This window comes from Tachyglossus aculeatus, chromosome 9, assembly GCF_015852505.1.
Source record: "Tachyglossus aculeatus isolate mTacAcu1 chromosome 9, mTacAcu1.pri, whole genome shotgun sequence".
NCBI classification, from domain to species: Eukaryota; Metazoa; Chordata; class Mammalia; order Monotremata; family Tachyglossidae; genus Tachyglossus; species Tachyglossus aculeatus.
Genome location: NC_052074.1, coordinates 40,828,442 through 40,900,530, shown reverse-complemented (window position 1 = coordinate 40,900,530; position 72,089 = coordinate 40,828,442). Strand labels below are relative to the sequence as shown.

General features: G+C 42.9%; 1 long non-coding RNA gene across 1 annotated transcript; it reads left to right on the top strand.

Moving 5' to 3' along the window:
* Positions 1–43,856: 43,856 nt before the first annotated feature.
* Positions 43,857–55,696, top strand: LOC119932025. Its single transcript, XR_005452280.1, has 3 exons — positions 43,857–43,991; positions 48,379–48,446; positions 55,621–55,696. It is a non-coding gene; the product is annotated as an uncharacterized LOC119932025 (long non-coding RNA).
* The last annotated feature ends 16,393 nt before the right edge of the window (positions 55,697–72,089 follow it).

The window sequence follows — 72,089 nt, the reverse complement described above, 5'->3', positions numbered from 1 at the left end:
GATGTTGCCAACTTGGACTTCCCAAGCGCTTAGTCCTGTGCTCTGCACACAGTAAGCATACGATTGAATGAATGAATGAATAGATGCTGATATTTGGTGGTGGCCCAGACAGGGGATCGTTTTAAAACCCTCCTAGCTTAGGGTTTTTTCCCTCTACAGTTCCACAGCCCAACACCCGTTTATTAGATGACAGCATTAGATCTGTCGTAATTTGGGGCTGACGTTCGAGGAAGGCAGAGTCCTGGTCTCTAGAAGTCCAGGAACCTGGACTTCTGTCTCATTCATTCATTCAATCGAATTTATTGAGCGCTTACTGTGTGCAGAGCACTGGACTAAGCACTTGGGAAGTATAAGTTTCTAGACTGTGAGCCCACTGTTGGGTAGGGACCGTCTCTAGATGTTGCCAACTTGGACTTCCCAAGCGCTTAGTACACTGCTCTGCACACAGTAAGCGCTCAATAAATTCGATTGGATGAATGGTTATCACGTTTGCCTAACATGCGAAAGGTGCTCAGTTTGAAACTGGGTGGAAACAGTGCAAAATTGTGAAGCAGTGTGGCTCAGTGTGGAAAGAGCCCGGGTATGGGAGCCAGAGGTCACGGGTTCTAATCCTGACTCCTCCACTTGTCAACTGTGTGACTTTGGGCCTCAGTTACCTCATCTGTAAAATGAGGATTAAGACTATGAGCCCCATGTGGGACAACGTGATCACCTGGTAAACCCCCCCCCACCCAGTGCTTAGATTAGTGCTTCGCACATAGTAAGCACTTAACAAATGCCATTATTATTATCATCATTATTATTACTTAATTTCCCTCTGCCTCAGTTACCTCATCTGTAAAATGGAGATTAAGATTGTGAACCCCAAGTGGGACAACCTGATCACTTTGTATCCCCCCAAGAGCTTAGAATAGTGCTTCGCACATAGTAAGCACTTAACAAATGCCACTATTATTATTATTACTTAATTTCTCTCTGCCTCAGTCACCTCATCTGTAAATGGAGATTAAGATTGTGAACCCCACGTGGGACAGGGTCTGTGTCCAACGTGATTTGCTTGTATCCATCCCAGTGCTTAGTACTGTACCTGTCACTTAATAATAATATTAATTAACAATACTAATATTTAAATTTTTTATTTTAATAATATTTTTTATTATTTCTTTCATGTCCAGTGTCCCTCTCTAGTCTTCCTCCTGTCTCTAAACTATTATAGTATCTGTCCATATTATAGTAAAAATTGTAATTATAGTACAAATGATTTTAGTATCTGTCAACCCCAATGGAGTACGATCTTTGAGTGCAGGAATCTTGCGTATTAATTCTATTGTACTCACCCAAGGGCTTTGTACAGTGCTCTGCTTAGAGTATGTGCTCAGTAAATCAATCAATCAATTGTATTTATTGAGCGCTTACTGTGTGCAGAGCACTGTACTAAGCGCTTGGCAAGTACCAGTTGGCGACATATATAGACGGTCCCTACCCAACAGTGGGCTCACAGTTTAAATAATGCCGATTGATTAACCGATTGGGAAGAATGGAACCACGACTATATTGGTGCTGGCTTTCTCATTCCATTATTCCTTTTAGACTGTGAGCCCACTGCTGGGTAGGGACTGTCTGTATATGTTACCAACTTGTACTTCCCAAGCGCTTAGTACAGTGCTCTGCACACAGTAAGCATTCAATAAATACAATTGATATTGATTGATTATCGATTTACAGTGCAGAGAAGATAGAAGCCTTGGGATTGGGGGAAGGGGTAGAGCCAAAGGAATCAGGTCTCCAGATGGTTCTGATAGTTTCTTAGAGAAGTAGTGTGTTTTAGTGGAAAGATCCTGGGCTAGAAGCAGCGTGGCTCAGTGGAAAGAGCCCGGGCTTTGGAATCAGAGGTCATGGGTTCAAAGCCCGGCTCCGCCAACTGTCAGCTGTGTGACTTTGGGCAAGTCACTTCACTTCTCTGGGCCTCAGTTCCCTCATCTGTAAAGTGGGGATTAAGACTGTAAACCCCCCAGAGGGACAACCTGATCACCTTGTAACCTCCCCAGTGCTTAGAACAGTACTTTGCATATAGTAAGTGCTTAATAAATGCCATTATTATTATTATTATTGGGAGTCAGAGGTCGTGAGGTACTAATCCTAGCTCTGCCACTTGTCTGCTGAGTGACCTTGGGCAAGTCACTTCACTTCTCTGGGCTTCAGGTCCCTCATCTTTAAAGTGGGGATTAAGACTGCAAGCCCCCAGATGGACAACCTGATCACCTTGTAACCTCCCCAGTGCTTACAACAGTGCTTTGCATATAGTAAGTGCTTAATAAATGCCATCATTATTATTATTGGGAGTCAGAGGTCATGGGGTTCTAATCCTGGCTCTGCCACTTGTCTGCTGAGTGACCTTGGACAAGTCACTTCACTTCTCTGGGCCTCAGTTCCCTCATCTGTAAAATGGGGATTAAAACTGTGCGCTCCATATGGGACAACCTGATGATGATGATGGCATTTATTAAGTGCTTACTATGTGCAAAGCACTGTTCTAAGCACTGGGGAGGTTACAAGGTGATCAGGTTGTCCCACGGTGGGGGGGGGAGGGGGGGCAGGGCTCACAATCTTAATCCTCGTTTTACAGATGATGCAACTGAGGCCCAGATAATTTAGTTCACAGTCTTAATCCTTGTTTTACAGATGAGGTCACTGAGGCCCAGAGAAGTGAAGTGACTTGCCCAAAGTCACACAGCTGACAATTGGTGGAGCTGGGATTTGAACTCATGACCTCTGACTCCAAAGCTCGTGCTCTTTCCACTGAGCCACGCTGCTTCTCCTTGTATCTCCCCCAGCGCTTAGGACAATGCTTGGCACAGAGTAAGCGCTTAACAAATACCATTATTATTATTATTACCATTGATTGATTGATGAAGAGTTGGGTTCCAATGTCTGTCCTGGATATCCTACAGTAAGCATATTTCTGTCGATGCCCTTTGGTCAGTTGTCCAGGATGTCCAGCATCACCATTGGGTCTCCTGCCTCGGGAGAATCCAGCTCGAATGGGAATTTAACACAACATGGAAGAAGGGATCCTGTTGCTTCTCCCGGGATCCCAAAGAGGGCATTGTTGGCAAACATTTCCCTCCGGATTCAGAGGGACTCAACTCTCAAGGCCCTTATCCAGGGATGCCCAGAGAGTCAGTAGAATAGGCTGTTGTCATTCATTCCTTCATTCGATCATATTTATTAAGCATTCACTGAATGCAGAGCACTGTACTAAGCACTTGGGAAAGTACAGTACAGCAGAGCAATAAAGTGACACAATCCCTGCCCACAACAAGCTCACAGTCTAGAGGTGGGGAGATAGACATCAATTCAAGTAACCACACACCAGTATAAATAAAATTACAGATATATATATATCTCCAATCCTGTTTCTTCCACTACAAGACACAACACCAAGAGCCCAAGAGACCTTTGCTACCCCAAACCATAGCAAGCCACCGTCACCGTAACTGCAGAGCCTCCGACTGTGCAGACATAGGGCTGAAATATTGGGAAACCTTGATTTGAACATCTTTGTGGAGTTAATAATAATAATAATAATAATAATAATAATAATAATAATAATAATAATAATAATGGTATTTGTTAAGTGCTTACTGTGTGCCAGGCACTGTACTAAACACTGGGGTGGATTTGTCTTCCAGATAATTCTGAAATCTGGGACCTGGAATTTAACTGTAGGAACATGCTGATATTCAACCATCAGACAAAGTGTGAATGTATGTTTTTTTCATCACAGCAAATCAGTATCAATAAGAACCAGAAAACCTGGAAGACCGAATTTTGTCACGGAAACTGAATGGTCACAGATAATCTCACTTTCATAACGGTTGCACTTTTCTTGGGATTTCTCTATCAGTTAATAAGAATACAACTCTCCCTATCTTCATAACTTTCTCAGAATCCCTCCCTTCTTCCAGGAAGCCTTCCTTAATTCCCCAACTCCCGTCCATCCATTATCAGTCCTAGGCACTTATGTATGTACTCCCATTTACATACATATCACTATATAAATCTGTGGTTTATGTCATTCTACATATGCTAGTTATTTATTACTCTTTTAATCATTGAATTAATCTTCATTACTTCTGTTTTTACCAATTACAGACTTATTTTTGATCTCATTCTCCCTCCTCCAGTATCTTGTGAACACCTAAAGTTCTAAGCACTTTGAACAGAGCTTTGCACACTATAAGAACTCAATAAACACCATTGACTGATGATTAATTAATGATTTAATTAATATTTTAGACTGTGAGCCCACTGTTGGGTAGGGACTGTCTCTATATGTTGCCAACTTGTACTTCCCAAGCGCTTAGTACAGTGCTCTGTACACAGTAAGCGCTCAATAAATACAATTGATTGATTGATTGATAAGTATTGAGCTTCACTGTTAAATGGAATGGGAAATGTTATTTCCTATTAGAAAGTCTTCATATCCTTTTGTCAACGGTGACCTTTTTCTCTTTTATGGACTTGGGAAAATAGGCACCGAGTTCTGACTCACCTGTGGATAAACTCAACCCGGATTAAAAAACAGACTCAACAAACAAATATAAACTCTGCTGTTTAATTGTAATCCATGCAATCAGGCGTATTAAATTCAAAGACCCAGGACGGATTAATCCAGGTCTATCTTGTTAGATCTCCCTATAATGAAATCTACCCAAAGATTCATTTGGAGGAAAAAAAAAGGAATTGCCTTGTAATTCAACGAAGTATTTACTTGTCCCATAAATAAAATGCAATTTAGCTAGGAGAACCAGGAATATCATGCACACTCAACACGGACCTATCTGTCTGGGCTGGAGCCAGCCTTGAGATCTTACAGAATAGTCTCACCCACAAGGATCACTTGTCTCATTGAGAGGCTTGGAAGCTATTTTCTTCCGAACCCTTTTTTTCCCCCCAAAAAAAGGTTCTGAGGCTGTTCACTTCTAGGTCTGAACAGGTGGAAGGCTCCTAAACAGTCCTAGCCCCAGAATTTGAATCTGTGGGCCACGGAACCCAGTTTGGAAGTCAGTGATCTTAGATCTGCGGATGACCGTAGGGTGGGTGAGAGCGGCTGGAAAGATCAACAGACCTGGCAATGCCTGCACGGAAAGATGGATCCTGTGGGCTCTTCAATTGGAGTAGAAGTTCCTTGTGGGCAAGGAGAGTGTTTTGTGTTTCTACTGTACATCCCAAGAACTTGGTAAAGTGCTCTGCTCTCAATAGGCTCTCAATAATAATAATAATAATAATAATAATGGCATGTATTAAGTGCTTACTATGTGCAAAGCACTGTTTCAAGCACTGGGGAGGTTACAAGGAGATCAGGTTGTCCCATGGGGGGCTCACAGTCTTAATCCCCATTTAACAGATGAGGTAACTGAGGCACAGAGAAGTTAAGTGACTTGCTCAAAGTCACACAGCTGACAAGTGGCATAGCCGAGATTTGAACCCATTAACTCTGACTCCAAAGCCCGTGCTCTTTCCACTGAGCCATGCTCCTTCAATAAGACACCATCCCCATGACCATCCTCCCCCCCCCACATCCGCCAAGCTAGCTCTCTTCCTCCCTTCAAGGCCCTACTGAGAGCTCACCTCCTCCAGGAGGCCTTCCCACACTCAGCCCCCTCCTTCCTCTCCATCCCCCTCACCTTACCTCCTTCCCTTCCCCACAGCACCCATATATATGTATATATGTTTGTACGTATTTATTACTCTATTTTACTTGTACATATTTATTCTACTTATTTTATTTTGTTAATATGTTTTGGTTTGTTCTCTGTCTCCCCCTTCTAGACTGTGAGCCCACTGTTGGGTAGGGACCGTCTCTATATGTTGCCAACTTGGACTTCCCAAGCTCTTAGTACAGTGCTCTGCACACAGTAAGTGCTCAATAAATATGATTCAATGAATGAATGACTTGGGCCTACTGCTGGCTTTGTTCCACTGAGACTGCATCTCTGTGTTCCGGCCCACATTTTGGCATTGAGTCTTCATGAAGCCTTTTCTCTAGGAGAGCAAGCCCTCTCTCAATTTCTGCCTGTCAGGCTGGTCCGTTCCATTTTGGTGGTTTCCCGGCACTTTATTGCTATTTCACATTGTTTCAAATTACTTCGACGTACCTTAAAACCACTGATTCCGCTCTTCTGATCTACGGATACTCTTCCAGTTCAGCAGGTAGCAGCTTTTTTGGGTATTATGGTGTCATTCTGCTTTGGGTCTTGCTACCTAACAGCTGAGTGTCTGTAAGCATTGCTCCAACGCCAGGGAAGTAACTGAACTCCAGGACCTTTTTTGTGTGTGATTGTTTCCTGCCATTTGACTATGATTTGTAGGTGATGTTGAAACTGCCCAGAGACAATACTTTAGGAATCCTCCTTGGTTTGTGGGTTTTTTATTGCCTTTCTTTTCTCCTGGCATTTCATAAGTGTCTGTGTGTTTGTTCTTCCATCTGAAGCAGAAATTCACAAGCTCTGTTCTGATTTTATCTTTCCCTAAAGGAGGCCAGGTGGAAACAATGCAATAGGACCTCAATTCCCCACATTAATTGCAGCCCAGCCTGGTTAGATCATTGAGTGTTCGGATGAACAAGTAAAACGTGCTCCTTCTCTAGCTCATCTACTAACTCTGTTATATTAGACTCTCCCAAGCACTTACTACAGTGCTCTGTCCAGAATAAACACTCAATAAACACGATTGATCGGTTGATAGACCAGTTCTCATTTGCTTGGGAAATCTAAATTTGGGTTTCTACACCAGCCTTTTCACTTTGTGTGTTTTACAGGTTGGGATTTAGTGAAAAAAGATACAAGGGAAATACCCATTGATAATGATTACTATAGTATTTAATAACAATAATAATAATGGCATTTATTAAGCACTTACTATGTGTAAAGCACTGTTCTAAGCACTGGGGAGGTTACAAGGTGATCAGGTTGCCCCATGGGGGCTCACAGTCTTAATCCCCATTTTACAGATGAGGGAACTGAGGCCCAGAGAAGTGAAGTGACTTGCCCAAAGTCACACAGCTGACGATTGGCGGAGCCTGGATTTGAACCCATGACCTCTGACTCCACAAGCCACTGAGTCACGCTCAGTGTATTTGTTAAGCATTTGCTTAGGCCAAATAACTTTAGTGTCCAACCTGATTAGCTTGTATCTTGCACTTAGAACAGTGCTTATCACATAGTAAGTGATTAACAAATGCCATTATTATTATTATTATTGTTATTATAGTGCCTGGCCCAGAGTAAGCACTTACCAAATACCATATATATAAAAAAGTGTTTCTTCCTCTTACTTGTAAACTGTTTCAGTGATTTTCTCCCGTTAGACCATAATTTCCTTGAGAGCAGGAATTATGTTTTATACCCTGTATCATACTCTTTCAAGTGCTTAGTACACAATAGTTGCTCAATAAATTGAAAAGAAGAAATTCTAAAGATAAAGTACTGCATAGTAATAGCATGAATAATAGGAATTACATTAGAAGCCCCATAGCCTAGAAGAAAAACAAAACAAAACATGCAGCTAGTAGATTGAGACCCAGGATTCTAATTGCAGTTTTGCAAGTTTTTTATGGTATTTGTTAAGTGCTTACTATGTGCCAGGCACTGTACTAAGCACTGGGGTAATAATAATAATAATAATAATAATAATAATAATAATAGCATTAAGCACTATGTGCAAAGCACTGTTCTAAGCACTGGGGAGTTTACAAGGTGATCAAACTAGGCAGGTTGATGATGATGGCATTTTTAAGTGCCTACTATGTGCAAAACACTGTTCTAAGCACTGAGGAGGATACAAGGTAATAATAATAATGGCATTTATTAAGTGCTTACTGTGTGCAATGCACTGTTCTAAGCGCTGGGGAGGTTACAAGGTGATCAGGTTATCCCACAGGAGGGCTCACAGTTTTAATCCCCATTTTACAGATCAGGTAACTGAGGCCCAGAGAAGTTAAGTGACTTGTCCAAAGTCACATAGCTGACAATTGGCGGAGCCTTGATTTGAACCCATGACCTCTGATTCCCAAACCCGGGCTCTTTCCACTGAGCCACACTGCTGAGGTTGGACACAGTCCATGTTTCATGCCTCGAAGCAGTGTGGCTCAATGGAAAGAGCCCGGGCTTGGGAGGCAGAGGTCATGGGTTCAAATCCCAGCTCCACCATTTGTCAGCTGTGTGATTTTGGGCAAGTCACTTAACTTCTCTGAGCCTCAGTTACTTCGTCTGTAAAATGGGGATTAAGACTGTGAGCCTCCCGTGGGACAACCTGATCACCTTGTTAACTCCCCAGCGCTTAGAACCGTGCTTTGCGCATAGTAAGCGCTTAGTAAATGCCAGCATTATCATTATTACTATGTGGGGCTCACAGTCCTTAATCCCCATGTTACAGATGAGGTCACTGAGGCACAGAGAAGTGCCGTGTCTTGCCCAAAGTCACACAGCAGACAAGTGACAGAGCTGGGATTAGAACCCAGGTCCTTCTGATTCCCAGGCCCGTGCTCTAGCCACTACGCAATAATGTTTCTCTGCTTAATTACTGGACTTAATTGATAGATTGTGAGCCCGATAGTGGGTGGGGATCGTCTCTATATGTTGCCCACTTGTACTTCCCAAGCGCTTAGTACAGTGCTCTGCACACGGTAAGCGCTCAATCAATACGACTGAATGAATGATACCTGAAAAAGTGTGAGGGTGCTGAGGCGAGAGTTGAAGAGATGTGACCTGCGGAGATTAAAAAAATAAATATATATATATATATCTATATATATAGATATATAGATATATAGATATAAATCTGTAAAAGCCTCCTGGAGGAGATGGGATTAAAAAGTCTTGACATCTGCTATCATGTTTGAATCCCTCCTTTTCCCTCCAGCACCTTCTTTTACAAATCTCCAGTTTCCTCCTTACCCTCTTCCTTTAACTGACTTTAATTGTGTTTACCAAATCTATTGTATTGTTCTCTACTAAGTGCTTGGTAAAGTGCTTAGCACATAATAAACACCAAATGGATATCATTGATTGTACTCTCCTTAAAGCACACAGAGCAGTGATCTGCATAGTAAGTACTCATTAAAAACCTTGGGGTTCACTGTCCCAAGTGCTTAATACAGTACTCTACTTAAGTGCTCAAGAAGGAACCCCCAAATGTTAGATGAAGTGTTGTGCAAACAATAAGCACTCAATAAATGCAGGCATTGTCACTCTTTATTGCTATATTGTACTTTCCCAAGCTCTTAAAGTGCTCTGCCCACAGTAAGCGCTTAATAAATACGATTGGATGAATGAATGAACGAAACACCATTGATTATATTCTCCCGAGTCTTTAGTAGTAATAATGCTGACAATTGGCGGAGCCGGGATTTGAACCCATGACTTCTGGCTCCAAAGCCCGGGCTCTTTTCCACTGAGCCACACTGCTTCTCACAGCTCTATACACAGAAAATACTCACGGAATATCATTGATTGTACTGTCTTACACATTTGTGCCGACTTGTACTTCCCAAGTGTTTAGTACAGTGCTCTGCACACAGTAGGTGCTCAATAAATACGACTGAATGAATGGATTAATTCGAGAAGCAGCTTACTGCATTGAGAAGCAGCGTGGCTCAGTGGAAAGAGCCCGGGCTTGGGAGTCAGAGGTCACGGGTTCAAATCCCGGCTCCGCCAATTGTCAGCTGTGTGACTTTGGGCAAGTCACTTCACTTCTCTGGGCCTCAGCTCCCTCATCTCTAAAATGGGGATGAAGACTGTGAGCCCTCCGTGGGACAACCTTACCTCCTTCCCTTCCCCACAGCACCTGTATATATGTATATATGTTTGTACATATTTATTACTCTATTTATTTATTTATTTATTTTACTTGTACATATCTATTCTATTTATTTTATTTTGCTAATATGTTTGGTTTTGTTCTCTGTCTCCCCCTTCTAGACTGTGAGCCCACTGTTGGATAGGGACTGTCTCTATATGTTGCCAACTTGTACTTCCCAAGCGCTTAGTACAGTGCTCTGCACACAGTAAGTGCTCAATAAATACGATTGATTGATTGATTGGCAACCTGATCACCTTGTATTCCCCCCGGCACTTAGATCAGTGCTTGGCACATAGTAAGCGCTTAACAAATGCCATCTTTATTATTATTATTTAGTACAGTGTTTTGCACACAGTAAGCACTCAATCAATACCACTGATTGAACTGCTTTTGCCAGATACAGCAGAGGGAGTGGAAACAGTTCAATACCGTTCTATGTTTATTTTGCAGCTTGTAGATGACCTAACAGTGCTTGGCACATAGTAAGTGCTTAACAAATACCATTATTATTATTATTATTATTATTATTAACGACATCACTTATTCTCCTAGGCCTTTTTCTATCCCCAAACCCAGACATCCACCTTCCGGAAGCATACTCATCCCAAATAACACACCCGCAACACAATCGTAGCCACCTATTTTGGGTAGAATTACAGTTATCTGTTTGATGCTCCAGAGAGGCACATGGTGGCAATTTCATCTGTGGGAACTTGGGAAAACTATATTAATCATCGTAACTGAGTCCCACTCCTTTCTCTGCATGACGCGTAAATATCTTGGAGTATTAAAGCTCGTTACAATGACATTAATTTAATCCATGAGGACATTGCAAGCAATAAATTCCGTTCGAAAAATCAGAATGAGCAGGAAGAGAAAGTGAGGCTGCAGTGGTCTCATTTTTAATGGAAAGTGGAAAAACAAATAACCAAGTAGGAAAAAAAAAATCACATTTCCTCGGGGACCAGAAAGCCCTTGAAATGTTAGCTGGCTAATGGACACAGAGTGATATTTGTTAAGCACTTACTATACATCAAGTATTATAATAATAATAATAATGGCATTTATTAAGCGCTTACTATGTGCAAAGCACTGTTCTAAGCTCTGGGGAGGTTACAAGGTGATCAGGTTGCCCCACGGGGGGCTCACAGTCTTCATCCCCATTTTACAGATGAGGGAACTGAGGCCCAGAGAAGTGAAGTGTCTTGCCCAAAGTCACACAGCTGATAATTGGCAGAGCTGGGATTTGAACCCATGACCTCTGACTCCAAAGCCCGGGCTCTTTCCACTGTGTAGCCAGTGCTGGAGTAGATAGAGGAGCAGCATGGCTCAGTGGAAAGAGCCCAGGCTTTGGAGTCAGAGGTGGTGGGTTCAAATCCCGGCTCTGCCACTTGCCAGCTGTGTGACTTTGGGCAAGTCACTTCACTTCTCTGGACCTCAGTTCCCTCATCTGTAAAATGGGGATTAAGACTGTGAGCCCCACGTGGGACAACCTGATCACCTTGTATCCCCCCAGTGCTTAGAACAGTGCCTTGCACATAGTAAGTGCTTAACAAATACCATTATTATTATTATTATTATTATTATCCACTATAATCAGGCCATTCACAGTCCCTTTCCCACGTAGTGCTCCCAGTCTAAGGAGCTGGAAAACAGGTATTAAATCTTCTTGTTTCAGTTGAAGGAATCAAGGCACAGGGAAGTGAAATTACTTGTTCAAGGTCACACAGCAGTTGAACTTTAGAGCCGGGATTATTCATTCATTCAGTCATTCATTCAATCGTATTTATTGAGCGCTAACTATGTGCAGAGCACTGTACTAAGCGCTTGGGAAGTACAAGTCGGCAACATCTAGAGACGGTCCCTACCCAACAACGGGCTCACAGTCGAGAAGGGGGAGATGGACAACAAAACAAAACATGTGGACAGGTGTCAAGTCATCAGAACAAATAGAATTAAAACTAAATGCACATCATTAACAAAATAAATAGAATAGTAAATCTGTACAAGTGAAATAGAGTAATAAATCTGTACAAACATGTATACAGGTGCTGTGGGGAGGGGAAGAGGTAGGGCTGGGGGGATGGGGAGGAGGAGAGGAAAAAGGGGGCTCGATTCTCTGACTCCCAATGTTCTTTCTACTGAGCCACACTGCTTCATTCATTCAGTCAGTCAGTCGTATTTATTGAGCGCTTACTGTGTGCAGAGCACTGTACTAAGCGCTTGGGAAGTACACGTTGGCATGCACCGGTTGAGGTGCTGATTGCTGTGAGGGAGAGGGCTAAAAAAATCTCACTGATCCCTCGATTTGATGTTTACATATTGAAATTTTATTCGGGTGGAAGCGATATGGAAGTTTGGGGTCCCTATACTCGCTTGTCAGTGCCATGGCTGACAGCAAAAACGTTGAAAGACAATCATCCTCATGGCATAAAATGGTCATCAGAACACTAATTTCCATTCCGTGGTTTATGGCCTTTACTTAATATCTGATAAAGTCATCAGGCTTTGGTTAAAAAATGAATCTTCCCTTGGTCAACTTAGCAGTGCCCGGACTGTCAATTAGGAATGAAATGAAAGCGTGGCTTGGAAAAGGCTGATGGGAGGGTATATTGAAGTCTGCTCCGGCTCTGGAATTTTCTTGCTATATTAGAGTCCTCAGAGTTGAGACCCTTAGAATATCCTGATGGGAGGGATGTATTACTTACTTCTGGCTTTGCCTGATCCCCGTTATCCTTCCTGCCGGCTGTCAGGCCTGTGGTTTCTTAAAAATTGAAAATGTGGGCTGTGAGTTATCTCTTGAAAGGAGAGGGTGGCGTGCCCTAGAATGGAGAAACAGCGTGGCTCAGTGGAAAGAGCCCGGGCTTTGGAGTCAGAGGTCATGGGTTCAAATACCAGCTCCGCCAACTGTCAGCTGTGTGACTTTGGGCAAGTCACTTAACTTCTCTGTGCCTCAGTTACCTCATCTGTAAAATGGGGATTAAAACTGTGAGGCTTCCCATTGGACAATCTGATCACCTTGTAACCTCCCCAGTGCATAGAACAGTGCTTTGCACATACTAAGCGCTTAACAAATACCATCATTATTATTATTATTAAAAGAGAGGACCCGGCTCTGCCACTTGCCTGCTGGGTGGTCACCGGCAAGTCACTTTGTTGTCTCTGGGCCGCAGTTACCTCTCCTGTAAAATAATAATAATGATGGCATTTGTTAAGCGCTTACTATGTGCAAAGCAGTGTTCTAAGCACTGAGGAGGTTACAAGGTGATCAGGTTGCCCCACGGCAGGCTCACAATCTTAATCCTTGTCCCACGGCAGGCTCACAATCTTAATCCTCATTTTACAGATGAGGTAACTGAGTCACAGAGAAGTTAAGTGATTTGCCCAGAGTCACACAGCTGACAATCGGCGGAGCCAGGATTTGAACCCATGACCTCTGACTCCAAAGCCCGTGCTCTTTCCACTGAGCCACACTGCTTCTCTATCTTTAACTTTAACATCCCTGGGCCACAGTTACCTCTCCTGTAAAATAATAATAAGAATAATAAGAATAATAATGGCATTGATTAAGCACTTACTATGTTCAAAGCACTGTTCTAACCGCTGAGGAGGTTACAAGATAATCAGGTTGTCCCACAGGGGACTCACGGTCTTTATCCTCATTTTACAGATGAGGTAACTGAAGCACAGAGAAGGTAAGTGACTTACCCAAAGTCACACAACTGACAATTGGCGGAGCCGGTATTTGAACCCATGACCTCCGACTCCAAAGCCCGGGCTCTTTCCACTGCGCCACGCTGCTTCTCTAATTGTCTAATTCTCTAATAAAATAGGGGTTAATACCTGTTCTCCCTTAGAACATTGTGAGTGCTTAACAAATACCATTTTATTAATGAGACTGTGAGTCCCATGTGAGACAGGGACTGTGTCACAGTAAGCGCTCAATAAATACGATTGATGATGATGATGATGATGATGTCAGACCTGTTTGTTGTATATTCCTCCCTGTGCTCAGTAGAGTGCTTGGCACATGGTAAACACCAAATAAGGACACAATTGTTATTGTTATTATTACTAATACCTACCTTAGGCCCAGACAATGCTAGTCACCTGCATACTGAGTCTTTCTAAAGGAAGGCGATAACCAGCTCTCTGAATCACTGGAAAAAAAAATGCTTCCTGATAAATAGTTTATGTTATTTGTTAAGCACTTACTTTGTGCCAGCCACTCTACTAAGCTCTGGGGTAGATACAAGCTAATCTGCTTGGACACAACCCACGTCCCATATGAGGTTCAGAGTTTTAATCCCCATTTTACAGAGGAAGTCGCTGAGGAACAGAGAAATGAAGTGACTCGCCCAAGGTCACACAGCAGACAAGTAGCTGAGCTGGGATTAGAACCCAGGTCCTTCTCTCAGCTCCACTGCGGCTAGATTTACAAGTTAATGAGGCTATTTGACCCACGAGACGCGTCTTACCTTGTAGATTTCAGTTGTCAAGTCATGTTACGCTGTTTCTAGTACACTGCATTATATTCCTTTCTCTCCCACTCTCTCCTAACACAATGTAACAGAAAATCATACAGGGGAACACACTGTGACAACTGAATTTAAGGGCTCTCTTATTATATTTGAGGATCAAATAACCAACATCCCGAGGTAAATGCGACAGAAGATTAGCCAACTGATGACATCCTCACCTCTGAGATGTTATTACGTAAATGTGGCTTTTGCACGTTTTTAGGCTTTTTATTCTTTTGACAGCTTTTTCTTTTCCCCCCCAGAAACGTCTTTAGATGCTTTTGTAGAGCTGATGGAGGGAGACATTGCCTTGCCTGGTTGTCTGAGTGGCATACCGTCATGCCTCCTAGGGAGGGTTGTTTTAAAAACATTACAATTTTAGCTTGATGAGACAAGATGTAACACTAAATGAGGCTGCTTCCTGTCCAGTTCATTCACTTCCAAATAAGTAGCTTTGGAAAATGGTCTCGGAGCGATATTACGGTAATTGAATTGAAAACAAAGACTAACACTTCGTGGATAGAAGGTGATATTATAGTTGGGGGAATGCATAAATAACTCCGCTTATCAGTACTTGATTTTTGTAGGCTGTTTCTGGACAGTTTAGAAAGTCATACCCAATATCGTTCTGATTTAAACAGTCAGCCACGCTGCAGTGAAAAAATCAACGTGAACTCTGGCCGGTCAATTAACTTCTCCGTGCCACAGTCACTTTGTCTGTGAAATGAGGATAAAGATTGTGAGCCCCATGTGGGACATGGACTTTGTCTAACCTGGTTATAATAATGATAATAATGATGGCATTTATTAAGCCACTGTTATTTATTAACTGTTATTTATTTGTTATTTATTAACACCATTCTAAGTGCTGGGGAGGTTGAGAAGCAGCATGGCTCAGTGGAAAGAGCCTGGTCTTTGGAGTCAGCTGTCACAGGTTCAAATCCCGGCTCCGCCACTTGTCAGCTGTGTGACTCTGGGCAAGTCACTTCACTTCTCTGGGCCTCAGTTACCTCATCTGTAAAATGGGGATTGAGACTGTGAGCCCCCCGTGGGACAACCTGATCACCTTGTAAACTCCCCAGCGCTTAGAACAGTGCTTTGCACATAGTAAGCACTTCATAAATGCCATTATTATTATTACAAGGTGATCAGGTTGTCCCATGGGGGGCTCCCAGTCTTCATCCCCATTTTACAGATGAGGTAACTCAGGCCCAGAGAAGTGAAGTGACTTGCCCAAAGTCACACAGCTGACAACTGGTGGAGCCGGGATTTGAACCCATGACCTCTGACTCCCAAGCCCAGGCTCTTTCCACTGAGCCATGGTGCTTACAGCAGTGCCGGGTACAGAGTGAGCACTTAACAAATACCATAAAAAAGAGTAAAAAAGCATGTTTTCTTTTGTTGTCCATCTCCCCCTTCTAGACTGTGAGCCCGTTGTTGGGTAGGGAACCTCTCTAGATGTTGCCGACTTGTATTTCCCAAGCGCTTAGCACAGTGCTCTGCACACAGTGAGCGTTCAATAAATATGATTGAATGAATGAATGAATACCTATAGACCTCTAGAAGGTCACCAGGTGTGGAGAAATCAGAAAGAGGATTGCTGACTTGGAACAGAGCATTGGGAAGAGGGGGGCACCAGAAGGGAGAAATAAAAACGGCAACAGGCACTGTGCCTGACAAAATAACAATAATAATAATAATTATGGTATTTGTTAAGCGCTTACTACGTGCCAAGCACTATTTTAAGCACTGGGGTAGATGCACGGTAATCAGGTTGTCCCACGTGGGGCTCACAGTCTTAACCCCCACTTTATAGATGAGGTAACTGAGGCACAGAGAAGTGAAGTGGCTTGCCTAAGGTCGCAGAGCAGATAAGTGGGCCGAGCCGGGATTAGAACCCACATCCTCTGACACCCAAGCCTGTGCTCTTGTCACTATACCGCACTGTTTTGGCTTTTGAGGCTCTTTTTAATCAATAAAACTATCAATCGTATTACTGAGCGCTTACTGTACTAAGTGCCCGGGGGGAATATAATATAACAGAGTTGATAGACACGTTCTTTGCCCACAACGAGCTTACAGTCTAGAGGGGGAGATGGGCATTAATACAAATAAATAAATTATAGACCAACTTTCAACTGTGAGGTTCCCTGATTTGATTTAATACAAGTCTGGCTCAGTGGAAAGAGCCTGGGCTTGGGAGTCAGGGGTCGTGGGTTCAAACCCTGGCTCCATCAGTTGTCAGCTGTGTGACTTTGGGCAAGTCACTTCACTGCTCTGTGCCTCAGTTACCTCATCTGTAAAATGGGGATTAAGACTGTGAGCCCCCCGTGGGACAACCTGATCACCTTGTAACCTCCCCAGCGCTTAGAAAAGTGCTTTGCACATAGTAAGTGCTTAATAAATGCTATTATTATTATTATTATTATTTAATAATGATGAATATGATACTTGTTGAGTGCTTATTGGGCGTCAAGCACAGTTCTAAGCCCTGGGGTGTATACAAGTTCATCAGGATGGACACAATCCCTGTCCTATATGGGGCTCATGGTCTAAGTAAGAGGGAGAACAAGTATTTCATCCCTATTTTACAGCTGAGGAAAGAAGCGCAGAGAAAATAAGTGATTTACCCAAGGTCATTCAGCAGGCACGAGGCAGAGGCGGGATTAGACAGTGCTCTGCACACAGTAAGCGCTCAATAAATATGATTGAATGAATGAATGAATTAGAACCCAGGTCCTCTGATTCCCAGGTCTGGGCTCTTTCCCCCAGGCCATGCTGCTTCTGAAATCATTCTTATGTCTAATAGTAATAATAATCACCATATTTAATTGAGCACTTTATATATTCAAGTACTGCATCATGCTGAGGTAATTATAATAATAATGATAGCATTTATTAAGCACTTACAATGTGCAAAGCACTGTTCTAAGTGCTGGGGAGGTTACAAGGTGATCAGGTTGTCCCACGGGGGGCTCACAGTCTTCATCCCCATTTTACAGATGAGGCAACTGAGGCCCAGAGGAGTCAAGTGACTTGCCCAAAGTCACACAGCTGGCAATTGGCGGAGTCAGGATTTGAACCCACGACCTCTGACTCCAAAGCCCGGGCTCTTTACACTGAGCCACGCTGTAGATACCAGATAATAATAATAACGATAATAATGGTATTTGTTAAGCACTTACTATGTGCCAAGCACTGTTCTAACCACTGGGGATAATTAGACACAGTCTGACCCACCTGGGGCTTACAGTCTAAGGGAGGGAGAGCAGGTATTTTATCTCCATGTTCCAGAGGAGATAACTGAGGCCCAAAGAAGTTCAGCGACTTGCCCAGGGTGAAAGTGCAGAGCCAGGACTAGAACCCAGCTCTTCTCACCCCAAGTCCATCCCTCTTCCCACCAGATCACATGACAGGCAGGAAATGTGCCCATTTATTGTTGTATCATACTCTCCCAAGCGCTTAATACAGTGCTCTATGCATGGTAAGCTCTCAGTAAATACGGTTGAATGAGTAGGTTTACCCTCTTGAGGATTTTTTCTTCCCTCTCACATGTTTTCTCCCGTTTGCTCCGGCTTGGACACCCGGCGCAGGGGATAAAAGTCGAATCCATCGATCATCACGTTTCCGGTTGCCAGGGAGCTCTGATCATCTGGGACAAGGACTGAGTCAGTGAGGGGCCCGTAATCCTTTGGGAATTCCTGACCTCAGACCAATTACCCAGATGAGTCTGGGCGAGGGCATCATCACAGTGATCTCAACGGTCGGCATTAACGATGCTCTGGCCCCACGCCCTTTCCCCAAGGGAGCTGAACCAGGCTAGCCCTCCGACTACAACCCAGCCCTCCCACTCCGCGCCTCTAATTCCAACCTTCTCGCCGTACCTCCATCTAATAATAATGATGGCATTTATTAGGCGCTTACTCTGTGCAAAGCACTTTCCTAAGCGCTGGGGAGGTTACAAGGTGATCAGGTTGTCCCACATTCTTAATCCTCATTTTACAGATGAGGTAACCGAGGCCAGAGAATTTAAGTGTCTCTCCCAAAGTCCCACAGCTGACAATTGGCGGAGCTGGGATTTGAACCCATGACCTCTGACTCCAAAGCTCGTGCTCTTTTCCACTGAGCCACGCTGCTTCTCGTCAACTCATCTCATCTCACCTATCTCATCGCCAAACCCTGGCCCACTCCCTGCCTCAGTCCTGGAACGCCCTCCCTCCTCATATCCGACAGATGATGACTCTCCCCGCTTCAGAGCTTTTATTGAAGGCCCATCTCCTCCAAAAGGGCTTCCCTGATTAAGCCCTCTTTTCCTCTTCTCCCACTCCCTTCTGCGTCATCCTGACTTGCTCCCTTTATTCATCCCCCCCTCCCCAGCGTCACAGCCCTTCTGGACATATCCATAATGTATTAATTTCTATTAATGTCTGTTTCCCCCTTTAGACTGCAAGATTGTTGTGGGCAGGAAAAGTGTCCATTTATTGTTACAGCGTACTCTCCCAAGTGCTTAGTACAGTGCTCTTACTGTGTAAGAGCTCAGTAAATACAACTGAGTGACTGACTGACTCGGAAGCTGGACGGAGAGTTCTCCTTGATGTTGGATAGTGATGTAGGCCCCCTTTCCCCCTAGCAGTTAACAGGACACCAATCAATCAATGATATTTATTGAGCACTTAATGTGTGCAGAACACTATACTGAGCACTTGGAAGAGTACAACATAGCAATATAACAGACATGTACCCGCCCCAAAATGAGTTTACAGTCTAGAGCCAGAAACAGACATTAATAATAATAATAATAATAATAATGGCATTTATTAAGCACTTACTATGTGCAAAACACTGTTCTAAGTGCTGGGGAGGTTACAAGGTGATCAGGTTGTCCCACGGGGGGCTCACAGTCTTAATCCCCATTTTACAGATGAGGGAACTGAGGCACAGAGAAGTTACGTGACTTGCCCAAAGTCACAAAGCTGAAAATTGGCAGAGCCGGGATTTGAACCCATGAACTCTGACTCCAAAGCCCAGGCTCTTTCCACTGAGCCACGCTGCTTCTCCAAAGCAGGAGAAGGAGAACTCTCCGTCCAGCTTCCCAGTCTGTCAGTCACTCAATAGTATTTACTGAGCTCTTACACAGTAAGAGCACTCTACTAAGTGCTTGGGAAAGTACATTAATGTAAATAAAGAAATTATGAATGTGGACATAAATGCTATGGGGCTGAAGGAGGTGGTGAATAGAAACAGAAAACCAGGACGACGCAGAACGGGGTGGGAGAAGAGTAGATGAGGGCTTAGTCAGGAAAGGCCTCTTGGAGGAGATGTGCATTGAACAGAAACTCCTGATCTTTGGTTTTAAAGCCCTCAATCAGCTCGCCCCCTCCTACCTCACCTCACTAATCTCCTACTTCAAGCCCTTGTCTTGTTTTTTCCTTTCCTTTCCAGTCATCTCCGACCCTTAGCATTACCACGGACACATCTCTCCCAGGACGGCCCGCTCTCCATCTGCAGTCGTTCTGGTTGTGGATCCATAGAGTTTTCTTGGTCAAAATCTGGAATTGGTTTACCACTTCCTCCTTCCACATGGTCAACTTGAGTCTCTGCCCTCAACTCTCTCCCTGGCCACTGCTGCCCAGCACAAGTGAGTTTTGACTATTAGCCAATTATTTTCCACTCGCTAGCCATTGCCCAAGCTAGGGCTGGAGTGGATATGCCTCTGCCCGACTCTTTCTCCCATAGCCGATTTTGGTAGAGTACTGCAAAATCTCCAGTTGCCATCCTGAGAGGGATCAGCCCATGTATGGGGGACATTACCAATTCTACCATAACTACCAATTTCCAAACACTCTGCACAGAGCAAACATTCAATAGGTACCATCGATTAATTGATTAAATGATAGAGGAGAAACCCTGGCCCCGGGATTCAGGAGACCTGGATTTTAGTTCCAGCTCTGCCACTTGCCAGCTGTGTGTTTTCTCTGGACCTCAGTTTCCTCCTCTTAAAATGCGGATAAAATACCCGTCCTCCCCAACTTTTAGAGAGAAAACTTCAGTCAAACAAGAGCTGGGGTGATCTGATTACCATTTATCTAATCCAGCCCTGAGCCCAGGGCTTGGCACCTAGTGAACCTTTAATAAATATAATTAGTAGAAGTGCTAGAGGTATTAATCCCAGTCCTGAATTCTAATCCCGTTTTCACCACTTGTCCGCTGTGTGAACTAGACTCACTTTGGTCAGGGAATGTGTCTCTTTATCGTGATATTGTACTCTCCCAAGGGCTTAGTACAGTGCATTGCCCGTAGTAAGCACTCAATAAGTACGACCATAGTAAGCACTCAATAAATACGAATGAATGAAGGAAGTTACTTAACTTCTTTTTTGCCTCCGTTACCTCATCTGTAAAATGGGGATTTAAGATTGTGAGCCCCAGGTTGGACAGGTTCTGTGCCCAACTTGATTATCTCGTGTCTACCCCAGGGCTTAAAAAATACCGTTTTAAAAAAAAATAGAAGTAGCCTAACTGATGGCAGTCTTTGTGCTCTCTGGGCTTGATTTTGTTGTCATTTAATCAACCCCAGTTTGTTAGCGAGCACTTTCTTTTCATCAACTGTTTGATCTCCTGCCTCCATCACAGCACACCTTCATCAGAGGGACAGGGAAAGACAGTGAAGGGCAGCAGGAAACCTGAACATATTCTCTGTGTAGTGTTTGCTTTGTGTGGGAAGACGGTAATGGATTGGACCCAAGAAACGCTCCCTTGCAGCTTAGTAGTGGACAGGTAGGTGGAAGACAACAGGAAACGGTAAATCAACCTGGGAGCAGCAGCTGGAAATGGGGATGGGGGCGGATCATGTTAGAGCAGAGATTTTGAGATCTCACCACTAGAAATGATAATGATTCATTCATTCAGTCGTATCTATTGAGCGCTTACTGTGTGCAGAGCACTGTACTAAGCACTTGGAAGGTACAATTCAGCAATAAAGAGAGACAATCCCTGCCCACACCGGGTTTACAGTCTAGAAGCTATAATAATTATCGTATTTGCTCATTCATTCATTCAATCGTATTTATTGAGTGCTTACTGTGTGCAGAGCACTGTACTAAGCACTTGGAAAGTACAATTCAGCAATTAAGGGAGACAATCCCTGCCCACACTGGGTTTACAGTCTAGAAGCTATAATAATTATTGTATTTGTTCATTCATTCATTCAATCATATTTATTGAGCGCTTACTGTGTGCAGAGCACTGGACTAAGCACTTGGGAAGTACAAGTCAGCAACATACAGAGACGGTCCATACCCAACAACGGGCTCACAGTCTGAAGGGGGAGACAGATGACAAAACAAAACATGTGGATAGATGTCAGGTCATCAGAACAAATAGAATTAAAGCTAAATGCACATCATTAACAAAATAAATAGAATAGTAAATATGTACAAGTAAAATAAATAGAGTAATAAATCTGTACAAACAAATATACAGGTGCTTTGGGGAGGGGAAGGAGGTAGGGTGAGGGGGATGGGGAGGAGGAGAGGAAAAAAGGAGTTCAGTCTGGGAAGGCCTCTTGGAGGAGATGAGCTCTCATCTGTTAAGTGCTTACTACATGCCAAGCTCTGATCTAAGCGCTGGGGTAGTGACAAGGTAATCAGACTGTCCCACGTGGGGCTCATAGTCTTAATCCCCATTTTACAGAGGAGGTTACTGAGGCACAGAGAAGTGAAGTGGCTTGCCCAAGGTCACACAGCAGACAAGTAGCAGAGCCGGGATTAGAACCCACGTCCTCTGACTCCTATACCCGTGCTCTTCGCACAAGGGCACGCTGCTTCTTATGGTCTGACTTTAGTCCCTCATTGGAAAGCAACAAGAAGCAGCATGGCTCAGTGAGCCCGGGCTTTGGAGTCAGAGGTCATGGGTTCAAATCTCAGCTCTGCCAATTGTAAGCTGTGTGACTTTGAACAAGTCACTTCACTTCTCTGGGCCTCAGTTACCTCATCTGTAAAATGGGGATTAATCAATCAATCAATTGTATTTATTGAGTGCTTACTGTGTGCAGACCACTGTACTAAGTGCTTGGGAAGTCCAAGTTGGCAACATATAGAGACAGTCCCTACCCAACAGTGGACTCACAGTCTAAAAATTAAGACTAAGACTGTGAGCCCCCCGTGGGACAACCTGATCACCTTGTAACCTCCCCAGCACTTAGAACAGTGTTTTGCACATAGTAACCACTTAATAAATGCCATCATCATCATCATCAAAATACACGGCCCATCCTTCTGATTCTTCTTCTTCTGCTTCCACACCCCAGGGTCCCCTTCACCCCAAATCCTGAAAGTCCCAGTTAACAGCAAAATCTATTAGCCTACAGTGGGCTTAATTCCTTCACCCCTGCCAAATTAGCTTTGGTGACAATTATGTGTCATTCTTCACAACTCACCGTTGAGACTCATGAGGGATAGAAAGTTTCTGATCAGACCAAGTTAATTCACCCGGCTCCGAAATGGACCTTCGGCAAAGCACTTGACAGAGTCCTCATTTGAAAAGGCTCTGAGGTTTAGGCGTCGATGATTTGTGCTAGTAAAATCGTCTAATTGGATTATTACAGCATTAGGTAGGTTCAGTCAGATTTACGTTTGAAGTGGTAATCTAAAAACGGCGAGAAGGTGACTGGCGAGTGCCATACTGATGAGGAATCTGTTTCAGTCAGCGGCAGCTGCAGCAGGATTCTGAATCCAGATCCTTAGGTTTCTCCAAATAATTATAAAGTTATTCATGAGTGGAAATTCTGTTCATTTCCCCCACCACGCTTCACCTCACCTCTCCACCTACGCACCAGGCATTGATGTAATTATGGTGTGTTTTTGCCAAATAGTTTCCTGATCATTTTAAAGATGATGGAAAAAACAAAAACACTTAATGAGTTCATGGATCTTTACTTAATCATCTGCACAACAGACAAGTGGGGAGCCGGGATTGGAATCTAGGACCTTCCGACTCTCAGGCCCGCGATTTATCCAGTAGGCCACACTGCTTCCATAGCCTGTTTTGAAAGTTTGTCAGGTTGTACAGATAATTCCAGCATCTTGGGTGTGGATTTGGGTATTTATCCATTTAGACAGCTGCCCCCTCCTCTGTTCCATATATATGATCCGTACTGGGCTGAAATATGCCAAGCCTGATTTGACTTCGGGGAATAAGACAACTCCTAAGAACACTGGATTCAAAAGGAAACTCTGGCAGGATTTTAAAGACAAAAAAGTTCGTGAAGACTGCAAAGAGGATTTTAATGGCCGTAGAAAATTCTATTTCCAATCAAGAAGCACTGCCCAAGATGGTCTACTGATGTTTTAAACATTTAAATGCAATTAACCACATACAAAGCTTCTCTTAGAGATAATAAAAGAGATGAAAAGGTATTGGGCAATTCTGATGTACCTGTTCTCATTTGAATAAATTCAACCCTACACGTAAAGGCACAGGATGCGGGAATTTCCGTACCTACAGATAGCACATAAATTGGCTATTAAAAGATTAGAGGACTTTTATAAAGATAGGCCCCGGGATTTGACAATACACATCCGAGAAAACCAAAGCAAGATAGACTGGAAATAGGGGTTGGTTTATTAGAGATTCTAGGGCACGGAAAGCAGAGAGATGTAAATGTATTTAAAACAGATCCAGGAAGCCACTGCGCACATCTTGACGCTTAAGACGACTCTCTGAAAAAAAATCATCTCAAGAGTCCAGAGACAACCGAAGTAAAAGCAAGCAAACCTAATTTTAGGTACAAACCCTCCATCTAACGAAGCATAATAGACTATTTTGTTATGATCTCTGCCAGGATAAACAAGGATAGGCACTGGGGTAGCCTATATTTAAAACACCCAGAGATTATTTGACAAGGTTAAACCTCTAAGAAGCTGATGCCCAGATGCAAAGGCTAGCAGATAAATGGAAAGTTAGTTTAATGGATTTTAAATTGGCTTTAACTGTGAAACAAAGAATCGCTCACCAGTATGCAAAGGATCCTTCACAAAAAAGGACAGGTACCTGTTACAGAACTGGGAAGGTTGAATTAGAAGCCCCGTTTCTTAGATAAATCCATTTATTTTTCCAATGTTATTTCTGTGTGTCCAACACTGTGCTAGTGCTCTGTAGCAACACAGTGCTCTGCACACAGTAAGCACTCAATAAATACGATTGATTGATTGATTGCTAGGCTCTCGGGAGGGAACAATAGAAATAAGAGCAGTTGAAGACAGGGAACGTGTCTAGCAACTCTGTTGGCCTTACCCAAGCGTTTAGTACACTGCTCTGCACACAGTAGGTGCTCAATAAATACCATTGATTGATTGATAGTAAGGGTATTTTTTGAACACAGATACAGTGTGCTGTACTAAGCAGTTAGAAAGGTACATCAGAAGGATAAGATATGTTCCCTTTTCTTCTAATCGGGGAATCAGGGATAAAGATGGTCTACTGATGTTTTAAACATTTAAATGCAATTAACCACATACAAAGCTTCTCTTAGAGATAATAAAAGAGATGAAAAGGTATTGGGCAACTCTGATGTACCTGTTCTCATTTGAATAGATTCAACCCTACATGTAAAGGCACAGGATGCGGGAATTTCTGTACTTACAGATAGCACATAAATTGGCTATTAAAAGATTAGAGGACTTTTATAAAGATAGGCCCTGGGATTTGACAATACACATCCGAGGAAATCAAAGCAAGATAGACTGGATAAGAAGAATAAATAATGATAAAAAAGACAAGATCTCTGACTCCAAGGAGCTTCCCCTTTACTGGAGAAGTTTCCAATCTTCCAAAATTACTTAAGCACGAATGAAAGCTGTATTTCAAATTTCTGGATCGTAACTTGGAGAAACATTTGGAGAAAGGAAATGCGACTTTTCCAAAAAGTCCCTTGCTTAGACAGACACCAGAATCAGCAACGTGCAAGAGGTGATGATGCTTAGCTGGGAACAAAACAAAACGAAGCTGAACCCTGAAGCAGTTTGGATTGTGAAGCTGAAGAGAGCTTTCTGACTGATCCGAGAGTCAGTCTCCCCTTGTGATATAAGGCAGCCAGATATAAGGTGATGAAGTCAAGCAGATCCTGGTTGAATTAAAATTTAAATTTAGAGAAGCAGCATGGCCTAGTGGTAAGAGCGTGGGCTTGAGAGTCAGAGGACGTGGATTCTAATCCCGGCCCCGCCACTTGTCAGCTGTGTGACCTTAGGCAAGTCACTTAACGTCTCTGGGCCTCAGTTACTCCATTTGTAAAATGGGGATTATGACTCTGAGCCCCATGTGGGACAAACTGGTTACCTTGTATCTACCCCAGTGCTTAGACCAGTGCTTGGCACATAGTAAGCCCTTAACAAATACCATTACTATTATTATTATTATTATTATTATTATTAAATCAAGAGTCTTAACAATCACTTTAAATCTTGGGGAAGCAGCGTGGCTCAGTGGAAAGAGCGCGGGCTTGGGAGTCAGAGGTCATGGGCTCGAATCCTGACTCCGCCACTTGTCAGCTGTGTGACCTTGGGCAACCCACTTAACTTCTCTGTGCCTCAGTTACCTCATCAGTAAAATGGGGATTAAAACTGTGAGCCCCACGTGGGACAACCTGATCACCTTGTATCCTCCCCAGCGCTTAGAACAGTGCTTTGCACGTAGTAAGCGCTTAACAAATACCATCATTATTATTATCTTGCGTGGTTGATTCTGAGCAACTGCAGTGCTTGCCCTGTTGGCAGTTTTCCTTAACACTGTTATTGCCGTTGCTATCTTTGTTATTAGAGTCGTCATTTTATACGGTATTTATCAAGTGCTTACTCTATGCTGAGCGCTGATTAATACAGGATGCTCAGATCAGACCCTATCCCTCTCCCACCCGGGGCTCAGCATCTGAGAGGCAGAGGGACAACAGCTACTTTATCCCCATTTTAAAGGTGAGGAAAGTGAGGCTCAGAGATATTATGTGACTTTCCTGAGGTCACACAGAAGCATGCTTTTTCCACTCAACCATTCAGTGCTTCCCTACCATAAACCTCAGAGATCGATGCCGAGCCTTGAGATTTTTCAGGCGGGACAAGTGTCTGCATCACAGGAGGGGAGACACCATTATTTCTGAGTTATTGTGTTAACAAAGAGGAGCAGGTTGGAGGCAACTTCAAGGATCATTAAACAATCGCTAGTTTGCCACAGGTTCATGGAGAGAGAACAGGTTGGAGTTTACAGGTTTCTTGGAATAATGCTTCCAGGCTCCTTGGCAGGACACGAAAAGGAAAAATGAAGAAGCCAGGTTCGCGGCAAACAACATCATTTATTAACCGCAAAGCAGAGTTGAGGCTCATCAAAAAGGACTATATCTGATCTTGATCCTTTCAAAGAGGCATATTTTAGCTTTAATAGACTCTGAATATTAAATTCATAAAAGTTAATGAACTAGGATTTAAGTCATTACGAACTCCCTACCAATTGTCTGATATTAATAGCGTCACAATAGAGATGCTGTTCTTAAACACTTTCATTCCTCAGGCCTATTTTTAGCTACTTTTTGGTTGGGGGGGGGAGAAAAAAAACACTTTTTTTTTTGCTTTGTCTCCAACCGAGAACTGAATATTTTATTGGTTTGTGTTAGAATAATTGTGAGTTTCTCTAGAGTCCTCAAAGGTTTTAGAAAAATTGTGAATTTCTTCTCTGTTGAGAAAGCATTTTAAGAACAGAAGATTCATGACAAAATTCTTGATTTTGATCTGACATACAAACATACATCATGTAGTTAGTTATGCATTATCAGCTTTTCTTTTCCCTATTGCATATCCCTCAAACACATTAGATTATAAATTCTTTAAAGGCAGGGGTTCGGGCATACTTATTTAATAATAATAATGATGGTATTTGTTACTATGTGCTTACTATGTGCCAAGCACTGTTCTAAACGCTGAGGTAGATACAGGGTAATCAGCTTGTCCCACATGGGTCTCATTCTTTTAATCCCCATTTTCCAGGTGAGGTAACTGAGGCACAGAGAGGTTAAGTGACTTGCCCAAGGTAACACAGTAGACACGTATTTTTTTTAATGGCATTTATTAAGTGCTTACTATGTGCAAAGCACTGTTCTAAGTGCTGACGTATTCAGAGAAGCCGCGTGGCTCAGTGGAAAGAGTGTGGGCTTGGGAGTCAGAGGTCATGGGTTCTAATCCCGACTACGCCACTTATCAACTGTGTGGCTTTGGGCAAGTCACTTAACTTCTCTGTGCCTCAGTTCCCTCATCTGGAAAATGGGGATTAAGACTGTGAGCCCCATATGGGACAACCTGATCACCTTGCATCTCCCCCAGGGCTTAGAACAGTGCTTGGCACAGAGTAAGTGCTTAACAAATACCAAAATTATTATTATCATCAAGTATTTGCTAAGGGCATGTCCCAATAGCAGCTAATAGATGTTCTACACTCAGTAAGTGCTCTTTACACAGTCAGTTCCCAGCACAGTGCTCTGTTCATAGTAGGTGTTGTGTACAGTGCTTTGCATTCAGTAGACACTCAATACAGTGTTGCATGTATTAGGCGGTCAGTACAGTGCTTAGTCTGCAGTTGGCATCAGGACAGTAAGTAACCAGTACAGTGTTCTGCATACAGTAGGCATTCAGTACAGTGCTTTAGGTATACAGTGCCCTAACCTCAGTAGGCCTTCAGCCAATACAGTTGATTTCAATTGAGTCTGTTCCCCTTAAGTGCTTGAACATTTATAACAACAATACTAATAATAATAATAATAATATGTATATATGGTTGTAAATATTTATTACTCTATTTATTTATTTATTTATTTATTTTACTTGTACATTTCTATCCTATTTATTTTATTTTGTTGGTATGTTTGGTTCTGTTCTCTGTCTCCCGCTTTTAGACTGTGAGCCCACTGTTGGGTAGGGACTGTCTCTATGTGTTGCCAATTTGTACCTCCCAAGCGCTTAGTACAGTGCTCTGCACATAGTAAGCGCTCAATAAATATGATTGATTGATTAATAATAATGGCATTTGTTAAGCTCTTACTATGTGTGAAGCACTGTTCTAAGCGCTGGGGGGGATACAAGGTGATTCATTCATTCATTCAATCACATTTATTGAGTGCTTACTGTGTGCAGAGCACTGTACTAAGCGCTTGGGAAGTACAAATAGGCAACATCTAGAGACGGTCCCTACCCAACAACAGGCTCACAGTCTAAAAGGGGGAGATAGACAACAAAACATGTAGACAGGGGTCAAAATCGTCAGAACAAATAGAATCTATCCCAGTGCTTAGTACACTGCTTGGCCCATTGTAAGCACCGAACAAAGCCCGTAATTATTACTAACACTACTGTACTGGATAACAAGGCAATCAATCAATCAATCAAATCGTATTTATTGAGTGCTTACTGTGTGCAGAGCACTGTACTAAGCGCTTGGGAAGTACATGTTGGCAACATATAGAGACGGTCCCTACCCAACAGTGGGCTCACAGTCTAGAAGGGGGAGACAGAGGACAAAACAAAACATATTAACAAAATAAAATAAATAGAATAGATATGTACAAGCAAAATAAATAGAGTAATAAATATGTACAAACACATATACATATATACAGGTGCTGTGGGAAGTTCTGGACGGCCCCAAGCACTCAGCACAGTGCTTTGTACACAGTACATACTCAATAATAAGAATAATAGTGCTATTTGTTAAGCGCTTACTATATGCAAAGCACTGTTCTAAGCGCTGGGGGGATACAAAGTGATCAGGTTGTCCCACGGGGGGCTCACAGTCTTAATCCCCATTTTCCAGATGAGTTAACTGAGGACCAGAGAAGTGAAGTGACTTGCCCAAAGTCACAAAGCTCACAATTGGCGGAGCTGAGATTTGAACCCATGACCTCTGACTCCAAAGCCCGGTCTCTTTCCATTGAGCCACGCTGCTTCCAATCAGAAATTCACAGTTTGCCATGTCAATGGGCAAAATCACTCTGCAATAAAGTGGTAAGAGTAGCTATGAAATGTCGCATGAATGTTGTCTCCCTGAGTACCTTGAGGATGGAGGATGTACAGGATGTGACAGTGAATAGCACACAGGCCTAGGAGTCAGAAGGACCTGGGTTCTAATCTCAGCCCTGCCACTTGTCTGCTGTGTGACCCTGGATGAGTCACTTCACTTCTCTGGGCCTCAGTTACCTCATCTGTAAAATGGTGACTAAGACTCTGAGCCCCAAGTCGGACAGGGACTGGGTCCCAACTTTTGGCCCCAGTGTTTTAGAAAAGTACCTGGCACATAGTAAGCGCTTAACAGATACCATAATTATTATTATTATTGATCATTAAAGGCTGGGTAGGCTAGGGGGAGTTTGAGGTGACCTCAGGCAGGAATGGAAACTTCTTCAGCTCTCGTCGAAAAGGGAGCTCTGAGTTTGGTGACGCTTGCCTGGGAAATCCCCCAGTGAACCCGCATAAAACTGTGGGACCCCGATTTAAAGTACTACACTGAGGTGGGCACACCTCTACCAACTGAAGATTTCTAGATTGTGAGCCCACTGTTGGGTAGGGACCGTCTCTATATGTTGCCATCTTGTATTTCCCAAGAGCTTCGTACAGTGCTCTGCACACAGTAAGTGCTCAATAAATACGATTGAATCAATGAATGAATGAAGATGGGACCCAAGAAAAATGGACTAGAAAGCATTCTTGGTGGACTGAATCCCACCTCGATGCCTGGAGGGGAGAGCTAGATTTCTGAATTACCTTATCACCGAACACAGACTGTCTCGCCGCTTCTTATTCATTCATTCAATTGTATTTATTGAGTGCTTACTGTGTGCAGAACACTGTATGAAGCGCTTGGGAAGTACAAATTGGCAACATATAGAGATGGTCCCTACCCAACAACGGGCTCACGGTCTAGAAGGGGGAGACAGACAACATAACAAAACATGTGGACAGGTGTCAAGTCATCCGAACAAAAAGAATTAAAGCAAAATGCACATCATTAACAAAATAAATAGAATAGTAAATATGTACAAGTAAAATAGAGTAATAAATCTGTACAAACAGTCATTCAATTGTATTTATTGAGCACTTACTGTGTGCAGAGCACTGTACTAAGTGTTTGGGAAGTACAAATTGGCAACATATAGAGATGGTCCCTACCCAACAATGGGCTCACGGTCTAGAAGGGGAAGACAGACAACATAACAAAACATGTGGACAGGTGTCAAGTCGTCCGAACAAAAAGAATTAAAACAAAATGCACATCATTAACAAAATGAATAGAATAGTAAATATGTACAAGTAAAACAGAGTAATAAATCTGTACAAACATATATACAGGTGCCGTGGGGAGGGGAAGGAGGTAGGGCGGGCGGATGGGGAGGAGGAGAGGAAAAAGGGGGCTCCGTAAACCCCACACTTAGCTTATAATCTCAGCTGTGCACACATCACCGTGGAATCACACAGGGCAGCACGGATCCCACTAGCTACTGTGAATTACAGAGGATGCTGCTTCTGGTTTCAGTGCCTCTTAAACAGCAGTCTCGTTCATCGGTATTTCATTTGTGTGTGGATGCTATCCTGCGTCATATGGAAAGTGGGGGGAAGTGAGAATGTGTTGGCGCTACAGAAGAGGGGTGCTAAGTGATTGGATTGCAGATGTATCCAATGGTCATCTAATGGTCCTCCACCCAATCGAAGGAATTAATCTGTAATTCGCAAATGAGCTTCATCCTCTGATTGGTTCCTGTGGATAATATCCGTTTCATTTGAGTCATCTGCCAATCATTGGACCCGACCTCACCCTGGGCTTCAAGGCTGTCCATCTCCTCGCCCCCTCCTACCTCACCTCCCTTCTCTCCTTCTCCAGCCCAGCCCGCACCCTCTTCTCCTCTGCCGCTCACCTCCTCACTGTGCCTCATTCTCGCCTGTCCCGCCATCGACTCCCAGCCCACGTCATCCCTCTAGCCTGGAATGCCCTCCCTCCACACATCCGCCAAGCTAGCTCTCTTCCTCCCTTCAAGGCCCTACTGAGAGCTCACCTCCTCCAGGACGCCTTCCCAGACTGAGCCCTCTCCTTCCTCTCCCCCTCCTCCCCCCTCCATCCCCCTGCCTTACCTCCTTCCCCTCCCCCCATCACCTGTATATATGTTTGTACGTATTTATTACTCTATTTTATTTGTACATATTTATTCTATTTATTTTATTTTGTTAATATGTTTTGTTTTGTTCTCTGTCTTCCCCTTCTAGACTGTGAGCCCACTGTTGGGTAGGGACCGTCTCTAGATGTTGCCAACTTGTACTTCCCAAGAGCTTAGTACAGTGCTTGGCACACAGTAAGCGCTCAAAAAATACGATTGAATGAATGAATGAATGAAAGGAGTAATTTCCATTATTAACATATGTGCGTCTGCTCATCATGGCCTAGTGGATAGAGCCCCGGCCTGGGATTCAGAAGGTCATGGATTCTAATCCTGGCTCCGCTGCTTTTGTGCAAGTCACTTCACATCTGTGAGCCTCAGTTACCGCATCTGTAAAATGAGCCTTGGGATGGTGAGCCCCTCATGGGGAAGGGACTGTGTCCAACCCGATTTGATTGTATCCACCCCTGCACTTAGAACAGTGCCTGACATATAGTAAATGCTTAAACCATGATTATTATTATTATTATTATCAAATGTGTGGTTTTGTCTGATGGCTAGGAAGAGGTAAAAGTCTATGGAGAATTGGAACCCACTGTCTTTGAATGCAATGGTAGTTTTCACAGCTTATTGTTATATTGTACTTTCTCAAGTGCTTTGTCCAGTGCTCTGCACACAGTAAGTGCTCAATAAATATGATCGAATGAATGAATGAATAATAATAATTATCATCATCATCAATCGTATTTATTGAGCGCTTACTATGTGCACAGCACTGTACTAAGCGCTTGGGAAGTACAAATTGGCAAATAGGCAATTATGGTATTTGCTAAGCGCTTACTATGTGCCAAGCACTGTTCAAAGCACTGGGGTAGATACAAGGTAATTAGATTGGACACAGCTCCCAAATGGAGCTCACAGGCTTAATCCCTATTTTGCAGATGAAGTAACTGAGGCACAGATCATTTAAGTGGCTTGCCTGAGGTCACACAGCAGACAAGGTGCAGAGCAGGGATTAGAACCCACGTCCTCCGACTCCCAAACCAGCCACTAAACTATGCCGCTTCTCTCATTTCTACAGGGTTTCCATCTGTGTTAAGTCTTGCGAGACCGGAGGGTGCAATATAATTTGCTGAGGTATTTTAAACCACTCAGACAACGAAGGAGAGACCTTGATAAGGAGACCGATTATTCGCCCATCTTGAAGGACATCACCAGATAAACTGGTTGTAGCTCAAATTGGCGTTAATCCTTTCTCTCAGTAAGATCTCAGATTAAATGGATTTTAGATCAGTTCTTCAGAGGAAATGACTCCCAAAGATTCAACTGATCAGTGTTTTTTATTGAGAACTTACTGTATGCAGAGCACTGTACTAAACACTTGTACAGTACAATTATTACCACTATCAATCAATCATTGGCATCGACTGAGAGTTTTCATGTGCAGAACAGTGGGCTAAACATTTGAAATGGAGTTAGTAGATGTGATCTTGACCTCAGTGCCTAGTAAAACCTACAAAGCAATTATGTTTCTAGGTAGGTGCTTTTTAACAACATTTGAGCCCCTCAGTGGGAGTAGAACATGCAGTATCTATCGATAACCTGCCCACTCTGTGGGTAATTTGCCTTGAAATCTTCAAAAGTAGGAATCATGATTCCTCTTCTCTCTCTATGATAAAGGAATCTTCTCTATACTCCACCCTCACTGTAATCCATCATTTCCTGCCACCTGGCTGGAATTCAAAAAAAGAACAAAAAAAAATCCCCAAGACAATTTCCAACTCCCACGAATCTGCACCTCTCCCCGTCTCCTTCCCCACAGCGGTCCTGGCATTGCAGTATTGCAAAGTTGAAATACAACGTTGCAGAATTACTAGAATTTGCTACTGTTTCTCTACCGCTATTTAGTCACTGAACTATCACTGGATAATATCATCATCAATCGTATTTATTGAGCGCTTACTATGTGCAGAGCACTGTACTAAGCGCTTGGGAAGTACAAATTGGCAACATATAGAGACAGTCCCTACCCAACAGTGGGCTCACAGTCTGAAAGGGGGAGACAGAGAACAAAACCAAACATACCAACAAAATAAAATAAATAGAATAGATATGTACAAGTAAAATAAATAAATAAATAAATAGAGTAATAAATATGTAATAAATATGTACAAACAAACTGGATAAGCCAGTTGCCATCCTCTCCTTTTCCATTCTTTCAGGACACGGGAATGACCGGGACTTTGGGTCCTCTGGAGGCTAAGCAGGGAGCTAAGGAGTTGCTTCATTATTCCCAGAGAGCACTACACTTCTGTCACAGGCCTTATTAGCTCTCATACGGAGGCAGCCTAAACAAATGGAGACACCAGAGGACCTAGATTCTAATCTTAGCTCTGCCACTGGCCTTCTGAGTGACCCTGGGTAAATCGCTCAACTTCTCTATGCCTCAGTTTCCTTCTCTGTAAAATGAAACTGACACAGTTCCTCTCCTCATCTTCGATTCAGATCCCTAAATAGGACCAATACTGCACCCCATCTGATGGTCTGAATTGATCCCAGTAATAATAATAATGATAATGGCATTTATTAAGCACTTAGTATGTGCAAAGCACTATTCTAAGCACTGTGGAGGTTACAAGGTGATCAGGTTGTCCCATGGGGGGCTCACAGTCTTAATCCCCATTTTACAGATGAGGTAACTGAGGCCCAGAGAAGTGAAGTGACTTGCCCAAAGTCACACAGCTGACAATTGGCGGAGCCGGGATTAGAACCCACAACCTCTGGCTCCAAAGCCCAGGCTCTTTTGCACTGAGCCACGCTTGCTTTAGTGCTGTATCTGTGCCGTAACTATTATTATGCAGAAGTGAATTTCTCAGCTCTGGAATCTGCCACCTTTGCTCTCAGAGGAAGACCTCCTACTTTTCCAACAAGGACTGCAACTATCACCTTCACACTGCGGTTCGAGTTGGGAAGGAATTGCACGGGTGTCTAATCGTCTGGATGGTTGATTGACCAGATAGCCGGTGTTCCTCGCCAGGAGAGGCCACGGTGAAATTCAACTCTTCTGTCCAGACACAGTTTCCGCAGAGAATAACAGGATAGCCAATCGGGCACCAGAGGTAACGGTTGCAATGTTCATTCCTAAAACAATTGAAACACCTTTCACAATATAAATCTCCATACACTATACCTCATTTAACAACCATTAAAGCAGCTTCCAACTCAAATCAAGTGTACCTCCTAATAATGACTTAATTTTATGACTTGCCTGAGATCATTTTACATTATCAGTAATCCTCTCCCTGTTGCGTGCAGAGTACCACACGGAGCACTTACAAATCATATTTCCCCATTGTTCCTTTTGCAGAACTATAGGAAACGTATGATTTTAAGACCTACGACGTGTGTGTGTGCGTGTACGTATAAATATATATATATATGTATGACTTTGTATGTCAGTCAATCAGTGGCCTGTATTGAGCACTTACTGCATGCAGATCACTGTACTTACGTGCCTGGGAGAGCACTAGAGCACTACTATACACTAGTATAGAGTCATTAGACGCAACCCCCGCCCCCAAATTTTATTTAGTTTATTTATGATCACAAATGCTATGTTGGCACAACCAGTGTCTGTTTAAGAAGTAAACTGATGCTTTCATGTTCGTACGGCAACATTGTTGAAGAGATATTCGCTGTCCTTCATTTTCACAGGTGTCACACCTACGGAAAGAACCCATTCTTGTGTGTTGGGTGGCTGGGGAGATGGATATGGGCTCGATGCATGCAAGTGTGTTGACCAATTAATCAATCAGTTAATGGTATTTACTCAGCACTTGCTGTGTAAAGAGTACGGTATCATCAATTGATCAATAGTATTTATTGAGTGCTTACTATGTGCAGGGATGTGTACTAAGCACTTTGGAGAGTGCAATACGAGGGAATTAGCAGTCACATTCCCTGTCTATAATGAGCTCACAGTCTAGAGGGGGAGAAATTAATTGTCAAAATGAGACATTAATATAAATTCCCTGTCTCTCTCTCTCTCTCTCTCTCTCTCTCTCTCTCTCTCTCTCTCTATATATATATATATATTTATTTATTTATATTTATATATACATTCCCTGTCTATAATGAGCTCACAGTCCAGAGGGGGAGAAATTAATTGTCAAAATGAGACATTAATATAAATATTATAATAAATACCACATATATTATAATTTAAATATCAAAATAAATATCACATATTTATTATACTATAAATATCATCATAAATATCATATATTTATTATGTAATGCATATTATATTTATTATATATTTAGTATGTAAATATTATAATAAATATAATATAAATAAATACCTCATATATAATTTAAAGATATCTATGTAAATACTGCGGGATTGCGGGGGTGGATATATACTGTACTAAGCATTTGGAAGAGTATTATTCCATAGAGTTGGTAGGAATGCTCCCTAATTAAAAGAATAAGCTTCTTTTGGGTTCTTACTGATTTAAACTGAAAGGACTGTGTTCTACCTGGTTAACTTATCTCTATCCCAATGGTTAGAACAGTGTAAGTGCTGAACAAATACTATGAAAAATAAATGAATAAATGAAATTCCTTACATGTCTGTCACCGGTTTTCTTTCCTCCTTTATATTTACATTGTGAGCCACTGAGGTATAGAGCCCAGTTTATTGATCCCCAGTGCTTAGTACAGTGCTTTGCGCACAAGCACGTAGTGAACACTATTACTAATAATAAGTATCGTACTTGTTAAGCGCTTATTACGTGCCAAGCCCTGTCCTAACTGCTGGGCTAGATACAAGGTGATCAGGTTGGACACAGTCCCTGGCCGACATGGGGCTCACAGTCTTCTGGATGAGGTAACCGAGGCCCAGAGAAGTGAAGTGACTTGTCCAAGGTCACAAAGCAGACATGTGGCAGAGGCAGGATTAGAACCCAGGTCTTTCTGAACATCGGGCCCGTGCTCTATCCACTAAGTCGTGCTGCTTCTCTAGTACTATTACTAAGGCACCATGCCTGCCCTCAAGGAGTTTGCAGTGTTGCAGGAGTTTGTAGTCTAAATCCACACTAGCAAAGTGGGCAGATATCTTAGACCAACAAATTGACCCCCAAAAGACCCTTGGATGCCCTCGAAATACTTGCGTTGCTCTCGGAGTGCAAGGAGAGGGGCAGGGAAGTGATCCAGTATAGGGTGTTTTTCTTTTAAATTGCAGCCATATAAGGTTTATTTAAAGCAGTTTCATACAGCTCACCAACTGGCTTGCCATCCCTGCTGCTGAGAAGAGGGAATGCGAAGATCATTTTTCTCCCTCTGGTTTTTGAAACCTTAGCTGCCAATAAGTTGAAGCCAGCAGATACTATGAGGCAAATATTGAAATGGAAAGCATAGAGCATGCAAAATGGGAGATTTTCAAAAAAATCTAAATGCATCTAAGACAGAGAGAAAGTTATGTATGAAGAGATGAGGTCACAGAGAAATGAAAAATGAGACTATTCTGAAATGTTGGCATGCTGTACCTACCATGGAGATCCAATGATCTTGTTACATCCCCAAATTCTTCATGGTGGGATATGACTCTTGGGATGTGACAATAGTGACTTGGAAAATGTAGGGATTTGAGTTGGAATTCCTGCCTGGGCCTCCAAAACTTCACGGTAGGCTTAATCTTGTGTTACATCCTGTTAAATCCTTGTTCTTTCTTCCATTCCTATTACTGTTCTCTTACTTCCCCCTACCTGTAATTTATTTTAGTGACTTCCCCCCAACCAACCCCACTAGATGTTAAACACTCTGAGGACAGAGATTCTGTCTACTAATCAGGATGTCCTATTTATTGAGCGCTTACGGTGTGATGAGTCCCAATCTAAAAACTTGGGAGAGAACACTATAACAAAGTTGGTAGCTCTCAGTATAGTTCTCTGCACAGCATAAGCGCTCGCTAAATGCTAAGGATGAAAGGATCACTGGCCAATCACATATGACTGTCTGTGTCTCTCATTATCAGGAGGAGCTCTGGGATTCAATATTAATCTCCTGACTGTGCCAGGTCCGCTATCTGTTAAGAGCTGTAGTGGTTATGGTTATTCCCTCTGCTTTTTCCGCTGCTGCCTTCACTTCCCTCCTCGAATCTCTCCACGGGACCCCCCAACCCAAACCGGATCACAGCTATGTGAGCGAATGCGACTGGAACAATCATACCACCTGCAGTTGCGAACTTGCAAGCTTGGCACTTTGGTATGTAATTGTTTCCTTTCCCTCTGAGCGGGTGATTTTTGAACAAGCAAGCAGGAGGGAAAGACTTCAAATGACTCTCCCTCCCGAGTCCATTCCCTTTCCCTTCTCCCTCCCGGTTAAGGTGAGAGGAAAGAATCGGTCCACTTCCACTCTTTCAGGTCAAAATGAGGGCGGACGACGGATATGTGCCCAGGAAAGGCACAGGGGAGAAATCGCCACACAATCGAACCACCGAGAGAGGCTGAGCTAGAAAACAAGCCCAGGGTAATTGCCGCTCTGAAATTTGCCCATCTTCATTACGCTGAGTCCTGAAGTGTCTCATCTGCTTTCTAATTTTCTCCAAGATGCTTTTAATATTTGGAGATTGATATTGAACCACAGGGGTCTGAAAGGTTCCAGACACTCTTGCATATGTATTGGGACCAAAACAATCAATTAGATTAATAAAGAGGAATTGTAATTTATATCTTAGTGGTTACAAAAACGGGCTGCTATTCCTTTAATTGCAGCTCATAGGACTCCAGCCCCTGCTTCGGAAATGACACCGAAATGCTGGAGTGAAAAGAGATGGCGCATTTAAGCTTCCTCTCCTTGCCCTCTGTGTGACCTTGGGACTTCACTTCTCTGGGCCTCAGTTTCCCCCGTCTGTAAAATGGGGACAAATAGCTGCTCCCCTCCCCCTCAGATGGGAATTTTGATATGGGAAATGGTCTGTTTCCTATCTACGTACATTGATAATAATAATAATTGATTATAATAATTGATAATTATTATTATAATGACAGTATATGTTAAGCGCTTACTATGTACCAAGCACTGTACTAAGTGGTGGGGTGGGTACCAGCAAATCGGGTTGGACACAGTCAGTCCCTGTCCCACGTGGGGCTCAGAGTCTCAATCCCCATTTTACAGCTGAGGTAACTGAGGCCAAGAGAAGTGAAGTGATTTGCCCAAAGCGGTGGTGGAATTGGGATTAGAATCCAGGCCCTCTGGCTCCCAGGTCTGTTTTAATCCACTAGGTCACACTGCATCCCTTAATTTATTTCTGTAAAGTCAAACATGGGTCATTCCAGGCTCTAAAGCAACTCAGTCCTTTCCTAGCTCTAAAGAAATTCAGACCTTTCCAAGATCTGGAGCAATCGGGACCTTTCTAAGCTCTAGACCAATTGAGACCTATTGAAACCTTAGAACATTTTGGAAACTTCCAAGATCTAGGGCGATTAGGACACTCGAAAGCAATCAATCAATTGTATTTGTTGAGTGTTTACTGTCTGCAATGCACTGTTCTAAGCACCGGAGAAAGTACAGTATAACAGAGTTTGTAGACATGTTCCCTGCCCACAGCAAGCTTGCAGTCTAGAGGATATAATAATAATAATAATAATAATAATAATAATAATAGTAATGAAACAGTGACATTTATTAAGCATTTACTATGTGCAAAGCGCTGTTCTAGGCACTGGGGAGGTTACAAGGTGATCAGGTTGTCCCATGTGGGGCGCACAGTCTTAACCCCCATTTTACAGATGAGGTAACTGAGGCCCAGAGAAGTGAAGTGACTTGCCGAAAGTCACACAGCTGACAATTGGCGGAGCCGGGATTTGAACCCATGAACTCTGACTCCAAAGCCCGTGCTCTTTCAATCAATCAATCAATCAATTGTATTTATTGAGAGCTTACTGTGTGCAGAGCACTTTACTAAGCACTTGGGAAGTACAAGTTGGCAACATATAGAGACAGTCCCTACCCAACAGTGGGCTTCCAGTGAGCCATGCTGCTTCTCATAGATAGATATTATAGATATTATTGATGGACTCATTCCTTTATTGAACATACCTCTGGGAAGGAATTTTCAGGAGCAAAATCACTTCCCGTCACCAAAATCATCTTGATTTTGAGCAGCTAGCTAATCCTAAACTCCGATATAAAGCAACTCTGAGCATTTGCCTGAGAGTCAGAGGACCTGGGTCCTAATTCTGGCTCTGCCAATTGCTTCCTGTGTGACCTTGGGTAAGTCTGTGCTTGTGCCTCAACTTTCTCAACTGTGAAGTGAGGCTTAAATACCTGTTCTCTTTCCTACTTAGACGGTGAATCCCACGCTGAACAGGGATTGTGTCCAACCTAATGAACTAGAACCTACCCCAGAGCTTTACATCACTGTTGGATGTATAGTAAGTGCTTAACAAATACTATTTAAAAAAGCATTCCCTACTGAGTTTTCATCTTCTGTTGAATCAGGTGCTTGGATGACTGCTTGTTCCTTCACCTTCCGTGTGCTTCGGCCCTGGGAAATCATTTTTGTCTGTCTGGCTCCCCATTTGACTCTAATCCCAGTGGGAGGAGGGGACTTGGGTTTTGCTTCTGATCCGTACTCTCAAGCATTTACTACAGTGCTTTGCTCTCAGTAGGCACACAATAAATCCCAATGATGGATGGACTATATCAGAGTAGTAGCAAACGTAGTGTTAGCTGACTAACGAGGCGTAGCTCGTTAGGGTTGGCATGAAGCAGGTAGCTAGCTGCTGCAAAATATTTTTCCCCAGATGTTCTTTTCTGGGAGGATTAGTGCAGATACGGTTTAACCTTCTCCGAACAGAAACAGACCAACTGCAGAGCAACCACCTACCATAATTTCTGGAAGAAACAAGGAGCAATCATGTTGCCTTCATTTGGTGAGGATGTGATATAAGCGTACGATCACAGCAAGGGGTAATCAATAGATCGATCCACAGCATTTATGGAGCATTTTCTGCAGAGCATTATTAAGTGCTTGGGAGAGTACAGTGGTTAGATGCAATCATCTCCGAGGAGCTTACTGTTGTATGAGAACCCTAGGACCTTTGCCTGGGTGATTCCGCTGGCCTAGAAAATATCCGTAGGCCCATGGCTGGAAACGTCTATCCATCCATCAATCAGTTAATCAATCGTATTTACGGAGCCCTTACTGACACACTTGGGAGAGGACAAGATAACAGAGTTGATAGGCCCATTCACTGCTCGCAACAAGCTTACATGCGGATTTTCTGTTGCCCAAAGACATAAACATCACCACTGCCACAGTTCGCCTGAAGCTTAACGACCCAGGATGGCAATCGCTAGGCAGACATGGCTTCCGTGTTTCCCAGTAATAATAATAATAGCGATGGAATTTATTAAGTGCTTACTATGTGCAAAGCACTGTTCTAAGCACTGGGGAGGTTACAAGGTGATCAAGTTGTCCCACTGGGGGCTCACAGTCTTAATCCCCATTTTACAGATGAGGGAACTGAGGCACAGAGAAGTGAAGTGACTTGCCCAAAGTCACACAGCTGACAGGTGGCAGAGCCGGGATTTGAACCCATGACCTCTGACCCCAAAGCCCGGGCTCTTTCCACTGAGCCAAACTGCTTCTCTAGAAAAAAGGAATCAGGAAGCAATGATGCCTAGTGGATAGAACACAGGCCTGGGATTTAGGAGGAAGTTGGTTCTAATCCCAACCCCGTCACTTGTCTGCCGTGTGACCTGGGACAAGCCATTTCACTTCTCTGGGCCTCAGTTATCTCGATTAATAAGTGGGGATTTATGAGCCCCTTATGGGACAGGGCCTGTGTCCAGCCCAATTATCTTGTATCTACGCTAGTGCCTTACACTTAGTAAGTGCTTAACAAATACCATAAAAAAAATCCCAACTTCTCCACTTCCCTTTTGTGTTTCTTTGGATGAGTCACTTAACTTCTCTCAGCCTCAGTTTTCTCATCTGTAAAACAGGGATTAAATACCTGTTCTCCCTCCTGCTTAGATTATGCCATCCTTGTGGGCTCAGTCAAGCTGGGGAGATGGACAATGAAATGAATTATAGGTAGGAGTAAGAAGAAAATTGTAAGGTGGACTTTAAGGTGGTCTCCACACTGTAAGGTCCTTGTGGGAGGACATCTATCTATCACTTCTGTTGTGTTGTACTCTAGCAAGCACTTTGTACCTTGCTCTGCATATAATTAGTGCTCAATAAATGCCACTGATTCACCGATTGATGTGGGACTAGGATTGTATCCAATTTCCTTGTCTAGTATCTATTGCAATGCTCAGTATGGGGCTAGGCACATGATATGTGTTTAAATGCTATTATTATTACAATTATTATTAATATTACCATTACTATTGTTATCCTAATGTTAAGGAGGACAAGGTCACAAAAATGACCCTAGGTAAGGGATTGAAATGGGTCCACCCAGATCAACGGACTTCAAAAATCAGGACTGCCAGTTTCCCTCTGCCTATCTCTGATTCAGTAATGGTCCAGGGAAGTAAAAGCTCTCACCGCAAAATGAATGTGATAAATCCTTCCATGACTAAATGCCAAGTGTCCTTTCCCCTCAGGATCCCCACTTCCTTAGGTTCCAATTATCTTTGTGCTCTTTGCTTTTTGGCTGGAGCAAGCTTAACTTTTGGGCTACTTCCCGTCTTCTCAACTGTAGAAAAGGAGACTCTTTCCAAGACCAGTTGAAGACCAGAATCTCTCCAGGTCCAAACCGGAGGTGGACGAGGGCCTTCGCACCTTGGTTTCCCAGCAAACCGAGTGGGAAAGGAAATGGTTAAGTCGTCTCCTTGGCATGTCCATCTTGAATCTCAAATATGACCGACTTTTGAGCTATTCGGTGCAATCATTAAGGCCTCAGGAGCTCATCTCTCTGAATACCAGAAAAACCGGGCACTCTCCCCAAATGGGTCAGACACAATGGACAAACATTTTCCTCTCTTCTTTCTGTGAGGCTGAACTCTATACAGCTGGTCCATCCCTCCCGTCCCCCAAAAAGATAATATTTAAAACTTTGGGTGATTTTTGCAATATGGCAGTTTACAGTAGGTAACCAAGTGTGGCAACAGAAACAAAGCGACGGAATAACAAATCACAAGACACCCTCAGGACAGAAGGTAGAGAGAAATGTTAAATTAATGAGCCCATAAAAACTGCTGTAAATGAAACGTGTAAATACATTGATCTTTTTTTTTTTAACCTAATGGTTTCCTTATGATTTTTACATCACAGAAAAACCTGTTCTATTTTCACCAACACAGCTTCTTTGTAAACACTCTTCTTTCTTATCTGTTCAATGCCTTCTCCTCAAGGCAATGGCAGATTTTTCATTTAGCTAAAAGCTCGGTAAGAGGTCTATGAGAATGATAATCGTACTACAGACTGCAGCTGGTACGTTCGTGGGGTAGATGATTAGTAGAACGTTTTCTATTCGACCTGGAGAAATTCTCTCAGTGGGACATTAACATCCGCTTACTGTCTTCACCACAACATACACATCAGTTGCCCATCTGACACCCTTGAACAGAAGAAGCTGCTTGAATAATGGATAGGACAGGGGAATATCTGACTTTTTTAATGGTATCGGTGCTGAGTTACAAGCCCATTCGCTGGCTTTATCTCCGGTTTTTAACGGCTTGCCCTTATGCTATCAAATTATTTAGACAACTGAGGGGTTGCGCTCTCCAAGGGATAAGGCAACTTTCGAGAATCCATTTTCCAAATGTGCAGTTTTTAGTGACACTTGTCTTTTTGGCGGGGAGGTGGCATGGAGGGGAGGGAGTGAGAATGAGCTACATCATCCAGCAAAATGAAATCACCTGAACAGAAGAGTGTCTCTTCCACCTCAGCAAAACTAAGGCGTCTCCCGCCCGGCTCCCACCATCCCTGAAGTAGTTAAAACGGATATGCCTGCAACATATAAATCCAGGAGAGCATTATTCAGGATTTTATAGCTCAGGGATTTTGTATAAGCTTAAAGGAAAATGTTTAAATCACCTAATTTAGTCTTAAACCTTTTTTTTTTTTAAGTTTAGTTCTATTTGATCCCCATACCGGGGACTGGGCTGTGACCCGATGCTTATATTGCATAATAAAACTCTGGTGGAAAAGACTGGAAACGACTCTAGTCGTGTGCAAAGCTGCTTAGGGAAGTTTTCTCATCCCCTGTATTGAGAAACATGGCCTCATGTCAGGCAGGCTGACCCAGAAGTATGCTGTCGGAAAGCAACTCCATCTGGCTCGGAAACTCTCCGTCGTTTGAGGACAATGGAAGGCTCAACGTCGGCAGCACGGGCACCTCCAGTCATATCAAATTTTACTCCGTACACGTCACCCTCCTTGCCTAAGCCAAGCTTTCTGTAGGCGGTAATGAGGTATGTGCGCTCTAAGGAAGATTCTTTAATAGGATTTAATGCACCTGTGAGCAGAAGTATTTGACTTCATCCCCAGTAGCTCTGTAACTAAAAGTCTCTAATTCCGAGGGGATGGAGGAGCAATGTAGAAATCGGATAATAGCCAGAACTTTTCCCCCTCGATTTTAAGGTCTTCCCGTGATATTATTCAACTGTGATCCGTAATGAAGCCTGGAGAGAAGAGGGGAGGAGAGCTTTTGAAAGCTTGGAACGACCCTCTGATGATAGCGAAGGTGCTAACCTCAGAGACCGGGCTGGGATCAGCCAGACGCTCTCTGATTTGGGGGCTAGGGGCTTAATAGCTTTGATTTCAGACCGAGAGCTGAAGGAGAGGACATTTTTCAGGTTTAATACCAACTGACTCTCCGCAGCCTCTGCGAGCCAGCCGTGCTTCACATATTTTTCTTTTACCAACTGAGTTATGTTGCACTCTCCCCGGCATTTCGTACAGTGCTCTGCACATACTAGCATGGCTCAGTGGGAAGAGCCCAGGCTCGGAGTCAGAGGTCATGGGTTCAAATCCCGTCTCCGCCACTTGTCAGCTGTGTGACTTTAGGCAAGTCACTTCACTTCCTTGTGCCTCAGTTTCCTCATCTGCAAAATCGGGATTAAGACTGTGAGCCCACGTGGGACAACCTGATCAGCTTGTATCCTCCCCAGTGCTTAGAATAGTGTTTTGCATGTAGTAAGTGCTTAACAAATGCCATTATTATTAATATTATTATTATTAGAGTATGTGCTCAATAAATACCACCGATTGATTGGTGGATTGATTAAGCAAATGATGGCGTTCTCTATTTAGTGGGTCTGGATGGCAAGCAGGAGACTGGTTGTGACCAGCTTCAGACTGAGGTTTTTGTTTTTTTTTCAAAATTTGTTAAGCACTTTCTATGTGCCAATCACCGTGCTAAGTGCCGGGGTAGATACACACTAATTAGATTGGACACAGTTCATGTCCCACATGGGGCTCACGGTCTTATTTTAGAGGTGAGGTAACTGAGGCACAGAGAAGTGAAATGACTTGCCCAAGGTCACAAAGCAGTCAAGTGGCAGAGTCCAGATTAGAACCCAGGTCTTCCTGACTCCCAAACCAGTGTTCTGTCCTCTAGGCCAGGCTCCTTTTCAGTTATTTAAGGAGGAAAACAAGAATAATAGCGGTGGTATTTATTAAGCTATGCATTGTGCCGAGCACTGTGTTGAACGTTGAGGTAATAATAATAATAATGATGGTATTCGTTAAGCACTTACTATGTGTCAAGCACTGTTCTAAGCACTGAGCACTGTTCTAAGCGCTGTAGAAACAAGAGAATCAGATCAGCTGCAGTCCCTCTCCCCAGAAGTACTCACAGTCTTGAAGAGTATTAATTCATTAATTCAATCATTTATTCAGTGCTTACTATATGCAGAGCACTGTACTAAGAGATTGGGAGAGTACTAAATAACAATAAAAGGACACATTCTCTGCCCACACTCTAGAATGTGAACTCCTTGTGGTCAGGGACCATGTCTACCAACTCGGTTATAGTGTACTTTCCAAGCCAATATAGTGCTTTGCACACAGTAAGTGCTCAATAAATATGATTGATTGATTGATTTAGTCATACTTTCCAAGCTAAGATAGTGCTTCGCACACAGCAAGTTCTCAATAAATATGATTGATTGATTGATTTAGTCACCTTTTACAGGTGAGGAAACTAGGACAGAAGATCACATGATGTACCTGAGATCCCACAGCAGGTTTTTCATGGAGCTGGACTTAGGAACCAGATCTCCTGACTCATAATCTTTCCACTAGGCCACTGATTGTAGTAATGCTATTTATTAAGCACTTTACTATGTGCAGAACACCGTACTATGTGCTGGAAGAAAATATACAGCTGGGAATTAGACATGGCCCTTGTCCCTCACAGGCTCACAATCCTCATAACAACAATAATAATAATGGTAAGTGTTAAGCACGTACTATGTGCCAAGCACTGTTCTAAGCTCTGGTGTAAATACAAGGTAATCAGGTTGTCCCACCTGGGGCTCATAGTTATAATCCCCATTTTACAGTTGAGGTAACTGAGGCACAGAGAAGTTAAATGGCTTGCCCAAGGTCACACAGCGGACAAGTGGCAGAGGTGGGATTAGAACCCCTGTCCTCTAACTCCCAAGCCCGTGCTTTTTCCACTAAGCCACTCTGCTGGTCTCTTTGATACTCATTGTTAGGTTTACCATTCAATGTCTTCATGGATAATTCCCATTTCAAACAGTGGGTTTGGATTCAGATAATAGTAATTAAGCACAAGCTATGCACAGAATAGTGTTCTAACTCTGCCAAAGAAGTAGTTTTGGGACAGTCTTTCTTTTTTCACAGGGATTCTGTGATGGGAAAAAAACCAAAATGGTTGTATAATCAAACATTCAAACACCCAACAGTTGAACCAAACTCAAGGTAGCACTTATGCCTTCCCGACTGGTTTATGAGGGATTTTACAGTTTCTGCCATTTAAAGAAAAAGTGCCTTATGACCACAGTTCCTTTCCACGTCGGAGGCAATGTCCATAGATTCTCAGATAGGGATCACCACTTAAAAAAGTGATATATCCTGATCTTGGGCTGCGCCTCCCTCTGTTTGGAGCTGTTGATGGGGGGAAGTGGTGTAGACACTTTAACTTCCTGCAGCTCTGCACAAGGAAACGTTTGGAGGCAGGAGATTGTGGGCTGTAAAACAGAAAGAATGTCTTAGAGAGGTGACACCAGTTTTGTTGCTGCCACGGGAAGAGGTGAGCCGCCATTGGAAGTTATAGATTTCAGACAACACCACATAAATTCCCATTTTTTTGTAGGAGGTGGGAGAGATGCAGGCTTGCAGTTACTTTCCAAGGACGTATCAAAGTTGCTCTTTATGTGTCACGTTGGAGTTCACCTCTTCGGCTAAATAACGTGATGCTAAATCCCCGAGAAACAGAGGGTTTTGAAGAAATCTTTCGGTGTTCGTTTTTTATTATTATTATTGTTTTCAAAGGCAATGGGAGTCATTGTGGAAAATTACTTTTCGTTCCGAGCAATCTCAATTTAGGGTTCAGAACGGCTCCAGTGGAGGGAAGGAAGAACTTTTCCAATGGTAAAAGAAAATACATAAATAAAATTAATGCCAAAGCATTTCTTAATCAGCAGGACAGAAAAATCTACTGACCCGAAGATTTTATACTGTAGCTGATGCATAATGATAAGAATTGTGATTTCTGTTAAGGGCTTACTATGTACGCTGTGAAGCAGCATGGCTCAGCAGAAAGAGCCCGGGCTTGGGATTCAGAGGTCACGGGTTCTAATTCTTACTTCCCCACATGTCTGCTGTATGATCTTGGGCAAGTCACTTAACTTCTCTGAGCCTCAGTTACCTCATCTGTAAAATGGGGATTAAGAGTGTGAGCCCCACGTGGGACAGCGTGATCACCTTGTATCCCCCCCAGCGCTTAGAACAGTGCTTTTCACACAGTAAGCACTCAATAAATATGATTGAATGAATGAATAAATGCCATCATTATTATTATTACCAAGCACTGAGATGAAAGGTATGATAGATGTGATACAATCAGATGGGACACAGTCTCTATTCTTTATGGGAATCATAGTCTAAAGGGAAAGGAGAACAGCTATCAGAGGAACAGTATGACTCAGTGGAAAGAGCATGGGCTTTGGAGTCAGAGGTCATGGGTTCAAATCCCAGCTCCACCACTTATCAGCTGTGTGACTTTGGGCAAGTCACTTCGCTTCTCTGCACCTCAGTTACCTCATCTGTAAAATGGGGATTAAGAATGTGAGCCGCCCGTGGGACAACCTAATCACCTTGTAACCTCCCCAGTGCTTAGAACAGTGCTTTGTGCATACTAAGCACTTAATAAATGCCATTATTATCATTATTATCATTATTATTATTATTATTATTATTATTATTATTTCATCCCCATTTCACAGAAGAGGCCACTGAGGCCCAGAGGAGTTAAGTGAACTGCCCAAGGTGACGCAGCACGCAAGTGGAGAAACAGGGATTAGAACCCAGGTCCTCTGATTCCCAGGCCTGTGGTCTTTCCACCAGGCCGTATTGCTCATTCTAATTTCTGTGGGCAGGTTTGCAGGATGCTTGATTCAGGGTTGCAACGACCCCTTTTCTAACCTAAATTTCTCTTCCTGGAAGTGAAACCGAGTTCATCAACTCCTTTCTTCCACGGACATTAATAACTTCCAGGGCAGTCTCCGATTCCATCAGAGCAAACCCCCTGTCGATCCAGGGTCTTTGGTGTCAAATCGATTCTGTGAGATAGCCGGGAGCTGTCTGAAACTGATTTCTTCTCTCTTTCAGGAGAGAGGACTGTGCCTGAATCAACTACTCTGTGTTTCCTCAGCTCTGAGCACAGTGCTTAGCCCAGAGTAAGTACCTAATGCACCAATTAATCAATCATTAGCCTGTATCGAGTGCCTATTATGTGCAGAGCACTGTACTAAACAATTGGAAGAACACAATGCGACAGAATCTGCATTACACGTTTCCTGGCTACAGGGAGCTTACAATCTAAATTATGCTTAATACATAGCCATACTGTAACAAATAACAAGTAAAATCAAATCAAATAACAAGTAACTAATTATGATAGTAATAATTGCAGTACTTGTTAATCAGACATATTTATTAATCATTTACTGTGTACCGCCCACCTTTAGGCCTCCAATTCCCCATACTTAATCTTTCTAGGTCCCTTATCGCTCCTCCAGAGATAATAGTGCCAATTTAATTCCTTAGCGAGAGGTAAGGAATCGCTCTTAAAAACCTGTCAAAGTACCATGCCAATTTGAAGTGTTCAGTAATGCAATCTATACATGTAGGTGGGACTGTTATCTCAAAAATAGGCCTTTTCAATTACACTGTACTAAGAACACTGTAGTAAGCCCTTGGGAAAGTACAGTATAAGAGAGTTGGTAGTTTGAGTGTTTATTAACGTATCACTGACTGTACAAAGTGCAGGAGTAGATAGAAACGATTCAGGTTGAGTACCGTCCCTAAACAAATGGGAATCATGGGAGGGTCTTGTTTTGTCTTATGCAGTCGAGTCGTCTCCGACCCATAGCGACTCCATGGGTGCATCTTTCCCACAATGCCCCACCTCCATCTGCAATCGTTCCGTTTATTTATTTTATTTGTACATATTTATTCTATTTATTTTATTTTGTTAATATGTTTTGTTTTGTTGTCTGTCTCCCCTTTCTAGACTGTGAGCCCGCTGTTGGGTAGGGACCGTCTCTATATGTTGCCAGCTTGTACTTCCCAAGCACTTAGTACAGTGCTCTGCACACAGTAAGCCCTCAATAAATACAACTGAATGAATGAATGAATATCCTTTGAGTTTTCTTGGAAAAAATACGGAAGCGGTTTACCACTGCCTTCTTCCAAGCAATAAGCTTGAGTCTCCGCCCTGGACTCTCTTCTGTGCCACTGCTGCCCAGCACAGATTTTTTTGACCTGTAGCAGATAGCCTTCCACTCGTTAGTCGCTGCCCAAGCCAGGAATGGAATAGGTATGCCTCTGCTTGACTCTTCCTCCCATAGCTGAGGCTGGTAGAGTACTGGAAACTCTCCAGGACTGATACTGAGTAGATGCATGGGAGTGTACTACACTGAAATCAATGCCCAGGGCTTACCAGAGAACATCTCTCATTTCCAAACAGGGACCGTTGGCCATTTGAATGGTTCTTTTTTGGTTCTGCCCAGTGCCAGAATGCTGGACTGGATTACTCCAATGTTCCTCCCACCTTTAGGCCTCCGATTCCCCATACTTAATCTTTCTAGGTCCCTTATCGCTCCTCCGGAGATAATAGTGCCAATTTAATTCTTTCGCGAGAGGTAAAGAATCGCTCTTAAAAAACTGTCAAAGTCCCGTGCCAATGTGAAGTGCTCAGTAATGCAATCTTTACATGTAGGTGGGACCGTTATCTCAAAAATAGGCCCTTTCAATTACGCTGTCTCCCGCTAAATGGTAAAGGAAAAGGTCGATCAAAAGCATCAGTCATTAAATGAAAAGAGTGATCAGCAATCCCATTTTAATTGACTTCAATTATGAGCATAAAAAGGAACCGCCAGCCATCCAACGGGAGGGGGAATTCTTCGTCCCCAGACTCTGAAGCTCTAATGATCCTGACAGGAAGTCCCTGATCCCAAGATTGTTTGCATTTAGTCTGAATCAACAGAATTGGATTTTCCTATCGTGTTGGAGGAAAAAAAATTTCCTGGATGCCAGTGGCCTGCTGAAGTTCAGTAATATTGGAGTGGTACTAGTAGAAATGAGAAGCAGCGTGGCTCAGTGGAAAGAGCCCGGGCTTTGGAGTCAGAGGTTGTGGGTTCAAATCCCGGCTCTGCCAATTGTCAGCTGTGTGACTTTGGGCAAGTCACTTCACTTCTGTGGCCCTCAGTTACCTCATCTGTAAAATGGGGATTAAGACTGTGAGCCCCACGTGGGACAACCTGATCCCCTTGTATCCCCCCCAGTGCTTAGAACAGTGCTTTGTGCTTAACAAATACCATCATCATTATTATAAGTAGGAGTAGTAGAAGTAATTATCATTGTAATATGATATGTAATCAGCATTCAGTATGTACACGACTCTGTACTAGGCATTTAGAAAGTAATGCATGCCCATAAGGAGCTGACAGCAATCAATCAATCAATTAATGGAATTGATTGAGTGCTTATTATGTGTAGAGCACTGCAGTAAGCACTTGGGAGAGTACAATACAGCAAAATTAGCAGACACAGCAGCGTGCCCAAGCTGTTAGAGCCATGGAGTCAGAAGGACGTGGGTTCTAATCCTGGCTCCACCACTAGCCCGCTGTGGGACCTTGAACAAATCACTTAACTTCTCTGGGCCTCAGTTACCTCCTCTATAAAATAGTGATTAAGACTGTCAGTCCCACGTGGGACAGGGACTGTGTCCAACCTGATCAGCTTATTCATTCATTCAATCATATTTATTGAGCGCTTACTGTGTGCAGAGCACTGTACTAAGCGCTTGGGAAGTGTCTACTCTAGCACATAGAACAGTGCCAGGTTTGTAGTAAGTGCTTAGAAATATCATAAAAAACAAAAAAAAACCCTGGAAACAGACGTGAAATATTTACAACTAGAGTAAGAGGAGTTAGTAATGGAAAGCAAAACTGAATAAGCATACACGCAATGCTCATCCACAGAAACATTTGCAGAAGTGAGGGGTTGTCAGAGGGCAGAATGGACAGAAAGAAGACCGTCCTTATCAGCTGGGAATTTGTGTGGAATTACTGTAAGCAGTGATCTCCTTTTTAATCCACCCTAATAGCCTAACGGTGATTACAAACTATATCCACTCCAGACTCCTGGATGAGGGAGCCTCATGAAGAGGTGAATGGGAGTGAGTCCCTGGAAGGGAAATCTCTCTTCAGGTATCGTGTAACCAATCAATCAATCAGTGGTATTTATCAGTAACTGTGGTATTTGTTAAGTGCCAGGCACTGTTCTAAGCACTGAGATGGATACAAGCAAATTGGGTTGGACACAGTCCCTGTCCCACATGGGGCTCACAGTCTTAATCCCGTTTTACAGATGGGATAACTGAGACACAGAGATGTGAAGTGACATCTTAATCCCATTTCATAGAGAAGCAGCGTGGCTCGGTGGGTAGAGCCCAGGCGTTGGAGTCAGAGGTCATGGGTTCAAATCCCAGCGCCACCACTTGTCAGCTGTGTGACTTTAGGCAAGTCACTTCACTTCTCTCGGCCTCAGTTCCCTCATCTGTAAAATGGGGATGAAGACTGTGAGCTCCCCGGCGGACAAGCTGATCACCTTGTAACCTCCCCTGCACTTTGAACAGTGCTTTGCACATAGTAAGCGCTTTATAAAGGCCATCATTATTATTATTATTATTAGATGAGATAACTGAGACACAGAGATGTGAAGCGACTCACCCAAGGCCACACAGCAGACCAGTGGCCGAGCTGGGATTAGAACCCATGACCTTTTGACTTCCAAGTCTGTGCTTTATCCACCACACCATGCTGCTTATTTAGTGTTTATAGAGTGAGGGGCACTTTACTGAGTGCTTTGGAAGAAATTGTAGAGTGCACAGAGATCTATCTGTGCTTAGCCCACACGTGCTCAGTGAAATGAGTTACATGTGTTCCTTCTAGACTGTGAGTCTGTTATTGGGTAGGGATTGTCTCTACTGGTTACTGAATTGTACTTTCCAAGCACTCAGTACAGTGCTGTGCACATAGTAAGTGCTCAATAAATACGATTGATTAAATGAAATCAAAGATGGCAGGTTGCCGGAGTGGAGACTGAACTGAATTATAGTAATTGTGGTATTTATTAAGTTCTTACTATATGCCAACTACTGTATTACTACTGTACCTGGGTAGATTCAAGATTATCAGTTTGGATACAATCCCATTTCCACACAGGGTTCACAGTCAATAGAAAGAGACACCCTGACCTACTTTCTTCTAAAGAATAACCAGAGAGAGTATTTTCACTTCTCCTCCCCCTGCTCCTCCTCCTTCCCTCCTTCTCTTCTCCTTTTCCTCCTCCTCCCCTCCTCTTTCTCTTCTTCTTCCTCCCCTTTTTTTCCCCTCCTCTTTGTCCTCTTCCTCTGTCCAGGATGCTCACAGTCACTTTTTCTGATGCTTCATTCATTCAATCGTATTTATTGAGTGCTTACCGTGTGCAGAACACTGTACTAAGCATTTGGGTGAGTACAATACAACAATAGACACAACGAGCTTACAGCATAGAGGCTTCAGACCTTCAGTGGTGTTTATGCCTCAAAAACAAACCATGAAACCTTTCATTGAATGCAAAGTTCAGTTTCACATATCCCCTCCTCTCTTTGCTATCTCGATGGGCTGGTTTGGTCCAGCAGGTCTTGTGAGCTTTGGGAATGATTCAGAGAACAACTAGGAAAGGAGAATCAGTTAATTATTGTGGTATTTATTGAGCACTCAGTGTGTGACGAGCACTGTACTAAGCACTTGACTGTACAGAAATCAGCATTGCAGTACTTTAGATCTAAGGAAACGGTGGATTACTCAAAAATACTCTCAGTCAAAAGACTTGCAATTACAAACTTGTTCTTACTGGAATCATTAACTAGAATGAGACAGTGGAAACCAAAGACAATTGACAAGAGTTTCGTAATGGCTAACGTAAAAATCACTCATGCTTGACTTTGAATTTAATGAAAATGTTGGATTTCCAAAATTCGATTTCCTTTTTTTGTTTGAAACTGTAGCTCTGTCAGGAGAATAGTCAGTTAACTAACACTGTAAAAGTTTCTTTTCATCGTGTGTCCCTCAACATCCTCCAAAATTTTGAATTTTCCCCAAGTTTGAAAAGGGTGGAATCATGAGAAAAGTGTGCGTTTGTATGTGCATTTTCTATTTCCACAGACATATTCCTCCTAATGTGAAAACCATAATGTAGCTCAACCTAAATACACTAAGTACAGACTGAATTGAAAATAAAGGATAAGGAATACAGATAAACTTCCCTTAGGACTTTCTCAGAGTAGCTTTAACCTCTCAAGTGTTTCAGCCCACTGGTATAAATTAACGGAAGATGCAGAAGGCAAACGGAGGGTGAGGCAATTGTGGTATCCGACACTGTAACGATCGGGTCAAACTTCTTCCAAATCTGTGCCGCTGCCTATTTGACCCAAATGATTTGGAATATAATATTTCCCTTGTTAAAGGCCAGCTGTTCTCCGTCTCCACACCCACTCCGTTTCCACACCCAGCAGGTTGCAGCATAATGGGTTTAGGTTAGACTGAAAGGGAGAGTCGATCAGGACTCTCTGTTCCAGTGAGGGTTCCAGTGCTTAGAACAGTGCTTTGCACATAGTAAGCGCTTAATAAATGCCATCATCATTATTATTATCAGGAGAAACATAAGAGGAAATCTGCAGCATCTCACTGCTGAAAGTCTTGAGAAAAAGTTTCGGTCCACCCATGTTTGGAGAGGGATCTTTCTTCATCGCCTTTCTCCGTCTCTTCTCCTTTCCCCCCTCACCCCCACTTCATGGAGACCCGTCTCCAACCGCCTGGCAACCCTACAATCAGAGGACCACTGATTGATTGACGGGGGTAATTTCCTCACAGAATTTCCGAGTGGCATTAGCAGGGGACGAGTTTTCAGCTCTTATATCGCCGTGAACCAGCGCAAATCGACAGTCGGCCTTAAGTACCTTAGATGTCGGTTCCGTTTTGATATCTTAGCTCTTTCGGCCTAAAAGTTTGTACTTCGTAAATATCTTCCCCGAGGTTAATCCTCTCCCTGCATATTTTTCGAGAGAGAACACCTCAGATCCATTAGGCACTTTTGAAACATCTGTAAGATTTTTTTTTTAAATCAGGAAATTTTTAAAATATTTAATCACTCTCACGGTATATTATAGTAGAATGAAATTAAATATTCATTCTCCATACTTCTAATGCATCAAAATATGCTAATATTTTGAGCAGAAAATAATTTTTCATGCATTTATATATAGCTTTGAAAGTGCACTGCAGTAGTATGTCTATTTTATATATATACTTTTTTTTTATAAAGAGTTTGAACCTTGGCTAACCAGGCTCTCAAACACGTATAAATTATGGAAGAAAAATTCAGCATAGTTTTCTTTTCCTGGGAAGTAGAGCAGTTAATATTCAACATGAAATGTCTAATCTTTAAATACATTATAATCTAACTGCTTAGGATAATTTTTGCTTTAATACCTTAAGAGGCTGGAAGCCTGAAGGATGGGATTATTAAGATGGAATTTTAATGTCAAAATTATCAGAGGAGAGAACATATTGCTAGTGTTCATAAAAAAATGGATTCAATTTATGCCTGATTTGTTCAAATAAGAGATGAGAATATATTTGATTATAGCCAGTAAGTAGCCCCAAATTTGATCAGATGACTGCAGGTCATTGCTATATAAATGTCATCAGTTTTAGGGATTACATGATTCAGAATGATGCAGTAGCTAGAACACAAATGCACCTGTACACAGATGCATGATAAATGAGCTGTTGGGAAATCTTTAAAGAACGGTTTACGGAGGAAATGGGGGAAAATAAGCGTAAGGATGAATTGGAGCCATCAGGGGAAGAGTGGCAATTTCGGTGTCAAACGCTAAAAACAGCGTCCAAGTCTAAAAGTTTCCCTCTGACAAAGCTTCCACGTGGGCAGTTGATTTTGGGGGTATTCAGTTGACGTTTATTAATGTTAAGATTAATCTGTGATGTTTAAATTGCTACAACAAGCCAGCTAATTCAAAAAGCAATAACAAGATAGCATTTAAGCACACTATTTTTGGCAATTGTTTTAGAGAAAATACATACTTTGCAGCAATTCCTATAATTGTACTTGTCATTTCTTTAAGGAGGATTATCCCCCTGGCAGTACAAACTTTTCCTTCGACGTGAGCAAATACCTACAATGTTGGGCTCATGCATAAACATGGACCTCTATTAATAGAAACTATAATAAGCAATCAATAGCCATTCAAACTTACAAGTAAAACATTTTTCCCTGTTCCAGGACCGAAGCAAACTGTCCTACCATGCGAGAGCAAGATACAAAAACACAGTAGGTATCATTCCCAGAACAATGCCCATTTGTAACTTATGAATATTCTTTTATATTCTGGTTGGAGCTAAATATACAGTTACGTTTTTCCCTTTTTCCCCCCAGTGCTACATAATTATAACTTGCAATATGTAAATATTTATGAATTCACAGGATGTTCGCTGGGAGAGAAGAATGTTATACTTGCAGATTTGTCTAGCATCTGAAGCATCCGCATCATATTATTAGACTTCATATTGTATTGCGAAATGTAAAAATACAATGTTATAAATTGGACTTGTCTAGAAAAACACCATCTGCTGATATCTTTGAGAGTTGGGGATTAACTCGACTGTCGCACCATGTTAGAAGGAGACATGACTGAATTTGGGGAGAATTTTGCTCCTTCTATAATAATATCTTATCGAAAGTGTTTCTATAGTACCCTTCTTCCTGGATGAGCGCAAAGAACTTTGAATACCCAAGTGGGGGATACAAAAGCGACTTGAGGAATCCGAAGATCTGTGTCAAGAATAAGAATGGATAATTCCGGCACTTAGACCAGTTCTTGATGCATAGTAAGCACTTAAAGTCTCTAAACCGACAAACCAACGAATCCAGATTTAGGTAGATCTAGAGTGATTTTCAGGTTGAAGGTCCAGTTAAATATTGATCATCCCATTTCTCTTCCAGTCGCGCCATGTTAGAAGGAGACATGACTGAATTTGGGGAGAATTTTGCTCCTTCTATAATAATATCATATTGAAAGTGTTTCTATAGTACCCTTCTTCCTGGATGAGCGCAAAGAACTTTGAATACCCAAGTGGGGGATACAGAAGTGACTTGAGGAGTCCGAGGATCTGTGTCAAGAATAAGAATGGATAATTCCAGCACTTAGATCAGTGCTTGATGCATAGTAAGCACTTAAAGTCTCTAAGCCGACAAACCAATGAATCCAGATTTAGGTATATCTAGAGTGATTTTCAGGTTGAAGATCCAGTTAAATATTGATCATCCCATTTCTCTTCCAGAAGTTGCCTTGTCTCTCATCATACTCTAAGTGGGCCTATGTTCAAGCACACCTAATATTATCACTCAGTGGGTGGGAATTATCTTTGATTCTGTTTTCAGACTGGGAAGTCTTCATGGGTTAAGTGATTTCTAATAGGGATTTGGAACGGTAAGGTGGAGGTGGTTGCTGAAAGGGCGTGCGGGACAGGGACTTTGTCCAACCTGATTTGCTTCTGTCTATTCCAGCGCTTAGTACGGTGCCTGGCCTGTGGTAAGTGCTTAACAAATACCATAATCATTATTATTATTGTTATTATTTTTATGGAGGTGGTTGGATAGAGGTCATGGATGTGGCTGGATGGAGGAGATTGAGGCAAATTGAGATGGTTAGCACTAGAGGAGTGAAGTATACTCTGGTACTAGACTCAAGCACGATTTCTCTGGGCAACTAACATATTAAGTAGTTAGTATGGGTACATAGGATTTGGTGGTAGAAGAAGAGGAATTGAGCCCAATGTACGTTCAATGAATCCAATTTTTCTAATGGGTTATGGGTAATATTGTTCTCCCCTTCATTGGATTCTAAGGTCGTTATGGACAGGATGCCTGTCTCGTGTTTCTATTGCACTTTCCCAAGTGCTTAGTACAGTGCATTGCACCCAAAGGGCAGTCAGTAAATATCACTGCTGCTATTACTACTAATAATAATTATGGTATTTGCTAAACTCTTACTGGGTGCCAAGCACTGTTCTAAGCACTGGGGTAGATGCAAGGTAATCAGGTTGTCCCATGTGGGGCTCACAGTCTTAATCCCCATTTTACAGATGATGTAACTGAGGCCCAGAGAAGTGAAGTGACCTGCCCAAGGTCACACAGCAGACAAGTGGTGGAGCCGGGATTAGAACCCACATCCTCTGACTCCCAAACCCGGGCTCTTTCCGCTAAATCATGCTGCTCCTACTATTACTACTAATACTAGTCACTTAGTCACTTAATCATGTTTATTAAGTGCTTGCTGTGTTCACGGCACTGCACTAAGCGCCTGGGAGAGGACAATAGAATAATATAAAAGATACATTCCCTGTGCACAGTGAGTTTACCATTACTTCTGCTGCTGCTGAGAACTGGAGCTGGTCACTGTCCCTTCAGCTAGCTTAGATTATTTAATCAGTCAGTCCATCAGTCAGTGGAATGATTGAAGCAGTGGTGGCTACGATAAGGAGAGCACTGTACTACATCCATGAAAGAGTCCAATAGAATATAGGTACATCGTCTGCTGCCCTTAAGATGCCAGCATTTTTCAACGACCTTGAAAAGGGAGTGGGCCTTGACTATACATTTAAAAGAGAGGAGAAACATGGTTTGGCAGAGAGGAAGTGATTTGGCATCACCATAGAAATCTTGGTCGTAAGATTTGACACTTTGAGACGGGCACCAAATTCTGCTACCTCGGCAATACAGTGTAGCACGGATGCGTGAAAAGATTGAAAGCAGATTGACAGGAGGATAGAATCGGGTGACGAAAAGGAATTGGCTTTTTCCTCTGGGATAAAGTGTAGTACCCATATCACATAACCTGAGACCACTTTGTTAAATACTGTACTCTCCCAAGCACTTATCAGTACTCCACACACACTGATTGATTGATAGAGTAAGTGAACACCTCAATCAACATTATTAATTAAGCCGCTACTATGTACAGAGCTCTCTACTAAGGGGTTAGGCGAGTACAATGGAATGAATAGTTGTGACCCTTGCCCCAAAGGGTTTATAATAATAATAATAACGGCATTTGTTAAGCGCTTATTATGTGCCAAGCACTGTTCTAAGTGCTGGGGGGATACAAGGTAATCAGGTTGTCCCACTTGGGGCTCACAGTCTTAATCCCCAGTTTCCAGATGAGGGACCTGAGGCACAGAGAAGTGAAGTGACTTGCCCAGAGTCACACAGCTGTCAAGGGGCAGAGCCAGGATTAGAACCCATGACCTCTGACTCCCAAGCCCATGCTCATTAATAATAATGATAATAATAATGGCATTTGTTAAGCACTTACTATGTGCAAAGCACTGTTATAAGTGCTGGGGGGATACAAGGTAATTAGATTGTCCCACATGGGGCTCACAGTCTTAATCCCCATTTTACAGATGCGATAACTAAGGCACAGAGAAGTGAAGTGACTTGCCCAAAGGCACACAGCTGACAAGTGGTGGAGCCAGCATTAGAACCCATAACCTCTGACTCCCAAGCCCGGGCTCTTTCCACTGAGCCACACTGCTTCCTCTGAGCCATGCTGCTTCTCCAATATTTGTCTGCTGTGTGACCTTGGGCAAGTCACTTCACTTCTCTCTGCCTCAGTGACCTCATCTGTAAAATGGGGATTGAGACTGTGAGCCCCATGGGGGAGAGGGACTGTGTCCAACCCGGCTTACTCGTATCCACTCTAGCGCTTAGTACGGTGCCTGACATATAGGAAGCACTTAACTACCACAGTTATTATTATTAGCATTCTTATAATATAGTGGAAGACTTTGCAGTCTCTTAAGGTAAGTTGGAATAAGAGCCCTCCAACACATGTCGATATGACATTATGCATTTGATCATTTTTTACTGGGTTTTCAAGTTCCAGAAACTTGGCATTTCTTCATTTAACACATGTATGGGGGGAGGAGAGACAGCTTTGCTTCTGTAGTTCTTGAAAAGTTTCTGCCGGATGGGGTGCAGATTTGTTTTTGAATTTCTGCCATGAAACATCTCATAACCCTGTCACTCTTCTGAAAATACTGTGCTAATAAATTCTGACAACGTGCAAAACAGAGCGACGAGAGGCATTTTTGCTTCCCAGTCAGCTCTTCCTCGAATGAGAGCACAAAGAGATAAGAAGGAACAATTTGGACTCCTCAGGCCCACCCAGTCAGTCGATCGATAGCATTTACTGAGCGCTTCCTGCGTGCAGAGCACTGTACTAAGTGCTTAGGAGAGTAGAATAGGATGGAATCGATAGGCAGAATCTCTTCCCACAATAATCCTGACATGATCATGGCCTAACTCATCCAAGCCAGTGTGATGTCTGCCATTCTCCTGGAAGCAACAAGACACCGCTCCACAGATTTTTCCCTCTGGAGATCCAATATCAGTGTGGACCAGGTTAACTCTTTACCGCTAGTAATATTCCTCCTATTACACTTCCCATATGCCTTCTCCTCCTCTGGTTTCATACAAACGTGTTCTAGATGGAAAGGTGAAAACTTTTCTGCCTCCACTCCCTACACACACATTCATCAAGCAGTCACATTATGCATATTTATTTCTTTCAACTTCTTCAAACACTGACTCCATTGTTAGCTACAACAGAAAATAAAGGCAAAACCTTGCGGGTCGGTCCCCCATATGTTTATTGTGGAAGCTTTGATGTTGAGTTGGCTCACTTGGAAGGTTTATAATCTTCATGGCACCCAGAAAGTTCCTGGATCCAGATATACCATTTCGCAAATGTTGCAAAATACAAAGAAAAGTCAAATTCCCCAGGAACGCATGAACAATAAACAAATACCAGTTTACCAAGGGCTGTTCTGAAAATTCTTGGCCGCTAATAGTAATAATATGCACACAAGTGGAAAATGTTTCCTTTTCATGTCTCTGCGTGAGGAGATTTATGTTGCTGTGCTTCTAAAAGCCATGACATCAGAGGCACCGCGGGAAGCTGGAATCACAGAGGTCTGGAAAGAAAGTGTGTCGCTGCTAGGTAGTGAGGAAAAATCTGGTGGCTCTAACCTCAAAGACTAGCTTTTGAAATTCAATTAACCGCCGGGTGAGTTGTTAAAGTCAGGTTGGTATCATCTTCAAACAAGTCTACCGTACGCAGGATGTCCTGGTTCGCTAGGTCAATTTATCTTGGACTAGCCTCCTCCCTGATTTACTAAGTCTGATGCCTGGGGTTTAATCCCATTCATTCATTTATTCATTCAATCGTATTTATTGAGCGCTTACTGCATGCAGAGCACTGTACTAAGCGCTTGGGAAGTACAAGTTGGCAACATATAGAGACGGTCCCTACCCAACAACGGGCTCACAGTCTAGAAGGGGCTTCTTTTAGAGCCAGCCCCGTCAAGTGCCTGTTCTGTGAATTTGGAGAAGTCACTTCAATTCCCTAGGCCTCAGTTTCCTCATCTGTACAGTGGGAATCCAATACTTTCCTCCCTCCTATTTAGACTGTGAGTCCAATTTGGGACGGGGACTGTGTCTGTTCCTAGTTATACTGTATCTACCCAAATTCTTAGCACAGTGCTTGGCAGAGTAATCACTTAACAAACATCACATTTTTTATTACTATTATTACTAACTTTGGATATTCCCAGAAAGTCTCACAATCTCTATCGAGGGAGCGCAGTGGGTTTATGCTACAGATCCAATGGGCGTGATTACATTCTTCTTTCATCGAGACCGAAGGAGCTTCTCAAGGTGGCGGATGTCTCGAGAGAGATGAGCTGATACTGCTTCCACTAGATGGATAGCTCCTTCAGGAGAGGGACCTTGGGTAAGTCACTTCACTGCTCCGGGCTTCAGTTGCCTCATCTGTAAAATGGGCATTAATATCTGATCTCCCTCGTCCTTAGACTCTGAGCCCCGGGTGGGACAGGAACTGAGTCCGACTCCATTTGGGAGTCTGAACTCTGCTTCATGCAGAAGCAGCGTGGCTTAGTGGAAAGAGCACGGGCTTTGGAGTCAGAGGTCATGGGTTCAAATCCTGGCTCTGCCAATTCATTCATTCATTCAATCATATTTATTGAGCGCTTACTGTGTGCACAGCACTGTACTAAGCGCTTGCGCTTGGGAAGTACAAGTTGGCAACATATAGAGACGGTCCCTACCCAACTTGTCAGCTGTGTGACTTTGGGCAAGTGACTTAACTTCTCTGTGCATCAGTGACCTCATCTGTAAAATGGGGATGAAGTCTGTGAGCCCTCCGTGGGGCAACCTGATCACCTTGTAACCTCCCCAGCACTTAGAACAGTGCTTGGCACATAGTAAGAACTTAATAAATGCCATCATTATTACTATTATTATTATTCATTTGTATGTACTCCAGCACTTAGATCGGGGCTTGCCATATAGCAAAGCACTTAACATATACCATAAACAAACACGATATTCTCCCGTGTGTTTAGTTTGATGCTCTGCAACATGGTAAGTGCTCAGTAAATACTATTATAATAATAATGATGGCATTTATGGCACTATTGATTGATTGATGAGTATCTAGAATCATTTTCCTGTCTACCGCCATCAATTTCCCGTCATTAGAACTATTCAAAGTTACCATGAACATAAAGTTATTTTCTCCATGAATCTTTTCATCGGGACTTGCTAATTGCCTGGGTTGGAACTAATAGAAAATTGCAATATATGCTCCGTTCAGACATGATCTCCTCCTGTTTCAGTCATCTGAAGCATGATAATGAGCTTCCTAAATTACGATGCTTCAGCAAGGAAACAGGCTCGTGATATCTTCCCTAGTGTCCTTTCAATTTCTCCCCAATTCCCTCTATTTGGGAAAGCTCCACTTTTCTGCGAAGTTCCATCTTGCCGATGCAGCAAGTGAGAGAACTCCCTAGCCAAAATGCCCAGTATAATAAAAAGCCCTATAAGCAGAGCAAGGTATAAAAGCAATGACCACAGTGACGGCTTCTTCAAATTCTTAGTACTACCTTCCCTTGAGGACCAAGTTGATGCTCTTGTCAACCCCACCCTGTCTACTGAACTCAACTCACTCGCTCCCCTATCCCTTCTTCGATCTCGTACCACTAACCCAGAGCCCTGGATCATATCCAGGGTCTGTTTCCTTCTCTCTTCTACACAAGCCACAGACCACTGCTGCTAGAAATCTAGATATCAGACTGACCCCATCCACTTCACTTCAGGTTTATCTGGCATGCTTTAACTCTGCCCTCTCTTCTGCCACGCAAAATTATTTCTCCATCCTTACTGACACCCATGTCTATCGCCCTCGCCATTTGTTCCAGCTGTTTAACTCCCCCCATCAAACCCCCATCCCTCCCCGCCGCCCCAATTTCTTGCTCCAAATGACCCGATCACCTAGTTAATTGAGAAAATTGAAACCATCAGGCCTGATCTCCCTAAAATTTCCCCTGCTCCATCTTCAACTTTCCCATCTTTTCCAGAAGTATCCCAAGAGATTTGCCTTCCCTCAAATCCTCCGCTGGCTCCCTGTTGTCAGTCGATCATGTTTATTGAGCCCTTACTGAGTTTAGAGCACAGTAATCAGTGTGGGGGATAGTATAATATAACAATAAACAGACAGATTCCCTGCCCACATCGAGCTTACAGTCTATCAATGGGGTAGATTATTCCTCAAAATTTAGAAGTTGTCAATTAGCTCTCTCTGCCAAAGTTAGTGTCTTTTCTTCTATTCCATCCCTTCGCTCCTCCAGAATCAACTCTGTCATTTAGTTTCCCCTGTTTCCCCCCATATATACAGTTTATGTGCAGTGCTCTGGACAAAGTAAGCCATTGATAAATGCCATTATAACTACTGCTGCTACTACTAATAATGATTAAGGTAGTTGATAAGCTCCTGTTATGTATCAAAGTGCTGTATTAAGCGCTGGGTTAGATTTGCATGGTTCAGCAGCAAGATCCCGGGCTTGGGAGTCAGAGGTCGTGGGTTCTAACCTTGGCTCTGCCACTTGTCTGCTGTGTGACCTTGGGCAAGTCACTTAACTTTTCTGTGCTTCAATTACCTCATCTGTAAAATGGGGATTAAAAGTGTGAGCCCCACGTGGGACAACCTGATTATCCTGTATCTACCCCAGCACTTAAAACAGTTCTTGGCACATAGTAAGAACTTAACCAATACCATAATTATTATTCTAATCCCGGCCCCTCCACTTCTCTGCTGTGTGACTTTGGGCAAGTCACTTCTCTGTGCCTCAGTCCCCTCATCTGTAAAATGAGGATTAAGATAGTGAGACCTACTTGGGACAACCTGATGACTTTGTATCTCCCCCAGTCCTTAGAACAGTGCTTGTCACACGGTAAGCGCTTAACAAATACCATCATTATTATGCAAGTTAAAGAAGTCAGATATGGTCTATGTCCCACCCGGGGTTCACAATCTAAAGGAGGGAGACTAGATGTTGTAGACATGAGAAAACTGAGGCCCAGAGTAAATGAATGACTTGAGCCAGTCATCAGGCAAGTGATACAGCTGATACTCCAGCACTCAAGTCTGCCGATTCCTAGTTTCCTTGCTCTTTCGACTACACCATTTCTGCTTCTCTTTCTACTGCTGCTGCTACTACTGCTATGATTACCACTGTGACCTCCAACCCATCAGAACCACTCCGGACTGCAAGATTTTATCTCACAGAATTCAACTGAATTTGAATTCAATTCCCGAATTCAAAAGAATCTGGTGGAGAACTCACCGGTTGAACTCTATCACTCCTACTCCCCACCCCCCACCCTTTAACTGAGTTTTTCCAGAACCAACGGGATGCGAGGAATAGCACGGAGCAATTAGGAGGCTATTTGTCAAGCTCTGACGTGAACATAACTCAACGAGTAAAAGAGGCATCGTTGGCTGCCAATGAGTTCTTTTCCGTGGTGGTTTAGGGCTGGAGAGTTGAAGATATATCGAAGGTAGAAATAAAGCGTCATCGCAATGTTCCTTCCCCGATAATTAATGGTCTGTCATTGTTTTACTCTGCTCTTCTTTGTGGCTCCAATTTCAGGAGTCATGGGGCTTATCTAATCCCTAAAAGGCTCCAGATGAGTCCCGTCGATGCGGCGGTTCGGGGAGGTGATGGAGATTGATTTGCTCGTCGGGCGGAAAGCCGACTTGAGGGAAGAGGTGTAGGGTGCCGAGTGCCCAGCCACTGACCAGTCCATCAGAACTCATGATTCATCTGTCGTTCATTCATTCATTCAATCACATTTATGGAGCACTTACTGTGTGCAGAGCACTGTACTAAGTGTTTGGGAAGTGCAAGTTGGCAACATATAGAGACGGTCCCTACCCAACAGCGGGCTCGCAGTCTAGAAGGGGGAGACAGACAACAAAACAAAACATATTAACAAAATAAAAGAAATAGAATAAATATGTACAAATAAAATAAATAAATAGAGTAATAAATACATACAAACATATATACATATATACAGTTGCTATGGGGAGGGGAAGGAGGTAAGGTGCGGGGGATGGAGAGGGGGAGGAGGGGGAAAGGAAGGAGGGGGCTGAGTGTGGGAAGGCCTCCTGGAGGAGGTGAGCTCTCAGTAGGGCTTTGAAGGGAGGAAGAGGGCTAGCTTGGCGGATGTGCGGAGGGAGGGTATTATGGGCCAGGGGGATGACATGGGCTGGGAGTCGATGGTGGGAGGGCGAGAATGAGGCATGCTGAGGAGATTAGTGGCAGAGGAGTGGAGGGTGCGGGCTGGGCTGGAGAAGGAGAGAAGGGAGGTGAGGGAGGAGGGGGCCAGGTGATGGACAGCCTTGAAGCCCAGGGTGAGGAGTTCATGCCCTAATGGTAGCCATAGTAAAAGTAATGGGAGTAGTAATGGCAATTATTGACCATTAACTAAATTCAGGAAGCTATACTCAGTACTTGGGAGATAAATCAGGAGCGCAAGATGAATTCCCTGCCCACAAGGAGCTTACCCTTGGATGGAGAGTGGCTTTGTTTAGTGGACAGCAGTTCAATGGGACGTGGAGTCCTTACTGATCCAATTGGACCCAGCGTGGCTCAGTGGCAAGAGCACCGGCTTGGGAGTCAGAGATCATGGGTTCTAATCCCGGCTCCACCACTTGTCAGCTGTGTGCCTTTGGGCAAGCCATTTAAATTCTCTGGGCCTCATTTCCCTCATCTGTTAAATGGGGATTGTCTGTGAGCCCCACGTGGGACAACTTGATTACCTTGTATCTACCCCAGCGCTTAGAACAGTGCTTTGCACATAGTAAGCGCTTAACAAATGCCATTATTATTATTATTATTAATTAGTTCTTCAGGCTTGTTTTGGTTCTCTTTCCCTGAAGTAGGTCACCTGCTTTTCCAGGCCTATGCTCTCCTCTGATTCCCATTGGTCACCTTCTTCAGTGGCCCCTCTAGAGAAAACTCACAGGGTAGTGAGGAATAATAATAATAATAATACTGATAATAACAATATAACTGTGATACTTGCTAAGCGCTTATTATATGCCAGACATGGGACTAAGCACTGGGGTGGATACAACCAATCCATCAATTCATTCATTGATTCATTCAATCGCATGTACTGAGTGCTTACTATGTGCTAAGCACTTGGGAGAGTTCACTATAATAACAAACAGACACCATCCTGTCCACAGTGAGCTCATAGTCAGAGGAGAAATCAGGTTGGACACAGTTCCTGTACTATTGAAGCCCAGAGAAGCAGCATGGCTCAGTGGAAAGAGCCCAGCCTTGGGAGTCAGAGGTCATGGGTTCAAATTCTGAATCCACCACATGTCTGTTGTGTGACCTTGGGCAAGTCACTTAACTTCTCTGAGCCTCGGTTACCTCATCTGTAAAATGGGGATTAAGACTGTGAGCCCCACGTGGGACAACCTGATTACCTTGTATCCCCCCAGTGCTTAGAACAGTGCTTTGCACATAGTAAGTGCTTAGCAAATGCCATTATTATTATTATTATTATTGTTACTGGGGCTCACAGTCTCAATCCCCATTTTACAGATGAGGTAACTGAGGTACAGTGACTTGCCCAAGGTCACACAGAAGACAAGTGGTGGAGCCATGACCCCCTGACTCTCGGCCTGTACTGTACCCACTAAGCCATGCCATTTCCCTCAAGATAGCAAAGACCCCAATTTCACCCATGCAAGAGCAATTCTGCTGACTTTTCAATGGGTCTCTTGTAAAAACCGACCACCTCTAGCCATCCTAAAACCAACCACAATTTATAGCTTCATTTACTCCAGCCTCACATATTTTTTAAAAAGCCAATGTATCGATTCTAAGCAGAACACATTATGAAATCAAACTGATTTGATAAACGGGACGGCTGAATTCATTACATACCTTTCAAAGTTAAAAACCAATTAAAATGGCTGTCCCAAAAGCTTGAATGATTCAAAAAAAATTTTTTTTAAAGTTTTCTTAAGGACCACCCTGAGCAAGATCAGAGAACGAAGAAATGGATTCCCCTTTGAATACTGGGAACATTCAGAAAATCAGAGGGATTTTAATATATATATATATATATATATATATATATATATTAATATATATATAATATATATGTAATATATATTTGTGTGACTGAGGCACAATATATATATTGTGACTGAGGCACAAATATATGTATATATATATTTGAATTTAACTACAGATAATTTCCCCCCTGTAGACTGTGAGCCCATTGTTGGGTAGGGACCATCTCTATATGTTGCCAACTTGTAGTTCCCAAGCACTTAGTACAGTGCTCTGCACACAGTAAGTGCTCAATAAATACGATTGAATGAATGAATGAATGAATGAATAGTATTTGTGGGAATCTGAAGCAGACACCTTGGGAGAAAAGATAAGTAAAAGAAGGCTACTCCTTAAAATGACAAGGAAATCATTTGGAGTTATTACAATTGACAGAAGGGCAGATCAAAAAACAACTTTAATACTTCTACTACTACTACTACTACTACTAATAATAATAATATTTGTATTTGTTAAGCGCTTACTATGTGCCAAGCACTGTTCTAAGCACTAGGGTAAATACAAGGTAATTAGGTTGTCCCACGTGGGGCTCACAGTATTAATCCCCATTTTACAGATGAGGTAACTAGGCACAGAGAAGTTAAGTGACTTGCCCAAAGTCACACAGCTGATAAGTGGCAGAAGCCAAGATTAGAACCCATGACCTCTGACTCCCAAGCCTGGGCTCTAACCATTAAGCCACGCTGATTCTCTAAAAGCAGTGCTATGGGAAAGGAAATGGGAGAAGGTTTAACAAACATTTTCCTAAGCCGAGTAGATTTCTCTGAGAACTACATAGAGCCAAGTTTCTCCCCCTCATTCTCTCACTTCACTTACTTAGAAAGCTGTTGATGAATTAGTTCTTGATATGTATAGGTCAGGCCCTGTCTTGCAAATGACTAATAATATTTCAGCGGTTCTCGGCAGTCCACACGTGAGCAAACCTCTTAGGGTTGAAGCTGATTTTTCCTCAGGAGGCTTATAGGCAGGAGACATAGGCCTGTTATTCAATCAGTGGTATTTATTGAGCACTCACTGTGTGAAGAACCCCCTTCTAAACATTTACCGATGGATACGGGCAAGCCGAGATCTGTTTTGACTGCCACTACATCTAGATAATGGAAAAAAAGCAGTGACATTGACCTCGATTCAAAACTTCCAAAAGATCTGTGAACTGTGGCAACTGTGAACTATGTGCAAAACACTGTTCTAAGCGCTGGGGAGGATACAAGGTGGTCGGGTTGTCCCACGTGGGGCTCACAGTCTTAATCCCCATTTTACAGTTGAGGGAACTGAGGCCCAGAGAAGTGAAGTGACTTGCCCAAAGTCACACAGCTGACAATTGACAGAGCCGGGATTTGAACCCGTGACCTCTGACTCCTAAGCCCGGGCTCTTTCCACTGAGCCACGCTGCGAGCTGTGCTTCGCATCTAAGTAAACGCTTAACAAGTACCATAATTACTATTATTATTTTCTGTGCCTCAGTTACCTCAGCTCTAAAATTCATCCATTCATTCAGTCAATCGCATTTATTGAGCTCTTACTGTGTGCACAGCGCTGTACTAAGCGCTTGGGAAGTACAAGTCGGCAACATCTAGAGGTGCTCCCTACCCAATAACAGGCTCACAGTCTAGAAGGGGGAGGCAGACAACAAAATAAGACATGTAGACAGGTGTCCAAACCGTTAGAATAAAGAGAATTATAGCTATCTGCACATCATGAATAAAATAGAGTAGTAAATATGTGCAAGCAAAATAAATAGAGTACAAATATATACAAGTTTTGTGGGGTGAGGAAGGAGGTTGGGCTGGGGGATGATGGGGAGGAGGAGAGGAAAAAGGGGGCTCAGTCTGGGAAGGCCTCCTGGAGGAAGTGAGCTCTCAGTAGGGATTTGAAGGAAGGAAAAGAGCTAGTTTGGTGGATGTGCGGAGGGAGGGCATTTCTGGCCGGGGAATGGAGGTGGGCCGGCGGTCGACAGTGGGACAGGTGAGAACGAGGTACAATGAGGAGGTTAGCGGCCGAGGAGCGGAGGGTGCGGGCTGGGCTGGAGAAGGAGAGAAGGGAGGTGAGGTAGGAAGGGGAGAGGAGATGGACAGCCTTGAAGCCAAGAGTGAGGAGTTTTTGCATGATCACACCACCTACTCAGCCATTTCTACATTCTTAGCAATTTTCTATTTATAAGTTGTTGATTTATTCTACCTGTGTTCGTTATTTACAATCCTGACTCTTCCATCCTCTTAATTATTGTGATTTAGCCATCTGTTGTTAACAATAATAACACCGTCGTTGCTGACTTCTGGCATTTTGTGACTTTTACAAGAAAGTGCCTGAAGTGAAAGTTCGAACTAGGGAATGATACTGTGAAATTTTGGTTATCAGTCATGGAAGAACACGGATTTAACTGAACCATCAGAAAGCCCCCATATCACAATCTTGTGAATATCTCCTCATGTGAAACCTTCATACCTTATTCATAAAATTCCAACCACTTGTCTCAAAAATCAAATGCTTAGAGGTAATGAAAAAGCCCTGAAAGATGTTTGTTTCTGGGTTAAAATTACAAGTAGGATTATGCGAAGGCACCGGGGTTTTTTTCCCCTTTTTTTTCACGGAGGAAAAAAAAATAGCACTTTAGAATCATTTAGTAGTTGTGGTTTGTGGTTCTGGAGAGTTTCCAGTGAGGCTTCTAACAACAGGCCCCTTCACCCTGTTTAGACAAAGTTTCTGTCCGAGGCTGTTAACAACTTGCCCTGAATGTAAGCACTACAAACCAGAGTGAATAGAGCACAAATACATAAACCCGTTTGACTCAAATAATCTTAAGTGGTCCCCTCATGGCCTGAAAAATTGAACCTCTGACCAGCCTTTTCTGGGAGCTGTGTTTGTCTGCTGATTGTAACTGATCATTCTGGGGGCAGAAAAAAGTAAAAATTGCATCCAGAGCTTAGTTCAGTGCCTGGCACAGAGTAAGCACTTAATTACTATCGTTATCATACAGAAGGAAGATAAGACACAATTAAAAAAAAGGATATTTCATTGGGAAATTCACTTCCAGCTCTGCATGTAGTAGACATCAGTAAATACTATCGAATGATTGTAAACACTTTGAGGGCAGATATCCCCTCCTCCCCTTCTCCATCCCCCCCCACCTTACCTCCTTCCCTTCCCCACAGCACCTGTATATATGTATATATGTTTGTACGTATTTATTACTCTATTTATTTATTTTACTTGTACATATTTATTCTATTTATTTTCTTCTGTTAATATGTTTTGTTTTGTTCTCTGTCTCCACCTTCTAGACTGTGAGCCCACTGTTGGGTAGGGACCGTCTCTATATGTTGCCAACTTGGACTTCCCAAGCGCTTAGTACAGTGCTCTGCACACAATAAGCCCTCAATAAATACGATTGAATGAATGAATGAATGAATATCTTGTCTATTAAATTTTTGTACTCCTGAAGCACTTCGTTCAGTACAGTGCACATAGTAGGGGCTCTGTGACTAGCATTGATGGATTGTTTTTGTCACAGGGTCTCGATTTCTCCTACCTCAATGCTTACTCCTTACCCACGTCCTGCCTCTGGCCTGGAACTCCCACCACCTTAATCAATTAATCAGTAGCTTTTATTGTGTGCTTACTGTGTGCAGAGCATTGTACTAAGTGCTTGGGAGAGTACACTATAAAAAATAGAACAATGTACACTGTAATAATGTAACGGATGCATTCCCCGCCCACAGTGAGCTAACAATCTAGAGGGAGCTTACGGTCACTTGTCACCTGTCTGCTGTGTGACCTTGGACAAGCCATTTAACTTCTCTGTGCCTCAGGTACCTCATCTGTAAAATGGGGATTAAAACTGTGAGCCCCACATGAGACAGCCCGATTACCTTGTATCTATCCCAGTACTTAGAACAGTTCTTGGCACATATAGTAAGCACTTAACAAATTCCATAATTATTTACAGTCCGGACATCTAGTCTTCATGTCCGACAGACCATCACACTCCCCAACTTCAAAGCCTTATTAAAATCACATCTCGTCCAAGAGCCCCTCTCCAACTAAGCTCTCATTTCCTCTATTCCTTCTCCCTTTCGCATCACCCTTGCACTTTGATCTATACCTTTTATTGACCCCACCCTCACCCCACAACACTTTCGTCCGTACCTGTAATTCATTTTAAAGTCCGTCTCCCCTTCTAGATTATACGCTCCCTGTGGGCAGGGAACGTGTCTACCAAATCTGTTGTGTCGTACACTCTCCCATCCCCGGGGAGAGAGATCAGCAGAAAGGAAGGGGATAGAGAGGGAGCGAAATTGAGGGTCAGGTGATAGGGTCGGGGCTAAATGGAGAAGCTCTTCTCTGACAGAAGAGATAATTGGAAAGAGAATAGCTAGCTCTAATTCTTTACAGAAGAGAGCAAAGAACATTCATCGGAATTTGACGGCGACTCCGGCGGAGTGCTAGGGAGACTGAAATTGAAATTTATCCCAGTGAAATCTAAACAGTGAATGAAAAAGAAAACAGAAAAAAAAATGTGGTTACAGAGAGAATTAAAGGCGGAATGAGAGATACGCCGAGGGCTTTTAGAATATAAACTATTTGTTTAGAAAGTAAATTTGAAAATTTATAAAAATAAGCAGAGGAGGGCGGGGATAATCAGGGCAGGAAAATGAAATATTAAATGTCAAATCACAGAGAACACTCACTACAGTTCTGAGCTCCTCAAGTATACCGGAGCGGCCCAACATACAAATAGAGGGATGCTTTAATAAATGCCACTTCCAAAACTTTCCATATCAACATTATTCTTTTCCTTGGCAAGTTGACACGTGGCCAGAGATGAGTCCATTGAGCCCTTGATTTTGTCTCTGCAGAATTGAGAGTAAGGGGAAGGGTGTGCTTGAGGGTCTGGGGAAGAGTTTCATCATGCAGGGGAGTTTTAGATTAGACCTAATGTGAATCTTTGAGCTCCAGTTTACTTAGAGCACCACAAAATCGTTATCATTAACAGTGTTATTTATTGAATGCTTACTAAACTCAGAGCACCGTACTAAAGGCTTGGGAGAGGATGGTAAAACAGAGCTGGCAGACTTGCTTCCTGCCCACAGCGAGCACACAGTCTAGAAGGGAAGACTGACATTAATAAACTCACGGTCTGAAGTGGAAGACATTAATAAAAATAAATAACTT